Source organism: Dysidea avara, chromosome 12, assembly GCF_963678975.1.
Source record: "Dysidea avara chromosome 12, odDysAvar1.4, whole genome shotgun sequence".
NCBI classification, from domain to species: Eukaryota; Metazoa; Porifera; class Demospongiae; order Dictyoceratida; family Dysideidae; genus Dysidea; species Dysidea avara.
This window is the reverse complement of record NC_089283.1, coordinates 9,322,134-9,376,099: the sequence shown is the minus strand read 5'-3', so window position 1 is coordinate 9,376,099 and position 53,966 is coordinate 9,322,134. Positions and strand designations below refer to the sequence as shown.

Below are 53,966 nucleotides of genomic sequence, written 5' to 3'. Positions count from 1 at the left end.
GCTTTATAAAGTTTAAGGAGTGCTCTGTAAGACAGTCCATGTTGGTAGTTGATACCACGAAGTATGACATTAATATACAGATATGACTTCATTTGTGTGCATAATCTAGAAAGCAGGGAAGACAAAGGCTAGACCACGAAGTAACAAGTACACAAAATTTTTTGGAAATTCAACTAGAGTAGGGACCATAGCACATTGATAAAAAGTACTGAAACAAGCTGGAGTATATATAGTGCACGATATTAAATCACAGTGAAACAAAAAGAAGTGTCAGTTATATCCCTGCTGTGCTCAAGATACCATAATGGAATGCACAGTAGGGATATAACATCTCTTATTGTTTTACTGTGATTTAGTATCGTGCACTACTCCAGCTGGTTTCAGTACTTTTTAACAATGTGCTATGGTCCCTACTCTAGTTGAATTTTTTGTGTGTACTTGTTTGTTCATTAACTTTTTTGGTAAAATATGACTGGTGAACCCACGCATACCGTATCAAAAGAAAGAAATGGTGCCGTGTGCCCCAATTACCAATTATCATCTGGAAAATGAAGTATCCATTATGCTTCATTGTCAGCTATGTTCAATCAAGAACTGTTCAAAAAGCATCTCTGCAATCAAAATAGCCACTATGAAAAATAAGGATGATTTCCATTACTAAGGGAAGCCATCATGCGCTACTGCCAAATCGACGCCTTTCACTGTCAGCAAAGATGAGTGGGACACAAAGGAGGACACTGGTAAGTCCACGAAGAATGCATTTTATGTACTGTGGCATGCTAAAGGCACGTGTCCAGCTGAAGCGATGTTGAACAGAGAAAAAATCAAGCCTGTAGCCTTAGCCGTTATTGAGTTATACTTGTCTGAAGGCATCAGTCAGTCAGTCAGTCAGTCAGTCAGTCAGTCAGTCAGTCAGTCAGTCAGTCAGTCAGTCAGTCAGTCAGTCAGTCAGTCAGTCAGTCAGTCAGTCAGTCAGTCAGTCACTAGAAAATTCTGTTTAATAATTATTTAAAAAAATTCATAGTAACTTGTTGAAAGCATTTCAGGTCAATCTGAAGGCTTGTTTAGGCTTAGTTTTATCTGACAAATACTGCTTCATCATCATCAGGGAAGGGTGATGTTTTTGCATTGGGCCACATCCAAAGATATAGTATACTATAGTACTGTATGATGTTACCAGAAACAATAGTGCAAAGAAAACATCAATAACAATTCTGAAACTGTAAGACTTGATGGTTAGATTAAGGGAAACACCACTATCAACGCTATCACATGTGAAAACCAGGTTTACTTTGTTGGTGAAGTAATAAAGTGCTTGTTAATGGCTACAAGGCCAGAAATCTTTTGAATACTTCACCACTAAGTATATCTGGCCTGTTTTAGCTGTTAAAAACACAACTCATGCACAGATGATGCCATAATTATCAAGTAACCAATATTGCTGCTGCATATTAACTTCATTAGAGGTCACAGCACTATTAACAAGGATCACTTGATAGAGTAGTTCCAGAAGCTTCTGAAACTCTGTATCAGCAAAGTATATGGAATTAAGAGCTAATTTAAAGTGATGTCAAAATACATCAGAGCCATACAAGAAGCCAAAAAGTGCACTGCATACTTTGATGCAGTTTTGTTACACTTTATGACATAATGTGTTTTCTTCACTGATGACTTGTGCCTAAATATCATTTGTATAATTTTATTAAATATCACATTTGTATAATTGTTATTAATTGGCACCTATACACTATTATCTTCAAATTTACGGCACTATGAACAATGCCTTGTGTTCACCTAGCATAAGCAGAATTATCAACTGACATGTGTTATCAACCAGGCAATTTCCAGGAAATATTTTGTGGTTTCATTCCAAAAATATGTAACTGTTTATTCAATGAGCAGTTATATTTTAAGCATAATTCTACAATCCTGTGGGCTATCTGTTGTCAAATTCAACCAAAAAAGCTGAAATTTGTTGTGTGTATATGTATTGATACCATAATACTGTGTATGTGATCATATCAAGAACACCGACATATTGTATAGTTGCTGATTAGACCACTCAATTGTTTCCAAGGCAGACTTATATTCAGCAGTCCAGGGTGGCAGAGAAGGGGTCCAATATAAATGCCTCAAGATCAAGATACTCTAATAGAGCAGTCACCCTAATACAACAGTCAATTATATTCTGATAAACTGCTAAATCACTCTCAGATGGTATAATTTTCAAAATATTCTGATAAACTGCTAAATCACTCTCAGATGGTATAATTTTCAAAATTTCCTTGGATTAGCATGCTAGTGTGCTTTGCACACTAAGACACATCATCCCCTGTATAAGCCTAGCTACATCCCAGCCCACACCCCTTAATAAAGGTGTGTCTTCTGTTCCAGCAGCAGTCAGCAATTTTTTTATTAAAACCCTTTGATGATGACTTTGACAGATCACACTGGCTGTATAGTTATCCAAGCAGCTATTTTGATAGCTTGCATGTTTTTGTGCAGTAGCTCTAAACAAATAATCTTAAATTTAACTAATGTTCGTAAACATGTATATTTACAAAACGACTATTGCATATAGTTTAGTCAGTTGCTTTGTGCCTTGATGAAACTCCAATTGCTGTTTCTGAAGACAAGTCGGTGCAACACAAGGGCGAGTGAGTGTATATATCAGGTAAAACATGTAATTCCTACTTCCTATCAAGGGAGAGAGAACAGTAACTAGAACTAGTCTGAATTCTGAAATAGTGCATGAAGTATATTGTGGTTGCAGAATGACACTCAGCAAATTCCATGAATGTAAGGTAGCAGCTGTACTCGTCAATACCCAAAGACACTTAAACAAGTACGCTTACAAGCATGGGGGGCATTAGCATGCTTTACATGCTCAGCTTGCATCTTATCCTGGCCCTCCAACCATTAGCCTTGTGCCTAGACTGCTATTTTCTTTTGTGTGGGGTGGAGAAAAAAGGCGGTCTGGGCATGAGACTGCCCAAGCCTATGAGTCCGTACATATGCTCACTGTGATATATTGATGTAACATGCATGGTAACTAATATAAGTTTAAAGTACTTGTGTGGGAGAAGATCAAATGATTAATGAATAAGAGCGCTATTATTTCCATAAAGACCTGAATGGAAAATACAGCACTATGTAGCTATATGGAATATACAGCAGATTGCATTTCCGTTTTAAAATTGCGTGCATGTACGCACACAATACTGAAAATGTTTTGTTTAATGGAGCAAGTTGCTGATGTCGGGGACTATGATCTCCAGTCTATAAAAGTAGCTCCGTGAAGGATTGCATTTGAAACCATGTGTATTAAACCAGCACATTCATGACCGGGTGCGTGACGTAGTTTTAAAAAAAAACGGCTGCTTTAGAAGGACAGTTGAGCATGCATGTGCATAGCATTTAAAATTGCCAGAAGCAGCCAAAACGATGCTATCTGTTTGTTTTATGTCCAAACTTGTACCAAGAGTTCATAATACAGTAGTAAACTCTCCCTCTCTTAATATTATGAACTCTTGCTTGTACTATATAGACTCTTACTTATTGTCAGATGGCCAAAAACCGATGCTGTTAGAGTCTACAAAATATATATTTCGAACAAAGACGACCAGAAAGCACTTTAAACTAAACAGTTAAAGTACCTCCACGCTCGTGCAATATGAAAAAAGCACTCTATATATAGCGTGGTCTCAAGTCGAATACAGCAGTTGGCTTCACCTCCTGCTGTATGATTAGTTCATCGCCCACGCCCTCATGCTATTTTTTTTCCATGTTGTACTCGCACTGTTCGGCTTGGTTTAGTAAGAGTGGTTGGCTGCTCTATTAGAGTATCACGATCTTGTTTTAAATGCAACTAGGGAGAAAACACATAATAGCAATGTTTATATATCTAATATAATGTTCCTATAAACTCCATTCAGTAAAGTTTTTTTCCAATCAGTCATTATAGGACAGTCCATATCCATAAATAGACTTTTAGAACCAGAATCTCAAGCGGACTTTCTGGTCCGATAAATAGACACCCCCACTTAGCTATGCTATTCTAAATGCAGCAAAATTTTACTATTTTATGTACGAATTACAAACAGCCAGCCAGCACCCTTAATGTCATATAACTCATTCATATAGCTATAGTGAAGAAGGCAAATAGCTAGCTAAACAATTGTTATAGTCACTTGATGATTAACCTTACTTGGTAATGCAACTTACACATTGCCAGAAAACGATGCACCATCGCAATATCCTATATATACCATAGACCAGCCACAGAAGTCAGGATTGACAGTACAGTCATCTGATAGGAGGCCAGAGTATGTTACGTTAGGAGGCCAGCCTTTGGAGGATCCCAAATCTGTCTTGCTCCTCAGCACACACTGATCTTCATTAAAGCACCACCCTCCACCTTCCTGGTGAAGAATCCAATTGTTGGGTGAGGTAGTTCCTAAGAAACGAATGTTGTAAACCACTGAACTATCAGGGAGTGTAGATATATAACTATATATATAGTTGTACAGCTATACTGTGGGTTTTCTGTCCGTTTGAACATTGCGTACTGCGTGTTCGAAACATGTTGCATAGCTATAACAATACGCAATACTCAGTAGTTACGAGCAATACGCTCAAACGGACAGAAACTGAATTCACAGTATTGAACTCACCGGTGCGGATATAGTATCCCGGCGGTGACCCATCTAAACAAACCGCACCCTGGCTCAAGTCACATGCAATAAGTAATACGGTTTTTATATTACTGGTGTACTTACCTTTGAAGTCGCGGCTGTAAGAATGACCTTCTTCATGACGATTGCATCAGTATATCGTGAGAAAATCACGAAACTGATCATGGGTACCAAAATTATCTTCATTTTCCAGAGTGACCAACAACGAGATCAGGCCCGAGAATGAATCTTACACCACAAATTTCTGGTTTTAAATTCTGCATCGCCCACGCGCTTGAACCATAGATAATAAAATTATAATCACGACGCTAGCTACGCCAGAGCTGGTGCGTGAAAAACTATCCATGATCTAGTTTGTAAACTATTATTAAGTATTAATATAAAATTTCAGGACTCTAAAAGAGTATATGTGCAATATAGTACGTATTTAGCTATAAAAATAAATAAGTAAGTTAAAGTATCCGCGCGGCCAAGGAAAGTAGGGCGCGCGACAACAGTGAGTTATTTACGTGAACGACTAGCTCTAATAGAACGCACACCTAAAACCTACCTTTAAAACTATTCTTTTGTGAAAAAAAAACTCGCGATACAACAAAACCTTTGGTATATTCAGGGGCAGATCCAGGAGCTGGCAAGGGGAGGGGCACAAACAGGTTAAGTTGGTAGGCGGTTGGGGAGAGTAGATTCTCTTGTTAGTTGTAGTCTCGTCCTCGCAGACCCATTCTCCGGGATGGCGCTTATCGATTAGAGATTATAAGCGCCCCTCCGAAAGGGTCTGGTGAAATGCCCATACCATTTTTGTCCGAGAAATCGCCAACTCTGGCGAGTGATAATTGGTGTTTAACAAAAGGCGACGATTAAACAGTATTTATCATTTTATGGCTGCGCAGTACAGACTTTACAAAGCAAAGCTTACCTCAAATCGTCACCTCTTGTGTAGTTATTAAACACCAATTATCACTCGCCGAAGTTGGCGATTTCTCGGACAAAAATGGTATGGGCATTTCACCAAACCCTTTCGGAGGGGGCGCTTATAATCTCTAATCGATAAGCGCCACCTCGGAGAATGGGTCTGCGAGGACGAGACTATGTTAGTTGCTGCATTTTGAAGCAACAAATAATCACCTTTTAGTAGTGTCTCACTGTTGAGTTTTGCCATTTTGGCCTTTGCAGATTGTTTTGAAGTCTTAAAAACTGTGTAAAAGCCGGGCTCTGAATGTCTTAACTGAAAGAACATCAATGCTGGTTATTATTATTATTATTATTAATGGACAAAAATTGCTTGGCAGCACAAGACTGTCAAGCTAGGCCGCAGGCCTTTGAGAGTGCCCATATCCTGTTGTTCTCCATAAATCTTCTTGAATAATGCTACCGTTGGTGCAGAAATAACATCTGCTGGAAGAGAATTCCACAAACTAACTACTCTGTTGGTGAAAAAATTATGCCTCACTAGCAGCCGAGATCGAAGTTTAAAGAGTTTATGGTGGTGACCTCTGGTGGTATCCGTATTACTTAAAGTGAAAAATGAGGTAGGATTGATGTCATAGTAACCATTCAATATCTTGTAGGCCTCGATTAGATCTCCCCTTTGACGTCTACAGTACAGTGAATATAAACCAAGTCTCTCTAGACGAGTTTCGTACTGTAAATCAATTAAACTTGGTAATAACTTGGTGGCACGTCTCTGTACTTTCTCTAGGAGATCAATATCTTTCGCTAAGTAAGGGCTCCAGACCTGGATGCAATACTCCAAGTGGGGTCTGACATACATTATGTACAAAAAAGTCAACAAGTCAACAGAAAAGACCTTCTTAGTAAACCAAGAACTTGCATAGCTTTTGCTGCAGCCTTACGACACTGTAGAGATGGTTTCAAGTCTTTAGTGCACCAAATACCAAGATCTTTTTCTTCTTGCACTTCTGTGGTTTCAAAGGGTAAGTTGGTGGAACTGTCCAGCATAGAGTAGGTGAACGGAGCATAGTTGCCAGCTTACATTTAGCTATATTGAACTGAAGCAACCACACTGCAACAATCGGTCAACATCACTTTGCAGCCTAAGGTGATCATCAAAGCTCTGAATAACAGAATAGATTTTTGTGTCATCAGCAAACATTTTTACAGTACTTTCAATAAGGTCCGGGATGTCATTAACATATAATATAAACAACAGGGGCCCTAAAACAGACTCCTGGGGGACTCCACTCACCACCTGAGCCCAAGATGACAAGTGACCATTCACAACTCTCTGGAAATGGTTGGAAAGAAAGTTGATAACCACAAAAACAAATTACCGTGAACACTAAATGCCTCCAACTTAGAGATCAATCTATGATGAGGTACAGAATCAAATGCCTTACTGTAGTCTAGAAATATGACATCAATGCCAAATCCTTGATCCAAAGCAGAAGTCCACTCTTCAAAAGTTGATAACAAGTTAGTAAAACAGGACTTCCTGTTAACAAAACCATGTTGCTCACCATTAAGTATGCCTTGCCCATCAAGAAAGGTTACCAATTCAGAACATATAATAGATTCCAGGATCTTAACAACTAAAGATGTCAAACTAATTGGTCTATAGTTGGAAGCTTGGTTTCTTTGACCCTTTCAGTTAAAAAACAGGAACAACATGTGCCTGTTTCCACTCATCAGGGAGGACACCGCTAGATAAGGATCGAGAATACAGAATGGTTAAAGGTACATAAAGTGTGTTAGCACAAGCTTTTAAGACATAAATTTTAAGAATGTATACCATCTGGGCCAGGAGCTATGTTAACCTTGAGTTCAAGTAGCTTCTGAAGAACTGTTGACTCTGTTATGTCAATATCACAAATGCTATCTTCAGACACAAAGGAGGGAACAGGCATACTAGATAAATCTTCTCTGGTAAATGTTGACTCAAAGAATTGGTTTAGGGTTTCAGCCACCTCCTGATCATCAGCAGTGAGAGAACCATCACTCTTTTCCAATGGGCCAATACTATATAGGTCTAATCTTCTGTTTAGACTTGATGTAACTATACAGTGTTTTTGGATTAGAACTTAGCTTGTCTAACAAGGACCGCTCATAAGAATTTCTAGTGGATCGTATCTTACATTTGCATAGGTGGCATAGTCAGATCTTGATTTGGAATGTTTATATTTGGTAAAAGAAAGTTGCTTAGCTTTAATGGCTTTAGAGAGGTTTTTGGACCACCAAGGAGGAGTAGGTTTATTATTCTTGGGAATGAAAGTCGGGATGTATTTAGCTATGGCATCTTGAACTGTCACCTTAAACACATGCCAATCATCATGAACATTGCCAGATAGAACTTCAGACCAGTTGATACTCCCAAAGTAATCATTCATAGACTCGTAATTACCTTTTCTGTAGTTGTACATAGGAACACTCTTTTTGGAAGAAGGCAAATCATCAAAACACTGGTTGACAATTTCACAGCTGGTTTGACTTTGGTTCACTTTTGATTTCAGGTAAATTTGTAATAAAGCTAGTAAAATATGCACATTTTATAAACTGATCTTGGCCTTATCAAGACACACGATAGTGTGTCGTGCGGCCCAAGAAGCCGGCGCGCCACACCGTGAGTATATTAACAGGAAGAAAGTAAACGAAATTTTCACACCTATGTAGCTCTGTGATCCCTTATCCGATTGGAAGCAAATTTGCTAGAGACATGCCGCCCAGTTAAGGGAGTCTACATACCAAATTTGAAGAAAATCGCTCCAGCCATTTCCGAGATACGAGCGAACAAAATTTCGTTTTAATATCTTCGTTTTTTTCTTCTTCTTCTTCTTCATCTTCTTCATTTCGCACACTTCGCAAAATTCGCCATAAAACACGAATGCGTGCTCGGATTGGGCTGAAATTTGGCACACTTAAAGGGCTCATTAAGGCGGATCTCCGTACCAACTTTGGTAGGAAGCAGATGAACATTCACGGAGTTACGACCGATTATTTGCGTAAAATAAGGTCGAAGGTCTGTCACGCCTACAGGGTAAACCCCTTGGAGGAATCAGTTGAAAATTGATATGTAGATGGAGCAACCATCGTAGGAGTGCCTTTTTGTGGTTTGAAAGGAATGGAGATAAAGATCATGGAGATATGACACAAAACCCAACCTGTGTCAAAATTACGCGATCGATTTTTATGAATAAAAAAATTATTAGTTTTCGTGTCTACCAGACAAACCGCTTAGAGCAACGAGCTGAAAATCTGTATGTAGCTGGAATAATCATCATAGAAAGTTCTTGCAATAGTACAGAAGAATCGGATTACAAATCACTGAGTTATGATTCGAAAGGCAACTACATGCAGCAAATGCGAGATCGAGATACTCTAATAGAACAGTCACCCTAATAAAGCATTCAGTTGCATGTATAATTTACTCAGTTATATTACATTGCAAGTTATTCTGTAGGGAATTCAGCTACAAACAAGTCACCCTGTAGTCAGATCAGCTAGAAGAAGGTACCTAATAGAGAGTTCATCTACAAAGAAGCCATCATGTAGAGAGTTCAGCTCAAATAAATCACCCTGTAGAGAATTCAGCTGCAAACAAATTACCCTGTAGAGAGATCAGCTAGAAGAAGTTACATTGTAGAGAGTTCAGCTACAAAGAAACTACCATGTACAGAGTTCAGCTGCAAACAAATTGCCCTGTACAGAATTCAGCTACAAACAAATCACCCTGTAGAAAAATCAGCTAGAAGAAGTTACCTTGTAGAGAGTTCAGCTAGAAACAAATCACCCTGTAGAGAGTTCAGCTAGAAACAAGTCACCCTGTAGAGAGATCAGCTAGAAACAAGCCACCCGTAGAGAATTCAGCTAGAAGAAGTTACATTGTAGAGAGTTCAGCAGTTTAGCTGCAAACAAATCACCCTGTAGAGAATTCAGCTACAAACAAATTACCCTGTAGAAAGATCAGCTAGAAGAAGTTACCTTGTAGAGAGTTCAGCTACAAACAAATCACCCTGTAGAGAGTTCAGCTACAAACAAGTCATCCGGTAGAGAGATCAGCTAGAAGGATCACCTTGCAGAGAGGTCAGCTACAAAGAAATCACCCTGCTTCATCTTTTCTTCTTCCTGTAATAAAGAAAAAATGACAGGTTAAAATCCCTAAAGCCGGCCTATCTTTGGGGTATACAAATACAAAAAGAAGTGAAATCTAATCCAAAACAGCCAAGCTGTAAAAAAAAGAGTGCGGCCCTGAGAAAGGCTATGGTGAAAAAAGATGTGAAATCCAAGGTGGCGGCCAAGAAATGGCTGTGATGGTAGGTTAATGGTAAAAATTTTAATAACAACAATTTAGGTGAATTTGGTGCCGCTTGGTCTCAGCACAAAATTCACCTGAATTGTTGTTATTAAAATTTTTACCATTAACCTACCATCACAGCCATTTCTTGGCCGCCACCTTGGATTTCACATCTTTTTTCACCATAGCCTTTCTCAGGGCCGCACTCTTTTTTTACAGCTTGGCTGTTTTGGATTAGATAGTATTTACGAGAAGTATGGCTGGCTCCTCCACAAGGTCAGTGGGGGGGGGGGGGGGGGCATTTGCCCCAATTGCCCCATCCTGGATCCGCCATTGATATTGTTATATAAGCGTATTACTAAGTAATCCTTGTTAGCTATATCTAATCCAAAACAGCCAAGCTGTAAAAAAAGTGTGCGGCCCTCAGAAAGGCTATGGTGAAAAAAGATGTGAAATCCAAGGTGGCGGCCAAGAAATGGCTGTGATGGTAGGTTAATGGTAAAAATTTTAATAACGACAATTCAGGTGAATTTTGTGCCAAGACCAAGCGGCACCAAATTCACCTGAATTGTCGTTATTAAAATTTTTACCATTAACCTACCATCACAGCCATTTCTTGGCCGCCACCTTGGATTTCACATCTTTTTTCACCATAGCCTTTCTGAGGGCCGCACACTTTTTTTACAGCTTGGCTGTTTTGGATTAGATTTCATTTCTTTTTGTATTTGTATACCCCAAAGCCGGCCTATGGCCAGCTTTGGGACTTTTTAACCTATGTTTTTTTCTTTACTACAGGAAGAAGAATAGATGAAGTAGATGTACTTTAAATATTTTATCAGTAAATGTACAAATTATATATATAATACATATGTGATCGGATTTGCGAAAAGGGGTCTTCCACACACATCCAATTTGCCAACTTTGACAATTGATAACTTCAGATTAGAAAGAGCTATTGCCTTGAAATTTGGACAGTGGTGATTTCTTTGCAGCTGAACTCTCTACAAGGTAATTTCTTCTAACTGATCTCTCTACAGGGAGATTTTTTTGTAGCTGAACTATCTACAAGGTAACTTCTTCAAGCTGATCTCTCTACAGGGTGATTTGTTTGTAGCTGAATTCTGTATAGGTGATTTGTTTGCAGCTGAGCTCTTTACAGAATGGTTTATTTGTAGCTGAACTCTCTACAAAGTAACTTCTTCTAACTGATCTTTCTACAGGGTGATTTGTTTGTAGCTGAACTATCTACAAGGTAATTTCTTCTAGCTGATCTCTCTACAGGGTGATTTGTTTGTAGCTGAATTCTTTACAGGTGATTTGTTTGCAGCTGAGCTCTTTACAGAATGGTTTCTTTGTAGCTGAACTCTCTACAAAGTAACTTCTTCTAACTGATCTTTCTACAGGGTGATTTGTTTGTAGCTGAACTATCTACAAGGTAACTTCTTCTAGCTGATCTCTCTACAGGGAGATTTGTTTGGAGCTGAACTCTCTACAGGTGATTTGTTTGTAGCTGAATTCTGTACAGGTGATTTGTTTGCAGCTGACTTTTTGTATTTGTATACTGCAAAGCCGGCCTATGGCTGGCTTTGGGGCTTTTTTAACCCATGTGTTTTTTTCTTTACTACAGGAAGAAGAAAAGAACTTAAAGAAGAATTTTAGTACTTCAATTATTTTTGATTTTATTAGTAATTATACAAATTATATACATATATTTATTACATGCCCATTATTCCCCACAGGATATTTTATTGCAGCTGATCTCTCTACTGGGTGACTTGAAATGTAGCTGAACTATATACAGGATGGTTTCTTTGTAGCTGAACTCTCTACAAGGTAACCTCTTCTAGCTGGTCTCTCTACAGGGTATTTTGTTTCTAGCTGAACTCTGTACAGGTGATTTGTTTGCAGCTAAACTCTCTACATGGTGGTTTCCTTGTTGCTGAACTCTCTACAGGGTGTTTTGCTTGTAGCTGAACTCTCTACAGGGTGATTTGTTTCTAGCTTATCTCTCTACAGGTTGATTTGTGTGTAACTGATCTCTCTACAAGCTGATTTGTTTATAGCTGAATTCTCTGCAAAGTGTTTTGTTTGTAGCTGACCTCTCTTCAGGGTGATTTGTTTCTAGCTGATCTCTCTACAGGGTGATTTTTTTGTAGCTGACCTCTCTTCAGGGTGATTTGTTTCTAGCTGATCTCTCTACAGGGTGATTTTTTGTAGCTGACCTCTCTTCAGGGTGATTTGTTTCTAGCTGATTGCTCTGCAGGTTGATTTGCTTGTAGATGAACTCTCTACAGGGTAACTTGCTTGTAGCTGAACTCCTTACTTTGTGTCTAGTTTGTAGCTGATCTCTCTACAGGGTGATTTGTTTGTAGCTGAACTCCTTACATTGTGTGTAGTTTCTAGCTGATCTCTCTACAGGGTGATTTGTTTGTAGCTGATCTCTATACAAGTTGATTTGTGTGTAGCTGATCTCTCTGCAGGGTGATTTGTTTGTAGCCGATCTCTCTACAAGGTAATTTGTTTGTAGCTGAACTATCTATAAGGTGATTTGAATGTAGCTAATCTCTCTGCAGATTGATTTGTTTTAGCTGAACTCTGATTTGTTTTTAGCTTATCTCTGTACAGGTTGATTTGTGTGTAACTGATCTCTCTACAAGCTGATTTGTTTGTAGCTGATCACTCTGCAGGTTGATTTGTTTCTAGATGATCTCTCTACAGGTTGATTTGTTTGTTGCTGATCGCTCTAAAGGTTGATTTGTTTGTAGCTGAACTCTCTGCAAAATGTTTTGTTGTAGTTGATCTCTCTACAAGGTGATTTTTTGTAGCTGACCTCTCTTTAGGGTGATTTGTTTCTAGCTGATATCTCTACAGGGTGATTTTTTGTAGCTGACCTCTCTTCAGGGTGATTTGTTTCTAGCTGGTCACTCTACAGGTTGGTTTGTTTGTAGCTGAACTCTCTACACGGTGATTTGCTTGTAGCTGAACTCCTTACATTGTGTCTAGTTTCTAGCTGATCTCTCTACAGGGTGATTTGTTTGTAGCTGATCTCTCTACAAGTTGAATTGTGTGTAGCTGATCTCTCTGCAGGTTGATTTGTTTGTAGCTGATCTCTCTACAAGGTAATTTGTTTGTAGCTGAACTGTCTAAAAGGTGATTTGTTTGTAGCTGATCTCTCTGCAAGTTGATTTGTTTTAGCTGAATTCTCTACAGGGTGATTTATCTGTAGCTGAACTCCTTACATTGTGTGTAGTTTCTAGCTGATCTCTCTACAGGGTGATTTGTTTGTAGCTGATCTCTCTACAAGTTGATTTGTGTGTAGCTGATCTCTCTGCAGGTTGATTTGTTTGTAGCCGATCTCTCTATAGGGTAATTTGTTTGTAGCTGAACTCTCTATAAGGTGATTTGTTTGTAGCCGATCTCTCTACAGGGTAATTTGTTTGTAGCTGAACTCTCTACAAGTTGATTTGTGTGTAGCTGATCTCTCTGCAGGTTGATTTGTTTGTAGCCGATCTCTCTATAGGGTAATTTGTTTGTAGCTGAACTCTCTATAAGGTGATTTGTTTGTAGCCGATCTCTCTACAGGGTAATTTGTTTGTAGCTGAACTCTCTACAAGTTGATTTGTGTGTAGCTGATCTCTCTGCAGGTTGATTTGTTTGTAGCCGATCTCTCTACAGGGCAATTTGTTTGTAGCTGATCTCTCTACAGGGTGATTTTTTTGTAGCTGACCTCTCTTCAGGGTGATTTGTTTCTAGCTGATATCTCTACAGGGTGATTTTTTGTAGCTGACCTCTTTTCAGGATGATTTGTTTCTAGCTGATCGCTCTACAGGTTGGTTTGTTTGTAGCTGAACTCTCTACAGGGTGATTTGCTTGTAGCTGAACTCCTTACATTGTGTCTAGTTTCTAGCTGATCTCTCCACAGGGTGATTTGTTTGTAGCTGATCTCTCTACAAGTTGAATTGTTAGTAGCTGATCTCTCTGCAGGTTGATTTGTTAGTAGCCGATCTCTCTACAAGGTAATTTGTTTGTAGCTGAACTGTCTAAAAGGTGATTTGTTTGTAGCTGATCTCTCTGCAAGTTGATTTGTTTTAGCTGAATTCTCTACAGGGTGATTTATCTGTAGCTGAACTCCTTACATTGTGTGTAGTTTCTAGCTGATCTCTCTACAGGGTGATTTGTTTGTAGCTGATCTCTCTACAGGGTGATTTGTTTCTAGCTTATCTCTCTACAGGTAGATTTGTGTTGATTTGTTCATTGCTGATCGCTCTAAAGGTTGATTTGTTGCAGCTGAACACCCTGCAAAGTGTTTTGTTTGTAGCTGATCACTCTAAAGGGTAATTTGTTTGTAGCTGAACTCTCTCCACAGTGAGTTGTGTGTAGCTGAATTCTGTGTAACTGAATTCTCTAGAGAGTGACTTAATTGTAGCTGAATTCTCTACACAGTGCATTACTTGTTTATAGCTGAACTTTCTTCAGTGTGACTTGTAATGTTCTGAATCTCTATAGTGATATATTTGCTTAACTCTCCACATGGTGACTGTCTTCTTGCTGAACTGTCTATAAGATTAACTGTTTGCAGCTGAACTCCCTACAGAATAACTTGTGATGTAATAAAATTCTATAATGGAATAAATAAATTAGCCGAATGCTCTATTAGGGTGACTGTTCTATTAGAGTATCTCGATCTCGCATTTGCTACACGGAGTTGGCTTTCGAATCATGACTCAGTGGTTTGTAATCCGATTCTTCTGTACTACTGCAAGGACTTTCTATGAAGATTATTCCAGCTATACACCGATTTTCAGCTCATTGCTCTAAGCGGTTTGCCTAGTAGGCGTGAAAACTAATACTTTTTTATTCATAAAAATCGATCGCGTAATTGTGACACAGGTTGGGTTTTGTCTCATATCTCCGTGGTCTTTATCTCGATTCCTTTCAAACCACCAAAAGGCACTCCTACGATGGTTACTCCATCTACATAGCAATTTTCAACTCATTCCATGGAGCGGTTTACCCTGTAGGCGTGACAACAAATCGATCTTGTTTTACGCGAATAATCGGTCATAACTCCTGAACCATTCATCGGATTTGTACCAAATTTGATGCTAGGATTCGCCTTTGGACTCCCTTTCTGTGTGCCAAATTTCAAGGCGATCGGATTACGCGTTTGCTTGTTATAGCAATTTTTGCAAGTGTGCGAAAAGACGAAGAAGAAGAAGAATAAGAAGAAAAAAAAAACGAAGAAAAAAAAACGAAACTTTGGCAGCTCGTATCTCGGAAATGGCTTGAGCGATTTCCTTCAAATTTGGAATGTAGACTCTCTTGGCTGGCGGGCAACTGTGTAGCAAATTTGGTTCCAATCAGATAAGTGATCACCGAGATACAAAGGTGTGAAAATGACGTTTTCGTTCTTCCTGTCAATATACTCACGGGTGTGGCGCGCCGGCTTCTTGGGCCGCACGACACACTACCGTGTGTCTTGATTTTAGTAATGCCGAATGAAGTTTGCTGAAAACGTCGTATTCTTAGCAGTGGCGGATCCAAGTAGGGGGGCACTTGCCCCCCTCCTCCCAAAAATTAAAACAAGATTGAGGTACTCTAATAGAGCAGTCAGTCAAATACTCTAATAGAACAGTCACCAAACAAAACATTATTCAGAATCCTCCATAGTTGCTGAGTATGAAAACTATAGCATCTGCAACACTATCTCATGCATGGGAACATTTAGCCAGCTAAGAATATTTTGTAAATGAAATGCACATGGTCTTCTGTATGCCGTTCTTTAGCTTACAGGCTATAATGTTGTATAGTTAGGTAGCTGAACTATTCATGGCTGTCACGTTTCCACAACTCTGATCTTAGTCCACTTAGAAAGCAGCATGATTAAGATATCCGTGTGCATAAATCACTCTATACGATTTAATTTTCAATCCTGAAACATATGACATAGCTTTAGCTTCTGGGGGGCTATGCCCCCCAGACCCCCTGCTCTATGATCCATATACCTACTACCCTGGTGGCCCCCCCTTTCCAAACCCTAGCCTGGATCCGCCCCTGTTCTCCTTCTCCTTCGCATCCCCGTTAGCACGAACCCAGGGGCGTAGGGAGGGGGAGTTCCGGGGGGACTCAGGAACCCCCCCTGCAAAATTTAGACTTCTGCAAGCAGGATCCTAACACACCATTTAGTGTGGCAGGACAAAATGAGTGAGCAATATAGTGTAATGGCACAGTACAACAATTGATAAAACTTACATTCATCTCTCAGGGAAGGATTTACAGAGATAACATGAGCCCTCTTCAAAACTTGTTAAAAGATCGATTTACTCTAATAGAGCAGTCAGGTATATACTCTAATAGAGCAGTCAGGTATACTCTAATAGAACATGCATGTAAATATCCATGTCCATATGAAGTTTTTCAGACATTCCAACATTAAATGCAAAACTTAGCATGACCTTATACTGCTATAGCTTTGGTGTGCAGTGTTTAAAGATATATAGAGCTCCAGTAATTTATCACTTGTGTTATGCAAAATGAATTCATGCTATGCATATTTGTATAGCTATATTGTTTTGATTGTCATTTGTATCAGTGGATTCATGGCTCCTATACCACAGTGAGATATAACCATCACTTACAGATTACTATTATGTGTCTCTATGTGTTATGCTGTGTTTCCACTAGGTGACTTTATCTAGTACTACCTTCATCCCAGGGGCACTTAATGCATCATAATTAATGTACTTTTTGCATAAAATATAGTAATTTGCTGAGTTTTGATGTATTAAAACATTGAAAGTCTCTCAGCGGCTGGGGGCTGCGTCCCCAGACCCCTGCTTCTAGTATATAACTCAATGCTGGTGCTGGAACCCCCCTTCAAAAAATCCTGGCTACGCCCCTGGAACCGCCCCTTTTTTGACGCTTATATCTTAGACTGTGTTAGTTCCACATGCAGCTTGGATTTACTATCTTCAGCACAAATCTTGGAACTCCACCTCTCCTGCGAGAGCCACGGCAATAAGCAATTTTCAGAGTCTCCGGCAAAGTTTGATTCATTCATTCTTGCGCTTCATGGGACAATCTTTGATATGTAATTAAACATATGGAGTGGTTTCGCTCAATTATGACCTGCCATTTTTCTGGGAAGTGGTGAGTTAATTTCCGATAAGCACGCTCAGGCATAAGATAATAACGTCACCTACGCTAATTTATTTTGCGGTCTTTTACAACCCTATCTTAAATTTAAGACACCTCCGTTACAGTAGCGTTTATTCATAGTTGGTGAATTCGGCCGTTTATTTGCAGTCAGTCCTCACATGGTCACTTTGTAAAGTGCGCTCCAGTGTCATTTGGTGACTCAGTTTTGTAATTGATTTATCTCTAATGTAAAAAAAAAAAATTTTAAAAGGCGAATCAGTGTGGTGAACTCGGTGAACTTACTATCATGTGCTATTCTCATAAGTGCCGTTTGTTATTCAGTTGTTATTTAATAATTCTGGGTCTGAAGTAGCTAGACTAGCTAACACAGCCTTTGTTTGTGCCTTTCAAGGGACAATCCAGTATGTTACAAAGTTAGGGGCACATTCTCACCTGCCAGGAAATGGCCTTATTATAATAATTGCAGGATTCTAAAAGAGTGTACACGCAATATGCTAAGTACAGTAGGTATAAAAATTAAGTATAGTTAAGTAAAAATTAAGTAATTATTAAACTTAAAACCATCAGAACCATCAAAACCATCCATTAAAACTATCAGTGCCTTAATTTACTCAATCTGTTCACTGATGGTTTTAATGGTGCCCATGCAGAAGCCATACTCTATTGAGGTTGCTACCCTGCCTACTTGTACTAAACTACATTCTTTGGTTTTGCCACTTGCTTTGATGCAACACACACAATAACTGTTGAAGCTGTTGTGATATTAAAGGTGCCTTGTATGCTTTATGCATTAATTTTTTTTGTCTTGATTGATATTACTCAGTGACAAAAATGTGTGATATCCTAAAACAAGAACAGCCTTGGAGCTGTAAAAAAAGGACGCTGCCAGGATCTATCAAACAAGCTTATTCAACATGACTGGTAAGAACAAGGACTGATATCAAGTTGCGGCCAAGTAGATTGGAATATTACCATGATCAGTTCTGTAAAACAACTGGGACTGATACACAAGTTGCAGCCAAGTGAATGTTACCCATTCTCTTTGTATCTAGCTATGGCTATATAATGAAACTAGAGTAAATACACATGCAACTGTTATTAAATTGTCATTTGGCCGCTTTTTAAAATCACACACACTACAAAAAAAAGCAGCCAAATGACAATTTAATAACAGTTGCATGTGTATTTGCTCTAGTTTTATTATATAGCTATAGCTAGATACAAAGAGAATGGATAATACTGCATTACCTTGGCTGCAACTTGATATATCAGTCCTTGTTCTTACCAGCTGTTTTACTGAACTGATCATGGTAATATTCCAATCTACTTCAGTTGGCCGCAACTTGATATCAGTCCTTGTTTTTACTAGTCATGTTGAATAAGCTTGTTTGATTGATCCTACTTTGCTTGGCAGCGCCCTTTTTTTACAGCCCCAAGGCTGTTTTTGTTTTAGGATAGTATGGTTAAGTAATAGTATAGCTGGGAAATTTTTCCCAGATCTGCTCAGAGGCAGGCCAGACACAACCGCTATTAAGTGACTGTGTCCCCCACAGGGAAGCTACCTCATCTGGTTTTCAACAGAGCAGTCTGGAGGTTTCGAATCACTCGCTGTATTAAGTCTGTACAACACACATAATAGCATGAAAGCCTTTTATAGGCTGACAAAACCACAACTACAAAAATGAATTATAACCTTATATGGGGTAAACAGGATATGTGACAGATGTCATGTAACATTCCTGTGGTGGTACAGGTCATGTATATGCTCATGTATATGCCCAATGTTTAAAAATATCATGACCTGAGATGACCAATTTCCCCTCAGAAATCCATCATTAGGCCCATGAAAAAATTAATTATATTAACAGTAGCTGGGAAAAAACTAAATTTGTGCATGTCATTTCTAGAATATGGACTCTTGAATCTTCTGTCATGCATGTCCTCTGTGGGGTGATTTCTTGTGCATGGCAGATCACATACAACAAACCCTTGTAACATTTTATAAATATAACAAATCCTTACTGATGCATCTTCTTACCTCTAAACTGCACCAGTTAAGTCTATTTATCATACTCTTAAAAAATCATAATCTGATGTAGCTGCCAGTTGCTGAATACTTTCTAGTTTATCAATACTACTTAGTGTATGGCACCCAGACAGTTGATGCATATTCTAGTATAGGTCTCACATATAAGATATATGCTTGACTCAATTACAATGATACAAGTTCCGTTTAAGGTACACTATATGTCTTCTTCCAGATGGTATGTGTGTTTAGAATCCAATAATACACCTAGATATTTTGCTTCATTAACAACTATTAGTTGACTATTATCAGTGTTGGGCACGTTACTTTGTAAAAGTAACTAGTTACATATTACATATTACTTGCAACTGAACTATTTAGTTACAGTTACATATTACCCATAAAATAAAGTAACTGTAATAATATTACATATTATATTACTTTGTGTCCACAGCCTTAAGCTGTCACGTGTGAAACTACCACCTTATCACGTGACATGATTGCGTAGTTGGACAATATGCAAATTTTGGTTATAAGTAAGAAGCTGGTGAATAAGCTTCATTCAGTAGGCTTCGTTACTTTGTTGTGGCTAGGCGTTACTCAGGGATAACTAACGAGATTAGTAACTTTGTTACTTGTAGTAATAATATTAAATAATATTAGACTCGTTACAGTAACTATATTACTTAGGTAACGCGTTACATTTGTAAGTAAAGTAGCTTGCGTTATATTACCTGTTTTTATAGCGTATTTCGTTATATTACTTTGTTACCACAAAAGTAATAATATTACGTAACGCGTTACATAAGTAACGCGTTACTCCCAACACTGACTATTATACAGGAAATAACTTGCAAGTGTCAGATTATTCTGTAATACTTCACATTTACGTATCGATGTTAAATATCATTAACCATTTGTTAGCCCATTCTTTTTTTTGACACAAATCATCCTGTATAATGAAAAAGGCTTCTGCGGATTGAATTGGTCTAAACACTAGGTATAGTCATCGGCAAATAAACTACCAGAGGAAGCCACACAATCAGGTATATAGGTTGTTTATGTACATCAAGAACAGTAGAGGGCCAAGAACAGTGCCCTGAGGCACTCCGCTAATAATATCAACAGCTGCATAATGAACGAAAACCATTGCAAGTAACATATATACTGGAGACCAAAAACGTTTGCTATATGTATAGCTATAATGACCTAGTTAATCTTTGATACCATTACGCAGGCGGTTGGAAGGCAGCTTCTTCATATGCAATAAGTGCTTCTAGCATTTTAATGTTTTCTTGAGATTACTACTATTTCTATAGGCTTCATCTAAAGGCTTATTGGTAAATTTAACAGTGAAACATTCTGGAAAGTGATTATTTTGTTATGAAATATTAGCTGGGTATAACTGGCTAGACTGCAGCTACAATTATATCTACCATGCATGTTCATTCCAGAGTGGAATCCTCTGTGTTGATCCACCCATGGTGAAGATGCTCCAACAATTACTTTTATTGGTAACCTATACGCTTTCTCAGAGTGGAAGGAAATCAAGAGTTCGCTGGATGCATGAAATCATACTACTACATTAATTTTATGTTGTACCAAATGCGTTGCATATCATATAATTGCCACTTCTAGAGACAGGTATTGAACAATGAGCCTTTTCAACATGTATAATTACAATGTTTATTCAACAAGTTCAGCCTAAAAGGCTAAAATTTCAAAATTTTCTGTGGGGCACATTCAGTTGGTCTGCATGTTAGCTTTTAGAATTGCCATGCTAGAGATGGATGATAAATAACAGTATGCCTCTAGAACCCCTAGTTAGAGCATGCTGTGCTTTGCACACTTGTGGGGTGACTTCCATTATGAATATTTAAACTTGAGTCCCCCTAAAAATTTCTACATCCGCCACTGTGTAATGCATAGTTGATTTGGATGCTCAGTTATGGCAGCGGGGACAAATGCTGACTCGCACAAGGGTTGGCATCAGTGTTCATTCAGTAACATAAAAAGATTGGTGGAACATTTGAGGAAATCTTCACTGAAGACTGTATGTTTGTTCCTGTTAGAAGTGCACCAGAGTTTAACCCTTAATTGCGACGGTCCATAACCATACTGAGTCCTTCTGTACTTACGTAACTAACTAAAGCTATTTTGGTCATTGTTATATAGTCAATGAATCCAGGAATGGATCACATAAACTACAATCAAAATATCGATTTAAGTACTATAAAGCTTGAGCATGCATGAGCCTCAGAATACCCAATTAAGAGGATGTCATGTAAGTGCCTGCTGAAAGTTCGCTGTAACCTGTGACTAAGAGCCTTTTACAATCTTTGACTTGTGACTTAGCAGTGATATTTCAATACTTGTCAATTGTGGGTAGGGAAGTTTTGCAACCATCTTAATGAGCCTGAAATAGAGTGAAATTTACCAAATATCACACCTTACATAACTTGCCCACTGCTTTAAAATTGCATTCTTGGTGTAAAACAACTAAGATCCATAAACTACAGCTAGAAGCAAGGTTATTGTTGTCAACTACCAAAAAGCATTTAGCCCGATCAATCCCAGCAGGCTCACGTGACTAGGCTTGCATTTGGTCACTGTAGTGATATACTGCTGTGTACTCATCTATGTAGAAGGGTGTGTAGACATTGTTAATAGTGCTGCACAAGACATCAAGTTTTAAACACTACCCAGATAATTGGGTAGTGTTAACCAAAGAAACGTGATACATCAAAGATGCGAGTGGCTACTATTTAAAGATGCATCCCATTTCTTTGGTTAACACTACCCAATTATCCGGATAGTGTAAAGACATAGATTATATACACCCCCATATGGTCAAAACAAGTGTGGGATTCAAACCGGACCAGACCCTTTTTTTCTCCCTACCCAATGACAAAAGTGAAAAAAGCGGTTTGGCCACACGAGACTGAGTGACCAGGGAGCTTACACTCATGACCAGGAGTGGAGAACAGTACTCAAAAGTGGGGGGCAAGTCGTGTGGGGTGGCTGTAAGTTACAGAGTGTTTTAAAATCATTAACTGTACCTTACTTCGCACACCATGGGGCTTGCCCAAAAGAAAATTTTGAGAATTGAACACTTTGAGATTGAATCTGAGAGCACTGTCAGTGCTACATGGATACTTGAATAGGATACTCCTAGTTATAGTTATATCCCATTACGAGGGTGATATCATGGGTGGCACTGGTTATCATGTGTGTCAGATGATAATGACATCTGTTTGCACTAGCCTATTTCACAGGCACAATAAATGTTTGAAAGCATCAAGCACAATGCTAATAATAACAGAAAAAGTCATTTTTCTATGCTGAATTTTCTCTGTGAAAACGTAATCCATTGATATGCACTAATGGAACAGTTATTATTATTATTATTATTATTATTAGCACTTTACAGTGACCAGCACTGAAGGTCTGACAGCAACATGTGCTGCAGCCTTAGGATTACCTAACCTAATTTCAAGGACTTAGACCTAGTTAGTAACTCTAATAGAGCAATTAGGTTAGCAGTTTGTCAAGACTGTTTTATTAGAGTATTTATAGTAGTATTTCTGTGACAACAATTATCTAGACCTTTTCTCAAGCCATAGTAGAGCATAGAAGACTACTTGACTAGCTGCTATCTGGTTTGTACTTCTAGTGAATTAATTACTTCATCATGTGCTCATTACAATGAACTGTCCCTAATTGTGTTAAAACTTGTACAGAAGTACCATGAACCACACAAATAAATAAATAAATAAATAAATATATATATATATATATGGATGAGTTGTATGATGCACATTACATTAATAATGTGTACAGTGATGGCTAAGGTACTTGGTATTGGTACTTGTACTTGCAGATACTTCCAAGGTAAGTACTTCGTACATATATCCGTAAAAAGTGGACCCGAATTGGTTACAGCCCAAACATTTCCCAACATTACTTTTTGGATCATTTTTCTTGTGAAACTGCACAACTAGATATACAACTAGCATTGGTACCTGCCCTATGTGCAGGATCATTTCACATTCCACATTAACCACAATAACATGAATCAATGCATTGAGAATCATGTCCTAAAGTAGCATGCATGGTGATATCGTATCTCTTTGCATGAACCTTATTCCACTATCATGCAAGCCTAATAGCTAAAGTGATGTGAACACATGGGTAAACAGCAGAATTGCATGCAATAATTATCAAGACATGTGCAAATTATTATGTGGTACTAGTAGTACCTGTCCTATCATGCAGGTACTGTAACATGGTCAGCAAAGAGTATTTAAAGCTTTGCTGTAACCATACTGCAAGCAAAGGAAATTAACTTAACACACAGGTGCACACTTCCTGCCTAATTGTTTTTATAATTTAGGCAAGTAGTTAACATCACAAAGAACTGGAGTTACAAAGAGAAGGCACTTACTCTCACAGAACACACAGGACAAACACACAGACAAGCAAACATGCACCCAATTGACCTGCCCTGTACGTGCTACTATATACTTTTCCAACAGTCCATATGCTGTGAAGCAATACCAGGATGCTATGAACTTACTATGAACAAAAACAGTAGAAAACAGTGTATGCACCAAAAAGGTATATGAAATAAAAAAAAGTTTTATCACTGGCAGGATTTGGACTATCACACTACACAGCAGTAACCACAACAACTTCAGGGAGGTGCTACACCAGCTGAGCTTTTTATCAAGTGGTTTGCAAATGTCAGCTATTCACGATGCTTACTGGCTATATACCTCGCAAAGTTTATTGCAAGCTTCTATATACATGCTTTCCTTCATCTGCTATATGCAGCCCATTGAAAGCCATGATGTAAAGAAAATGATGACTATATAGAAGATAAAAGCTACAATAGTATCATTTTGCAGACTTCATGTTAAAAATACTCTAATAGAGTGCACATTTTTGAGGACTCGATAGAACACACACACATAGAATCTTGATTCTCCATTGGTAGGTCTATGACATTATAAACTTTTACTATAATTTTCATTATAAGGTAGAAATTAAGTGAGCTGAGCAGCTGACAGTAGCAGTTCAGTGCATGGTGAAGGCTTGTAAATGGGAATGGTGCACAACCTTTAGTCAGTTGTTGTGACAGTTCTATATATGGAAAACTTATCACAGTTAGTTGACTACTGGCATGAACTCATATCTTAAGAATTTCACCCAATTAATCAATGAGCTTAAAGAGCTTAAAGTTAACCAAACACTATCCTAGCTGACAACGATAGATGTAAAATTGTTCTATACATGTTTTGGGATCAAAGCATGTCTAGAAACATTAACAGAACTTAAAGTTACTAATTAGCTCATGAAATGTTATTAGCCCATCTCTTCTAATTCCTATCCTAAAATGTTAGTGAAATTACTTCAAATTGTTCTGAAAATGAGTAGCTACATTTTAATCCAATAATTATCACTTGTTATCAACAATTACAAGGTAGTGCTATGGGTTCTAAATTATCACCAGCTTATGCCAATATTTTTATGGGTAAGCTGGAAAGAATTTCTTTCTCAAGCCATCTTAAAGCCACTGTGCATATTTCAGGCATTATACTGATGGCCTATTTGCCGGTTCTTTGGGACCATACAGAAAAGGAATGTAAAGATTTTATTTCAGATTAAACTCGTTCCAGCCCACTATTAAATTTATCTAGTATCAACGACCAAATATATACTAAAGGTCCCAACTTTTTATCTGTAATATTTCAACATATATCAAACCCGCAAATAAGCAGGCCTACATATACATGCAATACATGTAAATCAGTTAACTACACATATAACATATTGCAGGGTTCATGTTAAAATAGAGTGTATATACATTTTTTAAAACTTTATAGAACAGACAGACATAGAATCTTGATTCTCCATTGGTAGGTTTATGTATAACATTTTAAACTTTTACTATTTAAACTAGCTAGAATTTTCATTTATGAAGTAGAAATTAAGTGAGCTGAGCAGCTGACAGTAGCAGTTCAGTGTACAGTGAAAGGTTTGTAAATAGGCATAATGGTCCCTGGTTTGAAACCTGGGCAACTGTTTCATGCATATTGCTTTTTTGAAGTTTTTGTGACTGTTCTATTAGAGTATTTTGACCTTGCTAGGTTGGTCTCTCTTTGTATTAAACTCTGTAGCTGTCACTGTGATTAGCTATGGTGGATAACCTAGACATGTGCATGGACAGATTTTGAAGTTATTCTCTTAGCTATAATTGGTTAACTCTAACAAACTTTTGGGCTTTTTAGTTAAATGCAAATAATTATCCAAAACTCTGCATACATCATCGGATTTTAATGCATAAATTTTAAAATTTAATTAGCCTCAATATTTCTGTGAAATAAGCCAATCAAGGTGATCAAGTTATATATGTATACAGACATGCTGTATACCTTACACACAATTACACATTTCAAGCTTACAAATGAAAATACTCGCTAAAGTTTGCATAACTAGCAATAGAATATACAAGCTAACAAAACACTGGTAAATATGTCAAAAATACAGGCCTACAGGTGTTCATAAGTCCAACAGTTCAGTAACAGGTAGGGTTGCATGGATAGGCACAATCCACTACTTTAGATTTCATATTGGAATCTTTGGTTAGCCAAGCATTGAACGTATCCCTCAATGTCTGTCCACCAACTACAAACTTGGACCAGGGTGTTGTGCTCAGTGACTGACAGTGAATCTGACAAGAATCAATATAAACTCCATTAGATGTTGAACTGATAGCTGGAGCTGCAGCATTAAGGAATTCCTACAAGAAAAAGATACTTACAAAGTGATACCATATTAACAACATACATTTCCGAAATTGTTAAACTCTTTCATTTGATCATCACTGCAATTCGGTGCATGACAGGTAAGTTGTAAAATGTTAGCAAGTTGCCAAGTGTCATAACGAGCATTGAGGAGAAATATCGGTGTCTTGATGTGTGGGTAGGTGTACTGTAGAATTGATACATATCAGTCATATAACAACAATGTGATCATGAATTACCTGGGCCATGAAACACTTCCACTCTTCTGTTGGGTTAGCAGCAATACAATCCTGATTGACTCCACCCTTACAATTTTGCATTTTATAGACTGAAGGACAGTCACCACAAATTATTACACATTCTGATAACTGTCAACCTCTTACCATACTGGTAAAGACCTCTGATATGCATCTCCCCATCAACATTTGGAGCATCAAGAAAATACCTGTCAGTATATATAGAGGTATACGGTTCTGAACAGAGTACTTGGTTGTTTACCCTGCATCAGCAATGGCATGTACAGGAATCTGAGTGGGAACTTTTGATCGGACATAGTCAGCATGAAGGTAAGTAGCCAGTCCTCCAGCTGAAAAAATAAAAGCATATTGTATGTGAACATCAGCTGAAATGATAGTAATATAAAAACCAACCAGCATATCAGGCATTTGATGATTTAAGCAAAGAATGAGAATTGCAGAAATATTGCTAAGTGTCAAGCCCCGTAATATTATATAACTGGCCTGCTGATACCACTGATTATTGAGTATACATTTCTCAGCTTGCTACCACTTGCTGTTCATAAAGTTCCACCATAACTTATATCCTGTGCCTTACAACTGAAGCTAAAAACTCAGTTAATTCTTAACTTTCAGAAGTCTGAATGGAACTCAGTACTATCAGTGTTCACAGTAAAAATGTATGAAGGTATACTAAAATATTAGACAAGAAAGGGCGAATTATAGCTACTGGTTCATCATCATACAATAATGATTTTTATCTGTGTGTATGCTAAAATCCAAACCATGTTGTGTTGCTATGTAGAGATTTGATACTCAAGAAACTTTTAACTTTAAACATTACTTAGATATGTATATTATACTGGTGGCAAAGGTGAACTATTGATAACAACATTACATGTAATATGGTCTAAAGTAATTCATATTACAGCTTTAACATTTATGGTACCTGAACAGCCAGTTAAAATGACATGCTCAATTTTGTCTCCACCAGCTGCTAAGACAGCATCCATTACCACCTCAAGTATCTTAGCACCTCGGAAGTACAATGTAGTACCCTTCCAATTGACTGGATTTTCCCTACAATGTGCAATATAGTTATAAGCATTGCAAAGCTCAGTATTATTAATTCGGCCATGGAAGCTAATTACATGCTTCTGCTTCCCTGCCTGACCATGTTTTGCTGAATTGTGCAGTCACCACACAAAGTTTTCATACTCTTGAATGGTTGTAATATCTTGTGAACACTTTTCCTTGTAGTAAGATGTACTAACTTTGTACATTAATTAACCTTTAATTCCGTGTACTGCTATATCAGTACAATGCATCGTAGAAATATAGACACACAAATCAACTTTGCACTGCCTTAGCCGAAGTTTAAAAACCAGACCATGACTGCTGTTCATGTTTAATGTAAGTTTCTACAATGTATCTGGTATTTCACCTGCATATCATAGTTGTGACCAATTATAGGAAGATTAAAATGTAAGCCTCAGGGAATTATGCTCCAAATTTTCGTCATTATTCTATGCTGAATTTCTCCAAAAAAGTTATCAATATGCTCTTATTATTCCAAAATGTACTCATTATTCTCAAAATTATTCCCAATTTTAATAAAAAATGTTCAACTTTTGCAATTTATATTGTTTAACAGGAATTTGTTACAGTAATTATGTTGTTCTATTAGACAGGAAAGTTAGCTTTTAGCTGCTAAGATGTTTAGTTTCTGTTGCAGTACAGTAAAAATTATTCTGCTGACTGTTCTATTAGAGTAGGTGACTGCTCTATTAGAGTATGTCGATCTCAACTTACGTGAAATCGCATATTATGCCAATTATGCTCTTAAATTACTTCAAAATGCCAGGACAATTCCCTATTCTTTTATCCCATCATTATGTTCAAAATTATGCAGGCATAATTCCCAGACCCCTATTAAAATGTTGATTATACAATGACTACACAGTATATAGTGACCAAACAAAGGAAAGAGTGGTAGCACATGTTAGGATACACGTGGATGGTATGGTTGGTAATTCCATCATTGCTCCATAACTCCCTCCCCTCTACATGTTTTACTATAAGATTTTCCTTGTACATGTGAAAAGTGGTGTTTATGTATTTTTCTGAACTATAAGCATGTCTACATCGATTAAATCATCTAATAGAGTTGCAATTTACCAAAAAACAAAAACAAATCCTGTACATCATAAGCCACTCACTATACATCCTGCAGGTACTCATCAATGAATAAGCAATTTTTGTAATGATAATATGGTATTAATTTATCAGCCTTACGGCATGATGATTATTGTGTTATGAACAGTTTTGTTACACTTTATGACATGTGTTATCACATTTGTATAATTGTTACAAATATCATATATATATTAATACCATACCTGTTTCACTGCCCGTACAAAAGTCTCAATAGTAGCAGTGAAATTTATCCCGTATTTCACTGACAGCAGTGAAAAAGTGGTAATTGCAATTTCATTGGCTAGAATTTATGTTAACAATGTAGCGCCAATTAGTGTCGACGCGTGTTTAGTACATAGTGACAAATTGCGTACATAGCAAAGCTAATGCAGCATATGCAGCGAGTATGCTGGGAATAGCATGGGTAGCAGTGAAATTTTGGGATAAATACCACTCTTGTTGTATTGGAAATGGTAAATTTCACTCGGTTTCGCCTCGTGAAATTTATCCCCATTTCCAATACAACACTTGTGATATTTATCCCAAATTTCACTGCTACCTATGCTATTACTAGTACATATATATATCCAGTGCATATAGATCACATATCACGCTGACTCAAAATGGTAACAAGATATACGCACTGCTACCAGTGCGTATGTAATAGTTGTAACATGGGCATGAGGGCTTTGCCTGATATGTATGCCCGACTGCCCGAGGGCATACATGTCAGGCAAAGCCCGAATGCCCGTGTTACAGCTAATATGTAACACTTATTAGGCTAATAGCCTGATCAATCACCCAAGCCAATGTGAGTGCAACCACTGGATGTATTATATAAAATTTTCGATTGTGGGTCAGCAGCTAGAACGTTCTGATTACATTCGATTATAATAAACGGACATATCCTAGAGATATCACGGAGAATTTCCGTTACGCGAGTTTAATGTTTTAATCAGTGCTATTGAATCGTTTATGGGAAAAATACGCAATTCACTAAAGGCCTAGACAGGTAAGCTTGCTTGTAGAGTGGTTACTCCGTGCAGAGTGGTAGCTTCGTGATGGGGGTGTTTCCGTATTCGAAAACGTGCGGAAACGATCGAATGAATAGGCTATATCGCTTTTTTTTTTTTTTTTTTTACCCGGGCTTGATGGACTGCCCTTGCCTACCACCCCCAGCACATAAATGGCCTGTGCTGGACAAACCGGGACTTTCTTAGTCCACGGCAAACTGAGACTCTGCCCGAATCAGCTCCACAATTGGGGGAGTCTTAACATAGTGACCGATGGATGAGCGGGCTCCGCGGATGCATTGTATGGAGGACCGCAAGAGAGAAAAAGATAGACAGCACCGCTAGTTCTCACCTTAGACCAACGTTTTTCAACTCGTAGGATGGCGAGGATAACGAAACGATCTTAGTCTGAGTGGTTTTCATGGCGAAATCCAAGTCGTGCATCCTAATCACGTGAGTATTAATCGATCCTCACAATCGATTTCAGCGTAAACGTCTATATAATCACTGCCCAGTTGTAGCCCGGTCTACATTTCGTATGTAGCCCTGGAGGCTCCTTTGATCTGAGGTGTGAAAGTGTTACATATATATATATATCGTTAATGCAGTGCGTATATCTCGTTACACACTGCCTTAACGAGATATACGCACTGCCACCAGTGCATATATCTCATTAACTTGAGACATTGCACACCTAATAGGAGTGCACACTATATCCAGAAATCATCAGATTTCTTTGATGTCATACTGTTATCCTCTTCTCTTATATAGGGAATCAAGCAAGCTGTGATTGTGGGATTGAATTCTGCCAAACAACCTGTGATTGCGGGATTCAATTTTAATACATCAACAGTAGTTTTTTTAAACTTTTGTAAATGTAGCAATTAAAGTAACATCATTAACACTAGTCTCTTAAAATTACTATATTAGCAAAAATAAAATCAAACTACTGTTTGATGTTGAATCCCACAATCACAGCTTACTTGGTTCCCTATATAAGAGAAGGGTATAGAAATTAAAGATTTTGCCAATTAGGTGGGTCTACATGCTAAAGTAGAACATATTAGTTATACCACGGGCACTTGTGCTTTGCCTGTATATGTACCATGAAGCCACCTAACATCAAAGGCAAATTTCAGGGTACATATCTCATAAACTCTGACTTGCCACGGTACATTTAAGTTAAACCATGGCTGGCCATGGTACATTTAAGTTAAGCCATGGCTGGCCATGGTTTATTTAAGTTAAACCATGGCCTTGATATCTAGTGAGGTAATGTTGATTTGTTTTTATAAGAATCCTGGCAACATTCGATTGTGGGAGTTTATTATTGCTCCCGTGATGAAAACCATGAAGCCGATTTTCCATCCTACAGCACTCAGACGGAGGCGATTCGACTCCCTTATGAGTTGACAAACGAAAATTAAAGGTGAGAACTAGTGTCATGGGTAGTTTACAAGTGCTTGTCTGCGTGTTTGATTACGTACCACGTCCACTTTTCGTATATCATGAGGTAACCACTCTACAGCGAAGCGTACCCCTCTGGGTATTTAGAAAACTGTGTAAACAGTGTTTAAGTGATGTAACAACTTTGAAACACTTGTAAAATCGCTAAATTAAGTGTTTCCGTGATATACGTAGGATTTGCCCATTTATGTTAACAAACGTAGTCACAACATTAGTTGTTGCTGTCCCATAATCGAATCTCACCAATTGGTGTATATAATGAATTCGGTGGTTGGTATCGGTTTGGGTGACTAATCACCCGCAGGCTCTTAGCCTGCATTGGCATGGTACATATCAGTTGTATCACGTGCCCTCATGATTTTCCTGATATATACACCCACACTCTCGGGCCTGACGGCCCTCGAGCTTGGGTGTACGGCCCGAGAGCGTGGGTGTACATATCAGGCAAATCACTCGGGTACATGACTCATACAACTATTACATATGCATTCGCACTCGGGCCTGCGGCCCTTGTGCTTGTGCGTATATATCAGGCAAAGCACTCGTGCCCGTAGTATAACTATTACATATAATATATAATTATTTTAAAATATCATGCATAATTGTTCTTTATTAGCTTGTATTCTTACCTGAATTATTACCCTTTCATGGTTAGACAATATAGTTGCATAAATTGTTAGGCACGTATACACTATTATCTTCAAATTAACTACTATAAACATTGTCTTGTGGGTCACCTAGCACATTGTCAACCAGGCAATTCCAGAGAATATTTGTAAATTGTGTAATATTTAGTCAACTAGCAGTTCTATTCTAAGCGTGATTCTACAATCTTGTAGGCTATCTATTGTTGAACTCAGCCAAATTTAGCCTATGTGCATGTGTGTGCGTGTGTGTGTGTGTCGACAGTTAATGTATGTGTAGTCAATAACACATCCTCGACATTATTCATCGTCTCAATCAGTCTAATGTGCATGAAACAAAGAAGGCTTTAAATCTAAAAGCAGCACTTAACTTTTAGCATAAATACCCACAGGTGGAGATGATACTGGAAGTTTTCTATCAGGCTTTACTTGTGCACAGACTGCACGTTCTTTTCTTTTGTGTGAGGATGGAGAAAAAAGGCAGTCTGGGCACAAAACTACCCAAGCCTAAGAGTTTCTTACACTATGTTCACTATGATGTAACAGGTAACTAATGCAAGTATGTATAGCTACTCACACTTTTGTGAGATCTATTATAAATTTTAATGCAACTGTTCCTTTTTTGGCTTGGTTTAGTAGTGAACGGTTGACTGCTCTATTAGAGTATCTCAATGTTTGGTTTGTCATACTGGTAGTGTAACTACTGTACATACAACTAGAGAAAACACCAGTGATGCTGTAGTGATTTGCTTATATGTAGTGTAATCCATTTAGCAAGTCAGTAATTAGTCCGGTCCATATAATAGACTTTTAGAATCAGAACCTTAAGTGGACTTTCTCGTCTGACTGGTCCAAAACAATAGACACACCAACTTATGCTATTGCATAAGTATATATTATGTACAAATTGCGACCAGCTAGCAGCATCCTTAATGTCATATAACTCGTTCAAGCAAATAGCTAAACAACAAGTGTTAGTCACTTGATGTTTAACCTTTATTTGGTAATGCAACTTACACATAGCCAGCAAATGATGCACCATCACAGTATCCTATATACACCATCGACCAGCCACAGTAGTCGGGATTGATAGTACAATCATCTGATAGGAGACCAGAGAATGATACAATAGAAGGCCAGTCCTTTGAAGATCCTAATCTTTCTTTGCTCCTCTTCACACAGTCATCTTCATCATAGCACCATCCTCCACCTTCAAGGTGAACTATCCATTTGTTGGGCGAACTAGTTCCTAGAAATGAATGTCGTAAACCACTGAACTATTTGGGAGTGTATACATAGCTGTAGCTATAGCTATTTGAACTCACCGGTGCGGAAATAGTACCCCGGTGGAGACCCATCTAAACAGACCGCACCCTGCTCAAGTCACATGGCATTAAGTAATATGATGGGCGTATCACCGGCGTACTCACCTTTGAAGTCGCGTCTGTAAGAATGACCTTCTTCATGACGGCTGCATCAGTACATCGTGATAAAATCACGGAACTGACCACGACTACCAAAATGATCTTCATTATCCAGAGTGACTAACAACGCGATCAGGCCTGAGAAATGAGTCTTACATAACAAAATTCCGGTTTTAAACTTTTGTGTCGCCCACGCGAACTTGACAACCGCAAACTCATCACGACGCTATCTTGACGAGACAAAGTACCAGAATCCTTGGTAAACTTGTGTTGACTCAAAGTATGGTCAGCAGCAGCAGCAGCAGCAGCAGCAGCAGCAGCAGCAGCAGCAGCAGCAGCAGCAGCAGCAGCAGCAGCAGCAGCAGCAGCAGCAGCAGCAGCAGCAGCAGCAGCAGCAGCAGCAGCAGCAGCAGCAGCAGCAGCAGCAGCAGCAGCAGCAGCAGCAGCAGCAGCAGCAGCAGCAGCAGCAGCAGCAGCAGCAGCAGCAGCAGCAGCAGCAGCAGCAGCAGCAGCAGCAGCAGCAGCAGCAGCAGCAGCAGCAGCAGCAGCAGCAGCAGCAGCAGCAGCAGCAGCAGCAGCAGCAGCAGCAGCAGCAGCAGCAGCAGCAGCAGCAGCAGCAGCAGCAGCAGCAGCAGCAGCAGCAGCAGCAGCAGCAGCAGCAGCAGCAGCAGCAGCAGCAGCAGCAGCAGCAGCAGCAGCAGCAGCAGCAGCAGCAGCAGCAGCAGCAGCAGCAGCAGCAGCAGCAGCAGCAGCAGCAGCAGCAGCAGCAGCAGCAGCAGCAGCAGCAGCAGCAGCAGCAGCAGCAGCAGCAGCAGCAGCAGCAGCAGCAGCAGCAGCAGCAGCAGCAGCAGCAGCAGCAGCAGCAGCAGCAGCAGCAGCAGCAGCAGCAGCAGCAGCAGCAGCAGCAGCAGCAGCAGCAGCAGCAGCAGCAGCAGCAGCAGCAGCAGCAGCAGCAGCAGCAGCAGCAGCAGCAGCAGCAGCAGCAGCAGCAGCAGCAGCAGCAGCAGCAGCAGCAGCAGCAGCAGCAGCAGCAGCAGCAGCAGCAGCAGCAGCAGCAGCAGCAGCAGCAGCAGCAGCAGCAGCAGCAGCAGCAGCAGCAGCAGCAGCAGCAGCAGCAGCAGCAGCAGCAGCAGCAGCAGCAGCAGCAGCAGCAGCAGCAGCAGCAGCAGCAGCAGCAGCAGCAGCAGCAGCAGCAGCAGCAGCAGCAGCAGCAGCAGCAGCAGCAGCAGCAGCAGCAGCAGCAGCAGCAGCAGCAGCAGCAGCAGCAGCAGCAGCAGCAGCAGCAGCAGCAGCAGCAGCAGCAGCAGCAGCAGCAGCAGCAGCAGCAGCAGCAGCAGCAGCAGCAGCAGCAGCAGCAGCAGCAGCAGCAGCAGCAGCAGCAGCAGTCGGATTCATCAGTATTAAACCCAGTTTAATAAAGTGTGCAGTGATTAGTATGCATTTTAATGAAAGTTTTTATAGGCGCTTATAGCAGAAATTTCGACGTCAGGTCGAGAGCGTTTCGTGATTTGGGCGTCACATCGAATTTTGTTGCTGATTGCTTGCCATAGGGGCGGATCTAGGATTTTTTGAAAGGGGGGGGGGGGGGGGGGGGGGCTAAGCTGGATAGGGACATAGGTAACTATCCTGACATTAGAAGATAGCAAGCCTTCTCACAAGGCCCTAGTGGTATATAATATTCATGTAGTAGCTATCCATGGTAAATAAAATTAGCTATTACCATAATTCCAGCCTAGGGGGGCCCCCCAGAATAATTTTGAAAAATAGGCCCTCTAAAGGTGAATCTGAGAGTGTTTTTAGCAGTTTTTCAGTGGAAAATAATGGAATTTCAGTTTATCAAAACACTTTTACTTTTCCATTAAATCAAGACTGATTGCAATATGCATGAGTAGCTATCATGCATGCATGATAATCTTTTCATTTGTAGATATATACCAAGCATTTAGATATAACTAACTATATACCATAATGTATCAGCTCCTCTTCAATTACTGATAAAAATAATGTTGTTGGATCCCACTGGAAGGTTGGAGTAGATTATTTCACACATCATGAAGTTGGAAGAATTGGGGGAAATTCTTAACCCAGCCTCAACATCAACAGATTCAAGGCAGACTCTCTTTATGGAACACTAGACCATCATCTTCTAAAGACCATCTAGGATTCATCAACATTGGGTGATTATATCTACAAACTACACAAGTTTGACTTTGATGATTTTGCAGTCTGCATGAAGGATGCTGTTTCTAAATATTCCCATGATCAAACAAAGCCAGACAATAGGGGAAGCCTTTGTGGGATAACGTGTGGAAGAAACATATATAGCTAAACAGAGACAGAAACATATATAGTGGTGTTGAACATCACAATTATTAGTATGCATGCTCCTTAGCCTAGTGACACTTTGTTAGCCTTAACACCAATAAAGTGTACTGAAAAGCAGAATGCAGTGAAGGGTATACTAGTAGCTATTAGCTAGTCCACTGGAAATCCTTATCAAAGTGCAACTATATTTGCATTTATGAGGTTTCTGAATTTGCTGTTGTGATGGTCAACACATTTCTAGATCTGCCGGGTTATCATGCAGTCAGTGAAGACTGATCTATAGCTAGCTACAATTACCAGCACCATAACCCACAGCATGAGGTCATATCAGAAGGTAACTGATACAGATTTTACATTCATAGACAAAAGTGCTATAGCTACCTTATAAACTTGTAAAGTACCACAGTTTGCTAAATGGCTGAGTTGGTTACTACATGTTATACTGAAGCTGATAATTCTAACCAATTAATTAAACCAATTAACACTTTTCAATGTAAATTACAAGTGAAATAGCTATATTGATATACGTACAGTACAATATAGTAAAGTTTTAGGCATGAGCTTCAGAATAGCTACCCAAGGGGTGTCATGCAGGTATGTACTGTAAGTAGATCTGTGACTGTGGTCAAAATCTTGACCTGCCAAAAATTTGCTGTAAAGTAATACCTTTTTTCAATCTTTGACCTGTGACTTACAGTAGCAATGATATTCCAGTACTTTTCAATTGTGGGTTGGAAATTTTTTACCCTTGACCATTGACTTGGCATGAATTTGGTGACCTTGACCTGTGACTTAGAGGATCTACCCCTACAGTGAGTGCCTATGTGTCACCCCTTGCTACCCTACTACTATACTGTTCACAATATAGCTATGGCTGCAAAATAGCTATAAAACTATATATGTTGTTGAGACCACACTGCTTTACTGGCATTTTAGTTTTGTTACTTCTATGGTAGTATTACAGAGTTATCAATGTAAAAATCAACTAAACTTCTTCAAAATGATGTGGCTATATACTATAACTACTGTTACATGTTGGACGAAGTGACAGTAAATTCCATTGCCTAAAAATCTGTTTCTCGCTCTTTTATCTGAGTTCAATCTTCCTCTGCCAACCTTCTTCTAAAGTATATTGGTAATTTTGATTGGTGAAGTAGCTAGGTTTCCTATCATTTGACCATGATTTAGGGCCCCAAATTGTCTACAGATACCAAACGTCAAAATTATAGCCAAAACTTCCTCACTTCATAGTAGTGTTGTCATCAAGAAGTCACATACAGACTATATATGCATGCATGGTTAAATCTTTAGATTATTAATTACAACTATCTGAGTAAGCCTATAAAATAGGGTGAAAATCACACCTTACATAATCGCCCACTCAACTGCTAAAAATTAAAATCTTGGTGTAAAACAACTAAGCTCACTTAGGTAGTAATACACTGCCTAAAGTGTACATGTCTATGTAGAAGGTGCATGTAGACATTGTTAATAGTGCTGGACAAGATTTCAAGCTAGTGGAAATCATGTGAGCGTGAGGTTGATTGCCTATTAGAGCTCCTGACAGCAATAATCTTGCTATTAATGCATCTTATAATTGTTTTGCACCAAAAATTATATTTTTAAGCAGTGTAGTGTGAGTAAGTTATGTTTTTCGGTACATCTCATTCTATTTCAGACCCACCCTGATGGCTAGCAAACCTCACTTTTAACCATACTCCATATATGACTTCTTTGTTGATGGATGACTATAAATTATATGATGTACGGAAGTTTTGATTATCAAAAATCTGGTTTTGAGGCCCTAAATCATACTCATTATGATGTAGCAACAGGCATAGCTTGTGTGACCTCAAATCTTTTGTTCACTGAAATGCCCTTGGTGTTTACAATAGGAACTTTCTATACCGACTTGCTGCTTCTACGCCATTGTCTTCGAGGTTTACAGAAATCAACACAAAACATAATGCAGAGCGAGGCTTGTACTTTTGTGCTAACCCATGCAAAAAGTGTATGACTTGAAGTGGCTTGTATAAATTTGAATCCTCTGAAGCATCTTGTACTAGCTTATGGACTTAAACCAATTAAGCAATACATGGTAGTGTATCATCTTGTGGACCAAGAAGATGGCACGTCACACCAGTGTGGTATTGACAGGAAAAACAATAACATGATTTTCATGTAGAGGTACAGCTGTATCTCTGTGCTATAAGACAATGTTTGCTGTAGAAATACCCTATAGTCCACAATGTCCTCTACCAGTAGTCCACATACCAAATATTAGCACAATTGCTTCAAGCATTTCCAGAGATATGAGCCTTCAAAATATAGAGCCAAATTGTGGCACCAAGTTTAGTTGGAATATATGAGAGTTATTAATTACAGTATTCGTGAAAAATAGCAACAATAAGCTGTCATTCCTACAGGGCAATCCTGAGTGTAAATCATTAATAGGTATAGCAAGAAAATCATTACATGCATAGGTTAATAATTGAACCTCAAACCTTTTGTGGTTTGGAAAAAATCAAGCTAAAAGCCCATGATAAGATACAGCGCAGAACCAGCAGTGTGTAACAATCCTGTAATGATTAAATGATTACTTACTGCTAAAATCTGTGTATAAATGGATTAATCATCTATTTGAAGTATGGGATTTAAAGCCATGAGTCATAGTACGAAAAGCAATTAACTTTGCAGCAAGTGCAAGATCCATACTCTAATAGTGCAGTCACCCTAATAGAGCAGTCAGGTAAGAAATAAAAAAACTTTATTAGAGCTATGTTACAAGTCACTTTGTAGAAAATTCTGTTATAAATCACCACGTAGAGAGTTCAGCTACATTACAAGTCACCAACCACATTACAAGTCACCAGCCACATTACAAGTCACTATTACAAGCTCCCATGTAGAGAGTTCAGCTAAGTTGAAAGTAGCCCTGTAGAAAGTTTGGCAATACATTACATGTCACCCTGTAGAGAGTTTAGCTACATTACAAGTCATCCTGTAGAGAGTTCAACTTCATTTCAAATTCATTATGTAATGCTGTGGATCACTCAGCTGCTTAGCAAGCCACACTGTAGTGCATTCAGTTACATCAGTAAGAATTTCATTAATTTTAAAATTGATATTTATTGCAAAATACAATAAGAAATCACTGTTGTATTTCTTGAATTCAAGAGAAAGACAAGTAAAATAGCCTCAAAGCCATGCAGCCATACAATAGTGAATCTACAGTAAACCAAAGCAGCCAAGCTGTAGAAAAGTGTGTGGCCCTCAGGTATAAAATCAAAGGTGGTGGCCAAGAAATGGCTGGAATGATGGTACAGTAATTCTAATCATTTTGATTTTCACACTCATCGTTAAAAATGATTGGCATTAACATCATTGCAGCCATTTCTTGGTTGCCACATTTGATTTCACAACATTTTTTCACCCTGAGGGCTGCACACATTTTTTACAGCTTGGCTGTCTTTTTATTGTATATATTCTCAGATTTGAATACTGGAAAACAACCAGAAGAGTCAAGAACGAGATGCCTCAGAAGATTAATAGCACTTACAATAGCTGTACTTTACATTCTATGTATTAATGAAATACATCAGTAGTGCTACTCTACTTGCTTAGCACTGTAGCTAAATTTGGTTGGTTTTTGCTAGTGGTGACTCATGGTCACTGTTGAGTTGTGTTTGAGGTGTCTTTCTAAGCACCAAGTATGAGGATTGTGTTGCATTTACTAGCCTGAGAAGACACCATAGATAAACCTACTGTGGCACAAATGAATTGTTGGAGAGTGATCCTTAAGCACCAACAGTCAAAGAATTAATTCACCACAACTTCCACAACTGAAGTGTCTTTTACTGAGAACACTAGTACTGTAACTTGACAGCAAGAGTATAGTGTAGTTGTAATACCAGGTTATAATAGTGAATAATGATCTAAGCCATGATCACGTACAGGTTAAATGCTCCCATGAATCTCACTGGTTGTTACAGCAAAACAGCTAATGTAGAAGTAATTTGTCTGTTGTTCAACAGCAGACAAATTATATCTGTAGAATTTACATTAGCCCTGGCACAGATACCATGGCCACTTATGGTCAACTGCTTCATCATAACTAACATTTGATTACCATCACACTGAATTGTGATGCACTAGGTTACCACATAAACAAAAGATTAAAATAATCACAACAGGCTTGATAACTATATCGTGCTGATTATATAGTTAATAGCTACTACATAATGGTTTTAGTTAATATATATATCTGGTGCTGTAATACCAAAACAACCCTACGTATTTAAGTCACATTATTTGACCAGAGCTTATTGAAATTGGGATGTGATTTTTTTATTAATGTTATTTCCTTTTGCTTTTCTTTATTTTTCTCTGGCGTTATTAGTTTTGGGCCTTAAATTCAATGGCACATTCATGAGTATCTCACTTATAGCTTTTTATTATAATATTGAGCCAAGCAAACGCGTACACCTCACAACACTATACAGCTTTCAATAAAAATAAGAACAGCAATATATATATAGTTGTATTTATATGCTTATGGCTATATAACACTGCCATGGACCTTGATGTAGAATACTAGTATATGGCTACTGCTGAATTCACTGTATATACAAATCTTCACTATCCAAAAAGCTACCTGTCTAGTGACAGTCATGCATGGGTATACAGCTCTCTGGAGAATGATATGGTAGAGCTACTGAGGGGGTTCAGATGTTTTAGGCAGCTGCGTACCAATTATTACACATGCTCTACAGAGCAGTTTAGAGCATTGAAACTTTATGTGGGAGTAGGATGAAAGCATTCTTTTATCTTTGTAGTTAGTTTACTTGTTAAACAAACTTTCTGTCAATTGCATAATCAATTTCTGAGAAGTGGTGTGGATGAAGAATGCTAGGATTAAAATTGTTAGTCTTTGTGTATACCCTTTGTCAGTTGTCCACGCTTAAACCTTTCTGTGTTTCAGTTGGCAAATCAGATATAAAATAAATATATTTATTCAAGTTCATGGTTCACAGGCTTAGTAAAGCTCCCTGCATGTCTCCAGTGGGATAGTAGTAAGAAATAAATAAATAGCTACAGACAATTTAAACTACTCTAATAAAACACTCTTGAACAGTGAGACCTGACATGACTTGTGGACACTGCACACTTCACATTATGTCACTGGTAAAATATTTGTCAAAATAACATAATACAGGCCTACACAAATGCATATACTGTAAGTCCAACAGTTTAATAACAGGTAGGGTTGCATGGATAGGCACAATCCACTACTTTAGATTTCACAGTGGAATTGTTGGTTAGCCAAGCATAAAATGTATCCCTCATTGTCTGTCCACCAACCATAAACTTGGACCAGGGTGTTATAGTCAGTGACTGACAGTGAATCTGACAAGAATCAATATAAACTCCATTGGATATTGAACTGATAGCTGGAGCAGCAGCATTAAGGAATTCCTACAACACAACATGAGTAGTACATAATTATAAAGAGATATCATACAGTATGATAGCACTGTACATTAGGGATCATGGAGGTTTGCACATTCTCACAAAAACAATTCACCAGAAACCAACCTTACAATATCTTCACAGCACCTTGGCAGTATTGGTGAGGTATAACCAAGCCTTCAGTGTGATCCAAAAAGTTTCAATAAGTTGCTATGCAATTTTTTTGTTTAAAGGAGTTTTCTGCTGAATGACTGAGTAACTGACTGATTACTACTGCCTTCAGACAAGCATAACAGCTAAGGATACAGGATTGATTTATTCACAGTTAGACATCGCTTCAGTCTGACAGGTGCCTACTGACATACTGCAGTATGGACTTACTTTTGTCCTCCTCCTGTCCTATTTCTTTTTGCTGACAGCACAAGGTGTCAGATCATGGTAACACATTGTGGCGTCCCTGTGGCATTGCTGACTAGCTATCACGGTTATTGTCTGTATTTTCTGTAATGACTGGATTAATTGCGGAGATGCTTCTTGTACTGTCCTTCATGTGTAACAGGCTGAACATAGCTGAAAATGAAGAGTGATAATGATACAGGGATTATATGTCCACTAGTATAGGTGACCTCCTTGTTTCATTACGTTTTATTTCTATGATCTCTAATTCAACTTAAAGTTTCTGGTACTTGTCATACTAACAACATACATTTCCATAATTTTCAAACTCTTTCATTTGATCATCACTGCAATTTGGTGCATGACAGGTAAGTTGTAAAATGTGAGCAAGCTGCCAAGTGTCGTAACGAGCATTGAGGAGAAATATCGGTGTCTTGATGTATGGGTAGGTGTACTGTAGTAATTGGTAGCAATTGATGTAACAGCATTCTGAACATCACTGCACAATTAATTACTTGTGCCATGAAACACTTCCACTCTTCAGTTGGATTTGCAGCAATACAATCCTGATTGACTGCATCCTTACATTTCTGCATGTTAAACACTAAAGATACACCACTATGTTACACATTCTGATAACTGACAACCTCTTACCATACTGGTAAAGACCTCTGATGTGCATCTTCCCATCAACATTTGGAGCATCAAGAAAAAAACTGTCAGTATAGTATGGTTCTGAACAAAGTACATATAGTTGTTTACCCTGCATCTGCAATGGCATGTACAGGAATGTGAATGGGAACTTTTGATCGGACATAGTCAGCATGAAGGTAAGTAGCCAGACCGCCAGCTGAAAAATAAATGAAAACACATTACATATGAACATCAGCTGAAATGACAGCCAAACTACACGTTGGGTATTTTGGCAAGGAAATTCAGACCAAACATTTTGTAGCAAAGTGTGTCACATTGAGTTTGAGTGTTACACAGCACTGTACTTTCACTCATAGTACCTTCATGCCTCGTCCATACCACTTCTTGCAAAGCCGGTTCCACTTTCAAGACTTGTGGTAAGCTAGGCGTGTTACCAACACAGCCTTGAAACCTAGCGTAGCACCGCTAGGTGTTTGAAACTTCTAAGATACTTTGTTGTTTTTTCCAGCAACCGTTCATGTTTTGCTCTGATATTCCCTCTGGTTCTCTCTGTTAAATGGTAAGGAAAAGGCTTATCACAGTTAATATATTAGCAAAGAAAGTTATGGGGTTTGGGCCATTTTTTCACTTTCAATTTCATTTTGTTTTGTGTATAACTTCCTTAAGGGTTGGTACCATCCTAGTTCATTGTGGCAAAGTTTCATAGTCGTTGGTTACAAAATTCTGTCATTATGATCATTTCAAGCCATGCTGTGTTGCTATTCCTATGCCACTATTTAATTCACTGTGATACTCAGCGTTTATAGTTTCTGCAGAAAATATGTCACTCTGAAAATTAATGTATTCACACACACACACACATGCATGCACGCACGCACGCACGCACGCACGCACGCACGCACGCACGCACGCACGCACGCACGCACGCACACACACACGGACTACTGATAACAACATTGACATATATGTTACATGTATGGTCTAAAGCAACTCAAATTAAAGCTTTAAACATGTACGTACGTATATGGTACCTGAACAGCCAGTTAAAATGACATGCTCAATCTTATCTCCACCAGCTGCCAAGATAGCATCCATTACCACCTCAAGTATCTTAGCACCTCTGAAGTACAATGTAGTACCCTTCCAATTAACTGGATTTTCCCTACAATGTATAATATAGTTTATGAACAATAGTTTTATATGCTTTGCAAGGCTCAGTATTAATAGTTGTGTGAAGTTTATAAACAAGACATGCATGGCTGCTACTTATATTAAATTTTCTTGTTAACAAACATTGCATCTGTATATTATACCACGTATGGCTGTGACTAAGAACGATCAAGCTGTCGATTACAACTGCTAGTGCTCAGACCACATAAAGGAAAGCACAGCATCTTACATTCAGCCTACATGGTATTGTCACCACGGATCACCTGTGTGGTTGGTAATTCACTCACTAAAATGGTTCACTCACTAAATGTTTCTCTGCCCTCTACACATTGTCACTATATTAGTTTTCATTGTGTGTGACAAGCAGTGCAGGGATGGTTTTAGAAAATTTTGCTGACTGCTTTTCAATTTCAAGGGCAACTGCTTTATTCATGCAAGGTCATAGCTAGCCATGCATGGTGAATCTTTTCTAATGCTAATCCGAAAAAGATGGTGAGTTTCACTCTGAGGCATATGGTTCTGAACTACAGCCTATATATATATATATATATATATATATATAGTCTAGCTAGATATGAGTGGAATCACCCTATCTTGCTATTTACAGTTTACAGAAGGCTAAAAGCTAATTATTTTAGCAGCACTTATTGTAATAATAATAATAATAAATATTTTGTAACAAATGGAATTTATTTCAGGGATGTATCCAGGAATTTTCCAAGGCGATTTCCAGATTTGGTAGTGAGGTATAGGTGCATGGTGTGCCCCTAGCCATTAACAGACTTTGAACATTAATTCAAAATTAACTAGATCCATGATTTCATGGGTATAGTATAAACTATTTTCAATACATGCTTTGTTCCTTTTATGCTAATTATGGCTGGTCAAATGTTGTAGTGATTTATCAACTTAAATAAAAATTTAATATTTAACTGTTAACTTATGTTTTTTATACCCATTTAAAAATTGCACTCTAATGACTGTTCTATTAGAATAGTTAGAATGCTCTATTAGAACAGCTCTATTAAAGTATCTTGATCTTCATAAAGGTATACCCTTAATAAGCATTCAATGTAAGTTTCCTAATTTACTGTACATAGCTATACTACCCTATCCAGTTCCCATTTACTCTGTACATTTGTGCTCTGTCACACTAAGATAGTTTGCATGGTGTTTCTGCTGAGTTAAAAAGAATTCAGAGGGGGTTTCCGGAGCCCCAGGAAACCCCCTGAGTATTCCCTTGTATTTATAAGCTTTATATTTAACAATAGGCATTGTCTTCAGCAATAAGTTAATTTTGCCCTCAGAGTACTTGTATGTTGACTGTTCTATTAAGGTATATTGATGTTAGTTATAATTTGTCAATTTTACCTGGTTTCCGGAAGTGGCATGGCATTGAACCTATTGTGAAGTTACAAGTATCTACCAAGCGTAAGCACTTCAATAAGTTTGCGGCGTATACTGTAAATATGCTGCTCAAGGAAAGTGTTGATGGGAAAAATAAATGTCTCAATATGGTTTCATTGCATGGAGAAGGAATTTAAGAAGGAAGAAGACTAGCCTGACTGAAGGTAAACGGAAAGACAAGGTGCAGAGGGCACACACTTGTCGGAACCCCAAAAGGCACATCCCACTGGTGAGTTTGTAGTGGTGGTGCAAAATGGTGGCCATGTGCTGGTTAATTTTGCCTCCAGCCTTTCGACTGTGGTCAGGCAGGCAAGGCAGGCAGGCAGGATGGCAGACAGATTAAGGGGTAGTCGCTACCAATATCCCTGTAGAGCCATCTGCAACCAGAATCAAAGTTTTTGATCGACAAAAAATATATCTTGGTTGCTTGTTTTCGCCTGAAAAGGGCCTTGATTGCTTGACAATTTAACACACATTTTCGTAAATTCAAATTTTGCTTTCGAGCTAGCTTGATTGCCACTTTTGAGGACTACCAATAGTCCTGTAGAACCATCTGTGACCAGGATCAAAATCAAACCAAGCAATCAAGGGTTGCACTTAATCAAGCGATCAAGAAGTGACTACCTTTTGCAAGATTAAAATTCAAGTTTTGGTGGAGATTTTTAAAATTCTATATCTGGCCACCTGTAAGTGACTGTCCTTGTTTTTGATGCTGTATTTGATGTTAGATGGACTGATATATTCCATAAAGGTGATTTTCATTGCATATGATGTTTCTAGGATGGTTATTAAAGGTGGTGTTTTAGTCGGCACGTGGGGGATCCCTACTTAAACAGTACTGCTGTACTGTTTGATGACTTCGAAATTTTATGTAACTTTGGTATAATGTTATATATAGCTTTAAAAGGGTTGTGGTGATTTTGCTGGCAATAATGTATGCCAAAAGTATAATGGGTATATAAAAATAACAAAATCAACTAAGCTAGAAGTCAGACAGCCCCTGGGTGACCACCCATATGTCTAAGAGTAACAAATTTAAATATACTATATTAACATCCTATAAATCACAAGCCACTATAGATAGATGCTAACTGTACCCACAAATAACCATTTAAAAAAAATGATAATGGTATTATTAGCATTAGTATACTTTTGTTGTTGCACAAATAGATGCATGCAAATTACACTTTGTGACATAATGTACTTTCTGCACTAGTAATAGTGATGGCTTGTGCCTAATTTGTATAATTGTTTTATTAACTTATGTGTAATTGCTCTATAATAGTTAGTGTCCTTTCATGATTAGACAATATCATTACATAAATTGTTAGGTACCTATACATTATTATCTTCAAATTTACTACTATGAATAATGCCTTGTGTCCACTCAGTGTAGGCTATGAATCATAGACCAGCATGTGTTATAAACCAGGCAATTTCCAGAACCATGTAACTGTTTAGTGCACTGTTATGTTGTAAGCGTAATTCTATAATCCTTAACATCCGTTATCAAAGACAGAACAGGTATTTTACAGCCAACATGGACGGATCTATGGATGAGACAGACTTGTTTATTGTGATGTGAATTAAGTGTTGCCATTTTCCATGACTGAAGAAGGAGGTAATACTCATCCTCACTGCTACAGAATGTTACTACACTGACAATGGCTGAACTACTACAATAGTTTTACAGATCTGCAATCAAATGTGACAACACTTGTAAAGGGGTAGCAGTAGCGGATCTAGAAATTTTCAGAGGGGTTTCAGGTTGAAGAAGTTTTCAATAACTGTCAGGGGAAAATCTAGACTTTTTGAAATTCCACTCTAGAATTGCAATTTCAGCCTAGCTTTAAGTTGAAGACTGAAAAAAAAGGTCACTCCTGCTGTTGAGTGACGTAATGCTGATTCAAAGGCAAAAGTATGAAGTTTGACCAGTAGAAAAAGTCCTAATATAATACACTATGTATAACTCTTGGCGATGTTATCACCCACACGATAGCGAATCGGATCATAAATAAATTTTGGACACGCACTGTTTTCAGAGGGAGTTTCAGCTGAAACCATTGCAACCCCCTATATTCTTCACTGGGTAGCTGGCTTGGTGAGGTGATGCAATTTAGGAGGATGCCACGATAGTCGTGACATACGACATGTCATGACATAAAGCTTCATGATAATTATGATATGACATAGGCTTCTTTATGTCGTGACATGAATATCTCCTAATAATGCACACTTTCCATTCATTTTGATCAAATTTGATGCAATAAATATGAGAAAATTGACAAATAAGTATGAGCAATGTTGGTTGTTGATGTCATAGTTAATATTGCTGATGTTTAAGTTGATATTTTTGCATATAGTTCTACAAGTAATAGCTTCAGTTGTAAAACTTTAATTCTGTCATGATATATGACATGTCGTGACATACTTATGTCATGACATACGACATGTCATGACATAAACCTCTATACATGTGACATAAAAATTTCTATGTCGTGGCATCCCTAATGCAATTATGTGTGACCTTGTTTACTACACTGCAGCTTAGCACTTGTACTTGGATATTAAACTGTCAGCCAACACTAGTATGTACAATGACGTCTTTGCTATGTTGACAAAACTGTTGTTGTGTTTAATTCAAAACTGGGTACACACAACCAAAAAGCTGAAATTTGGTGTATGTATAAACATTATAGCCACTTGGCAAGTTGCATAGTTTATGATATTAGGGCATGCAAGTACAATGCTATCACCCATTGTTCCAAAGTGGTTGATAATAATGTATGTGCGGTCTTGATACATGTTGGTGGTTGATAATCTCAGTCATTCTAATGCACATAGCTTAGGGCTATTAACAGACATCACTGCATATAGAAAGGCAGAGATGATATTAGGTTTCCATACAGATTATAGCTCATGAGAGAATGAAACCTGGTCGATAATTTAATGTCATTGCAAAACCTCAACAGCCAGCAGCACCCTTGACGTCATTCACAGACTGTATAGTGAAGAAGGTAAACAAACAACGAGTGTTAATCTCAGTCTTGATGCATATAAATGTTGTTCAACCTTATTTGGTGATGTTTAACATTACTTGGGGAATACTGATGCAAACAGGCAAGCAAGCAAACAAACAAATAAACAACAAGTGTTAGGCCATCATTATTATATTGCTTGTTTCCCGTCACCCAATAAGGCAAAAACTGATACGGGTGGGAGGTAATTATTGATTATTAATTATACACTTAACTCTTGTTATTTTAGTGTCTGACTGCTCTATTAGAGTAACATGATCTTGAAGGCTTGCAGGACTGTACACCCCAGCATGCAACCTGTTGAATAAGAATGGAGGGATTTTCACCCTTCTGCTATGTTCATATTCACAGCTAGTGTATTTACCGTAGAAACTTGGTAACTCTGTGTCATGAAACAGTACATTTACGTGTTCTATAATCAAAATTTGGTGTGGGTACCTAAAAATTGATGAGGGTGGTACATGACAGGAAACAAGAAATTTAATAAGGCCACTCCGAATGAGACTATAGTTTCCTGTCCTGATGTTTTCATTATTTGGTGCGGGCGGGAGGCTTATTATCATTATTCACTATTGAAGGTATGATTGCTCTATTAGAGTATCTCGATCTTGAGAGGATTTCAAAGTCATGAAAATGGTTTCTTTGCAAGCTAGCAACCACCAGAACCGTTCATTTTTAGGTTTCAATGTGTTTTTTAGCAATGCAAAATAAATAGCTCTATAAGAAGTTTCCAGAAAGCAGCACAGGAAGTGGTTTGGGAAAAAATAATGACATGCAATGCGGGTACCCAGATGTGATGTGGACGGAGGACAGGGAAACTACAGTCTCATTTGGAGTGGCCTAATGATGGCCTTAGTCTGTTGATGCTTAACCTTACTTGGTGACGCAACTTACACGTAGCCAGCAAACGATGCACCATCACAATATCCTATAAACACCATCGACCAGCCACAGAATTCAGGATTAATAGTGCAGTCATCTGATAGGAGGCCAGAAAATGTTATGAAAGGAGGCCAGTCCTTTGAAGACCCAAATATTCCCTTGCTCCTCTTTACACAGTCATCTTCATCATAGCACCACCCTCCACCTTCAAGATGAAGTATCCATTTGTTGGGCGAGCTAGTTCCTAGAAACGAATGTCTTATTTAGTACCACTGAACTACGTAGCTAATAATCATGCAGTGTAGCTGTATACTGCTAGATCTCACCGGTGTGGATATAGTACCCCGGCGGGGACCCATCTAAACAGACCGCACCCTGTATATTGAAACTAGATTATGGGCGTGGTTATTAGCTACATAGTGTGGTCACCTTTGATGTCGCGTCCGTAAGAAGGACTTTCTTCATAATGGCTGCATCAGTACGTGGCGAGAAAATCACGAAACTGATCACCAGTACCGTAATGATCTTCATTTTCCAAAGTAATGAATGACAACGCTCGGGATTTTCACTGTATACCAATGCCTTACCAATAGGATTGATTGAACTGTAGTAACACATTACAGGTAGACTTATACCGGTACTATGTTTGATTGTGGGTCTTTATTATTACGTGACGTGACGTGACGTGACGTGACCCTGTTGTATTTATTTATTTATTTATTATTATGCTTTACACTTACAGTTGTGTGTGCATGCGACTCCGTCGTGGCTTTTTAATAATCTATTGACCGAGGTGGTGATGTCAAGCTTGAGAACAAGTCTCACCAAAACGTTCAGTTATTTATAGGCACTATCCTATTATGCTTTAGTCACCTATTAGCTATACTAGCTATGTGCTGCAGCAGCCTATAGTACTCAAATATTTAACCTATCATTAGCTAGATGCTCCAACTTTTTGCCTCAACTACTTCCAAAACAATTTTACACTTTATATTATGGATTACAATATGGATTACAATATAACTTGTGGCTTGGGAGCAACTGTTTGAAGTTAACCATTCAAAAGTACTATAGTTACCGTGTTATGCACTTGACTGCTTTATTAGAATTACTGACCAGGCTACAGATCACTTTTGTGTGTTGTAGGAAAGTAGTGGTATAGGTGATCTTTAAAAAGATGGCAAGGGCTTTACTCTAGCATATAAATACATGTATGTATATAAAGATTTATTCATTTCCATGCATTTTCCATTTATGGTTTCCATTTCTATACTAGTCCTACAAGCAGTGTCATGATCACATGGCATCTTTATAGTTGTAGTTATAGCCATACATGGTGGCTTTTATTAAAATCAAACATGTAGGTGGAAGATCGAGAGATCATAAATAACTACAGGCACCTATTGTGCTGGCATGTACGTATAACGCTAGCATAGTGGGTATATAAATTGTTATTGGATGTCATTGAAAATATCAACATTGCTGCTACTCTAGTCTCACATAGCCATACAAAGGCCACACAGGTCCCAAAGATAGCTAAAGTGTACTCAATGACCTCACTAAGACCATTTCATTATAGTGGCTACATTTTTACCTCCAGCTTTAAGATCTTATTTGTAAATAATAGCTACATTCCAAATATGTATTTCACGACTTTTTAAACTAATAGGTCAGCCCTAAAAGGCTATATAGATACTTAAGGTCACCTTCTTATGAGACTGCATTTTTCTTTGATATACACTACAGTGTATTACACTGCATTTGCATAGACAAAGCATAGATAAATATAACCAATAGTTTTTGTATCACACACAGACTAACTGATTAATGGTGTAGGTGACTTGATTGAAGTGTGCAGCAAAAACTATGTTGCCAGAATTGTAGGGGTGTGGAACAGAAAACTGTCCCCTGGAAGCAATACCTGATAAAACTGTTGGTCCACCACTGCCTGTCAGTTGGTCCTCCATAAGTCTAATCCTTAAAAGCTCAAGCATGTATTATACATACTCAAGTGGCAGACAAGGTGGCCCACCAAAATCCAACACTGCATTATCATGATATATTGTTCCAGTAAAACATTTTACTGTATTCCCAAGCTCCTCTTGCAGTGACGATTCCAGAAGGGTAGGATGAATCACTGTTGAAATACATGAAGGGACAAATCTACGGGTGGCTGAAGTAATTTCATTAGTCGTATGAGAAAAAATACAGTCTGATTTATCCCAGAGGATACGTAGATGAAAGGTGGCCCCAATCAGCCTTAGAACAGTGATAAACACGAGAATGGATGGTGAAATAAAACAGACTAACATAATCACTAATATATGAACACTGAATGATAAAAGGTAGGAGCGAAGTAGTTCCAGTATAACATCACCATGTAGCTACATGTCAGAAAATTAATAAGTTGAGATATACAGCATTGAAGTCTTTAATAACAGTTCCAGCTGAAGATGTATATGAGTAGAGGATTGCCAGGACTAATATATATTCACAAACATCACATCACAATTAAATGGGTTTTATCCTTATGATTATCTAACAATACATCTGATGCTGAAATAAGCCTAAGAGAGAACTAATAATGCCAATAAACAAAATTAATAACTCTACAGTGCACAGCATGTTAATGTGGTAGTATTTATCAAATAAACAAGAGTCTTTGGCTATAGCTAGTTTCAACACTCTGTAGCTGCCCACATGTCTCATTCTATCATAGTGAACAGCTGTCACATATACTCAGGTGGACAAATGGAGTCAGCAAGCTAGGTCATCTGACAGGTGAGTCTCAGTCAAACAAACAAACAAAAGACAGTAAAACTTAGAAGTTTGTAAAACTCTTCAAATGCTTGTTTGAGTGAACTCACACTGGAGTGCAAGTTCCACACAATGGAACTAAGCCTTGGGATTCTTCTAGAAGAGGCTCACCACATGCATTGTAAAATCAGAGAAATAAAACAAAAGGGTATTACAAAAAGTCCAGTAAATGTAATAAAAACAATAATTAAACAAAAAGGTGCTACCAAAAAGTCCAGAAAATGTTTTTAGAAAATAAATATATAAAACAAAAAGGTGATACAAAAAAGTCCAGAAAATGTAAGAAAAAAAAGTAGAACTAAAAACTAAAAGTGATACAGGAGTCTGTGTTTGTGGTGTGTGTGTGTGTGTGCATGCGTGCGTGCGTGCGTGCGTGCGTGTGTGTGTGTGTGTGTAACAGCCACGGTGTATCATTAAAACTGCATATAGAATTATACATTATTGCAGCCTTTTTTGACCACCACAAATGATTTCACAACTTTTTTCACCCCAGGCTTTTGAGGATCACATCCTTTTCTACAGCTTAGTTCAAGTTAGCTTTTTTGCACAGATATAACATCAGTATACAGAGCAATCAACAGTCAATTTACTAATAGAACGGCCATTAAATTACATAACAAATTGCATGTTTCTTAATTGGGATCAACCATTTAGTTAGCCTGTTGAGTAATTTGATCTTGATATTGTTGTAGTTGATTTCAGAATATATAGGATATTGTAAAGCAGCATGGATAAACAGAAGAGATCATTGGGAGTTAGATTTTGAAATAGAAGCCTTACATAACAATCTTACATACTTTTTATTTATTAAGGCTTTTGCAGTACAAGTGCTGAAGGTCTGTACAGGACACCAGCCTGTTTAAAGTTGTTACCAAGCTATGTTAAGTTTGTTTGAAAAGGACTTTTCAAAAGGTGGAGAAAGGAGAAAAAAATCCATGACAGGACTTGGGCAGCCTTGAACCTGCAGCCATCCGATTAACGCTCGAACACTTACAGGAGTCTACCAGGTGGTTCTTGATATGCTATACAAAGCAAATTATAGCAATGTTTCTAGCTATATAATTTATTTTCAAACATGGTGAAAGATGGTGGCTATGCATGGTACAGTTGAACTTCACCCACTAATAGGATTGTTCTCATAGTATCCTGACATTAGGCTGAAACTAACTAAAGGTAAAGATATTGATAGGGAGTATCATGTGATCCCTTAATTCTATTACATGATGTATATACTACAATGATACCTGAGTTAAGTATTGTCTGCATTAATTATGAAATTCAACTAAAGACAGATTACACTGATACATATTATACATATAAATCAGACAGTCAAGCACTACTGTGTCAGTGTGTCTACATGCACTAAGAGACTAAGAGTCAATCTGGATGTCCACCATGATGTATTTGAAAGTGTACACTTCACCACGATCATCCTCTGAGTAGATATCCAAGTAGAGTCCATTATTTGCTTGCAGTTCTGAAGTGTAGTGACCTGAGGTAGTGTAGCTGCCTTCATAGGCAGTAGCAGTTATACAGCCACCCCATTTCTGCTTTGTACTGAAGAAAAGGTCAAACTCTTGTGGGACTGTATTATTTACATGTATTTTTGGTCCATTGGAATAGGCTTTACGGCGAGTAAGTGTTTCCCCAGGTGTGCCTTCAAGATGAAAACATGGTTCATGGTAATAAGGGTAGTCATAGTTGCTCTTATCAGCAATAATAAACCCAATGGCCTTTTGTCCATCAGATAGAAGGACAACAAAGTCTGAATCATTTTCATTGGCAAAGGCTGTGTCAATACCCAACTTTACTTCTGCAAACACATGGCCACCATCTGAGACATGCCCTTTAGGATACAATTGAATAGAAAGTAACCGTTGAAATCGTGACTGTAAGTGGCACTGGAGTAATTTGTCAGCTAGTAATCCACAGTTTGGTGCAATGCTCCCATGTGTAGCCAAATATTCAGCTGAATAGTATCGTTTCTGTAAAAACAATTCTGTGATAATGGCCAGGGCTTATTAGCTATACTGTAAATATATACAACATTAGCATACATAATCCCTACAAAACACAAACAACAGTTATATACTTGATGTATTTACAAAATACATACATACATTATGTAGTTATACTCACATAAGCTTCAGCAGAACTTGCAAGGAGTAGTGTGAAGCACACCAAAAGTTGAACTGGCCATGGACTTGAGATTGCCATTTGAAGAGGTTTTCACTTGTTCCTACACACTTTAGTTGTGTTTGCTTGTGAATGCTGAGTTAGTTGAGCTCTTTTTATATTGACAAGAAGCTATAAGAAAACAGCATGAGAATCATGTAAAAGCATTTTCCTTAAACAAGTCACAGGAAACAGGTAGTGTTGGGTGAGTTATGTTGACATAATAAAGAAACTGGTGAACTAGACTTCAGCCAGCTGTTTTCTTGCTCCATAAAGCTTAGAAGCTACAATATGTACCGTCAGCAGTATCTGAAATATTATAATTACTGTTTGAAAATCTATAGCTATTAATATTTTGGTGCTAGCTATGTGCAGAGTGCTGGAAGTAACAATAGATTATTCCCTCAGCTAAATTTGTTTGGTGATTGGAACTATAATAGTATAAGCTAGTAAATCTGACTAAATCATGCATGTGGGTGGCAGTATGGACACTGGTAAAAAAACAAATATAAATGGTAAATGCTCCCTCATAGTCTACACAAGCACAATTATGTATTATGCACAATATAATAATTGCACAATAGTTTGTTAAGGGAAATTAAACAGTATAACAAAAAATATTAATGAAACTATAGGAGATAGCTATACTGACAATTATGGCTACAATATAATATTATGTCTCTTCTGTGTATTCCTTGCAGTTAGCTAATGGATGTATCAT

At 38.2% G+C, this 53,966-nt stretch overlaps 4 protein-coding genes across 5 annotated transcripts in view; all 4 read right to left on the bottom strand.

Annotated features, from left to right (window-relative positions):
- LOC136240785 (uncharacterized) overlaps positions 1-4,901 on the bottom strand; it is a 7,365-nt gene extending 2,464 nt beyond the window's left edge. The window contains exons 1-3 of the mRNA XM_066031823.1: positions 4,779-4,901; positions 4,674-4,722; positions 4,225-4,456 (exon numbers count right to left, since the gene is read on the bottom strand). Of these exons, the coding sequence (XP_065887895.1) occupies positions 4,225-4,456; positions 4,674-4,722; positions 4,779-4,880 (383 nt within the window). The 5' untranslated portion in view covers positions 4,881-4,901. The remainder of the gene's footprint in view (positions 1-4,224; positions 4,457-4,673; positions 4,723-4,778) is intronic.
- Positions 4,902-25,497: 20,596 nt separating this feature from the next.
- Positions 25,498-33,090, bottom strand: LOC136240637 (uncharacterized). Its single transcript, XM_066031656.1, has 9 exons — positions 32,919-33,090; positions 32,814-32,862; positions 32,506-32,737; positions 27,118-27,248; positions 26,431-26,518; positions 26,316-26,377; positions 26,172-26,260; positions 25,976-26,119; positions 25,498-25,928 (listed from the first exon to the last, which is right to left on the bottom strand). The coding sequence occupies exons 1-9, from the start codon at positions 33,018-33,020 to the stop codon at positions 25,704-25,706; spliced, it is 1,122 nt and encodes a 373-aa protein (XP_065887728.1). The 5' UTR covers positions 33,021-33,090; the 3' UTR covers positions 25,498-25,703.
- A 7,314-nt stretch (positions 33,091-40,404) lies between these two features.
- Positions 40,405-48,898, bottom strand: LOC136240895 (uncharacterized). Of its 2 annotated transcripts, XM_066031961.1 has the most exons (9): positions 48,683-48,898; positions 48,580-48,628; positions 48,266-48,497; positions 42,788-42,918; positions 41,865-41,952; positions 41,757-41,818; positions 41,618-41,706; positions 41,413-41,556; positions 40,405-40,712 (listed from the first exon to the last, which is right to left on the bottom strand). In XM_066031961.1, exons 1-9 carry the CDS (start codon positions 48,869-48,871, stop codon positions 40,488-40,490), a joined length of 1,209 nt encoding a protein of 402 aa, XP_065888033.1. In that variant the 5' UTR covers positions 48,872-48,898; the 3' UTR covers positions 40,405-40,487. The 2 variants fall into 2 exon arrangements, with proteins under 2 accessions (XP_065888033.1, XP_065888034.1); XM_066031962.1 differs by lacking the exon at positions 48,580-48,628.
- Positions 48,899-52,340: 3,442 nt separating this feature from the next.
- LOC136240904 (uncharacterized) lies at positions 52,341-53,325 on the bottom strand. The gene is made up of 2 exons (XM_066031969.1): positions 53,210-53,325; positions 52,341-53,055 (listed from the first exon to the last, which is right to left on the bottom strand). Exons 1-2 carry the CDS (start codon positions 53,285-53,287, stop codon positions 52,441-52,443), a joined length of 693 nt encoding a protein of 230 aa, XP_065888041.1. The 5' UTR covers positions 53,288-53,325; the 3' UTR covers positions 52,341-52,440.
- Between the last annotated feature and the right edge of the window lie 641 nt (positions 53,326-53,966).

Coding starts and splice junctions, on each gene's coding strand:
- LOC136240637 (XM_066031656.1), bottom strand. CDS start 33,020: ATGAAGATCATTTTGGTAGTCGTGGTCAGTTCCGTGATTTTATCACGA. Junction 32,863..32,918: donor TTACAGACGCGACTTCAAAG/GTGAGTACGCCG, acceptor TGACTTGAGCAG/GGTGCGGTCTGTTTAGATGG. Junction 26,120..26,171: donor GGAAGTGTTTCATGGCCCAG/GTAATTCATGAT, acceptor TCAATTCTACAG/TACACCTACCCACACATCAA.
- LOC136240895 (XM_066031961.1), bottom strand. CDS start 48,871: ATGTGTTACTACAGTTCAATCAATCCTATTGGTAAGGCATTGGTATAC. Junction 41,819..41,864: donor CATGCCATTGCAGATGCAGG/GTAAACAACTAT, acceptor CTATACTGACAG/TTTTTTTCTTGATGCTCCAA. Junction 41,707..41,756: donor CAGAGGTCTTTACCAGTATG/GTAAGAGGTTGT, acceptor GTGTATCTTTAG/TGTTTAACATGCAGAAATGT.
- LOC136240904 (XM_066031969.1), bottom strand. CDS start 53,287: ATGGCAATCTCAAGTCCATGGCCAGTTCAACTTTTGGTGTGCTTCACA. Junction 53,056..53,209: donor CAAGTTCTGCTGAAGCTTAT/GTGAGTATAACT, acceptor TTGTTTTTACAG/AAACGATACTATTCAGCTGA.